This window comes from Artibeus jamaicensis, unplaced genomic scaffold, assembly GCF_021234435.1.
Source record: "Artibeus jamaicensis isolate MK-2021 breed Jamaican fruit bat unplaced genomic scaffold, CSHL_Jam_final contig_548, whole genome shotgun sequence".
In the NCBI taxonomy this organism is placed as follows: Eukaryota; Metazoa; Chordata; class Mammalia; order Chiroptera; family Phyllostomidae; genus Artibeus; species Artibeus jamaicensis.
In genome coordinates, this window is record NW_026521883.1 from 1,762,523 (window position 1) to 1,834,611 (window position 72,089).

The following is a 72,089-nucleotide window of genomic DNA, read 5'->3' on the forward strand; positions in this document are numbered from 1 at the left end:
AAAGTTAAAGAGAAAATATTTCTTGACCTTAATTCTCCGTTGTAAAATGCTCAGAGAAATTAAAACCCTAGCTCCTAAAACTCAGAGCACTGTTTATTAGCTGCAGAAGTCTTCTCAGAAATAATCAAACCATATTTGCTTCGTCCATCTGCCTCCAGACCTAAATCCCGCTCTCCACTCCCATCCCTTCCTTCGTTTGTCCAGGTTGGAGGACTCTTCCCTGGGCCCCCTGCCCAAGACACGCTCCAGCTCCCCCATGCGCAGGGTCTCTCCTGGTCTGAGTCCTTTCTGCCACATGCTGAGTAAAACGGTTCCCAATTTGTGATTTTTACTTTTCACTCTTGCTTGGATTATTTACCCTTTGGTACTGATTATATAATCGTATTCCTCACTCCAGAGTCCTTGAACTAGAAATGGCCAAGGGGCACTTCTCTATTCTTAATGACAACCAGAGAGCTAGACTCTCCTCAGAGGTCAATTCCATGCAAGTCTCACCAGGCCAATCCATCTGCAAGGGGACTCCAGCCCTGCGGGAGCACACTGAGAACTCCATGCCTCTCACCAGCCCCCTTATGGTAGCTTCTTCTTACATTTTGTCATCTGCAATAGACCACGGTCTTATTTGTTCTGCATCATTTTGCAGAAAATTGGGGCAAGATGCTCATGCCTCAGTTTCTCCTGCTATAAAATGGAGGCAATAATGCAATATTATACACTGTAAATTTTTCACAAAGAATTTTGTCATGTAAATGTGACTGGTTCAAGTGTAACTGACCCCAAATGTGTTCATTGTTTAAAATGGAAACCTGCAAAGAACAGTTTGGTAGTAACTGCATTTTCAATGAGCAGCTTGAGGTCACAGTTCATAAAATAGTCCTGCACCACTTGGGTCATTTTCTGCAGAATTTGTAAACCGAAGGGAGGGAAGGCTCTCTGCTGTGTGGATTCTGCATCTGCTATTTCTTACAATTGCTTTCCCTAGGGCACAAGTGACCGAAGCAGTGGAGTTAGTAGAGAAAACAGGTGTGCCTGTTCAAAGGCGGAAAGTAAGTGTATTTATGAAAATGATCTCCCCAGCACCCCAGTTCCTCTCTATGAGAGATTCACAATCCAGGCATCCCTGTGGGCAGGGCTGGCTCCTTGCACAGACTGTCCAGCCTGTAGCTTGGCCAGTTCAGGACGGAAGATTGGCCCCTGCCTGTGGGACAGGAGATGCGTGCTTGTTCTCCAAGGCACTGCAGAGTTCCTCTGGCTTTAGCTTGTTGAGATTCTGCCAGTGAGAGTTCCAGTGCTGTGCTTATCTGGGTACGTGCTTTGAAAGCGCGAACTCTAGAATCGCTCATTGGTAAGTAAAACAGGTCAGGAAATTGATGCTTTCATTTCATTTTGAAGCTGTTTTTTCAAGAACCTATGGTTGTAGGGGATGGCAAGTCAGAGCCAAATTGTAAGGGATGTGAAAGTTTAATCTTAGAGGAGACTACCAACCCCTCAAAAGGGTGCCCAGGCTCTGCCTCAAGGTCCCATTACTCAGTGAAGAAAATAAGGCTCAGGGTCTGTCTGCTCTTAACATTTGAAGATTTGGAAACTGGATCTTGTCAGTACCTAGGAACCCTAGACAACTATCCTGTGTCCATAAAACTCGACAGAGATTGGACGAACTGAAGTAATGATGGTTTGACTCACACTGAGAAATGACCTGTCAAATGGGCTGGACACTTACCAGTTGGGTAGAATATTTTTATTAACTTACAACAAGAAATAAAATTCTCAAGTACACCAGGCATTTATACCAGCCTGTCTAGCACTTTTCTCTGTCCTGCTACAGAGAAAACTAAAACACCATCAGAAAGTTGAGTATCGGGTGTAGAGAGAGATTTTGTCAATCATAACATTGACTGCATCAAGCCATATAGTCCCATGTATCAGAATTTATGCCAAGCGAACCAGACATTTGAACCAGAGGTTCAGAAGCCAGTCTCCCCTGGGTAGTGCCGGATGCTTCCTTTCACATTTGGATGATCTCCTTCTTTGTATTCTGATATCAATTTCTTGCCTCATTTAGTGTTTCTCAATGTGTCTTATGCCTCACCAGTCCTACCAGATTCTTCGAGGATAAAAGATTTGGGGGTTTAAAATTCAGCACTGCATACCATATCCACACTTTGTGGCTCACTGTGCTCCTTAGCACGCTACAAGTTCTGAGCAAACCTGTATAACTTAGTGTACTCCCACCTTTTCCAAACTTACTCGACAAAGGAGCACCTTCTTTGTGGAATATCTACTAGCACCCTGAGAAACTAGGTGTCCCAGGGAACACTCTTCAGGCACTGCTGACAGTGCCACCAACTGGGTAACAGTCAAGGCCTCTCGCTTCCTGCATTTTGCCTGGATAACACAGAGTTTTGTGTCTGCCTTACTGTTGTCCGCTGGTCCTGCCTGTAATGAGAGAAGACCAGAGAAGTGAAGGAAAACAGGGTGAACCTAAAGAAAGGTTAAGTGGTCCTGGGGGGAAATAAGTTCCAAGAGGCCAGAATGGCTGGCTTCTAAATTTCCTTCTAGGTTCTGAATATTTGTGTCTCTAAAAACTCCTTTATTGGGTTGATAGACTTTTTTTTTCCCCTTTAAGACATGGAGAAAAATACAACTGTTTTGTTTAGTAGGACAGGGAAGATTTTCTGAGAACCTACATGAGTCATTATGAGCTTTTGTTAGTGATGGCGTTTAAGCCTTAGCAGGTAGCCTACTGGGGAAAGGCCAGGCCTGACGTTGGGAAACCTGGGTTGAAATCCCAACACCAGCCTGTCGTTAACTTGGGCGAGTGACTTCAGCTCTCTGACCTTCAGAGTCTTCTCCAATGTTGGATTATAAAGTCATTGTGAGGATTCAATAGTGGGTGGATAATATCTAAGAAAGCTAAGCACTGAGCAAAGTCTTTCACGTGCTTTGTTCTTTTAATCTTCCTGAATAATTCTGTGTAGGAGGCACCGGGGAAGCAGAGATGGAGGCGCTGGGAAGCAGCTTTCTTATGGACACACAGCCAGTGTGTCCTTCGTGGGGCTGGAATCTGAATCCGGAAGTTCTCTTTCTCTTCTACAATGCTACGTACGGAAGTTTCATCTAGCACATAAGTATGTAGTCCATGTTTGAAAATAATTGGTTTTCTTTTTATTTAACACAATTAGCCCATAGCCAAGTGATTGCACTGATTCATATTAAGTGTGCAACTCTGGATAAAGACAGAAAAGATCACCCTCTGGAGAAGAACAATCTCAAACCTGTATATACAAAACAAATATATATATGTACATATATATAATATAACAAGGATTTTTATTAGATCATATTTATGAAGGTCTGCGTTATACTTGGTAGCCACTGCATACAGAATGTTTTTGTTTTTGGTTGTGTTCGTATATGGTTATATTGGACTGAATGCTCCGTATTAGCAGACTGTCATATTTGAGGTGAATATTTGTGGTCACCCAACCTTTTGGTGGTTTCTCACATTATGAGATCTGTCTTTCCAAGGTAGAAGGCAGGTAATGCCACTCTCAGATTCTGTGGCCAGGGGGCAGGCCTGTGACCTAGGTCCTGCAACCTGGCCCATGCAAGGTGGACTTGGCAGTGAGCGAGGGGAGGCGATGGCTGCATGGGAGGCAGCCGGTCCTCTGCTCAGACTGGTGGCAGAGGCGTGCGGAGGAGGCAGCAGGGCAGAGCTCCTGAGCTCCAGTCCTAAGGGTCACAGGTCACAGGTACTGAGCATTGTACTTAAAGAAGCCACGTGCTGCGGCCGCACATCATTCCTGGCTGTGTAGCTTCAGGGCTTGGCACTCTGGCTCCTCTAGAGAGAACTGAGCTACCTAATAATACTGTTTAGTTTCTTTTTTCATTTAAATTTGTCAGACTGGAGTCTGTTGTAACCCTAAATCATCACCAATACACCATGTAATTATAATGCCTGACATGCTGCCAGGCACACGGTACACAGTTGATGCGTGCTTGCGGAATGCATACATGGAGGGCATTTTGGCGGTGGTGTGGTGTGTGTGTGTCATGCATGTATTCGTGTGCATGCACGTGAGTATGTGTGTGGATCCTGCTAAATCCAGTAAAGCTAAAAAAGCTTTGATCTTGAGTCCCTTGGAATCTTTATTGATTTGGTATAGGGGCATTTTTTTCTACCTGTGACTTTGTAGGAGCGTTGAAAATATTAATATATCACTTCTTCACATCACTGTTTTGAGGGGCTGTTACTGCTGATGCATAAACATAGGTTTAAACCAGGTTTCCCTCCTCTGTAATTCTGTGGACAAGTTTTCTTCCTTTCTGCTTGTCCAAGGGAAATTTGGAATGGATGAGGTCTGGGGTTTAACTTGTGAGTTAAAGCTCACAGTTTTCTAGTGAAGCATCTGCCTGAAATTGCTTCATCCTCTGAGAGATGTTTAACTAAGTCTCAAAGAGTCCCAGGAACATTTAAAAAATTTATTATTTTTGTTCATATTTTAAAATGTATTTTACTGTTTCTAAGGGGTTTTTCAGAAATTGGTCCAATTTAGTATTGCGTTTTGTGGTAGTTCGGGGATAGCAGAGACTTGCCTGACGCCCACTCTTTAGACCCCAGGAAGCCCCAAATGATGAAGTTTTACATCTCAGTAATGTAAAAGATTTATTCCAGAAACTTACTCCTTGCCTCGATGATTTTATAGTTTGGTTTGAACCTCCACTGCTTTCTCAGTGGCATCTTGGAAAGTGAGGCTCTGAATAGAAAGGTCATACTAAATTTTGGATTTGAAATTCTACTCGGAAAGAGGAGAAAGGAGGTCAATGAGTGGGAAGGAAAGAGAATGGAGGACCACGTCCCCACGTCCCCACGTCCCCACGTCCCCACGTCCCCACGTCCCCATGTCCCCACGTCCCCATGTCCCCACGTCCCCACGTCCTCCCCAGCTCCCCAGCTCCCCTCTCCCTCCAGCCGTAAGGAAGACTGGCTTCCCTAGGGGAACCCACTTGCTCCTGCTCTGCTCTTTGCTAAAATATGACACCTACGACCTTCTCCAAGAGAAATGTTGAGGTCCCAGACTTTCAAGACCACCTTCTTTATACTTTATTTTTGACTCAGACAGGTGTTAATTATGGGAAATTTTACTAAAAAGAGCGGACACACATGAAGTTGTTTTGTGAAGATTGTTTTTCCCCCAAACAAAAAAGAGAGCTGCCGGCCAGGCCATCACACATCAGCATGCTCTTAAGTGTCGGGCTTATCTGCAACAGGACATTGAAAAGATAAGGTTGACACTCCATTTTAATCCCACCCCCAGCGGGGTCAAGATTTTGTGGCACTTCTTTTTGTCAAGCATTAACTAAGGGTGAAATGTGCAAGAAACAGGTTCTTGGTTTTTTTAAACAACAGCTGCTATGCAGCCAGTCGCCCACCCTCCGTTAACCAGGTTTTAGGCAGAGAGCGGCTGGGTGGGTATTTCCAGGAGCTCTCTCCATATTTTGGTGCTTTGATCACACAATCATCTCTGAACATCTGCTTATATACCCTGAGCTGTTTCTCGTCTCAAGTTTAAATCTGGCAGTGTAACCACAATTTTGTAATTTCGCAAGGGAAATGTAATGGGAAATAGTGTATCACTGTGCTCGTAAAAGAAGTGCAAAGGAAACAGATACTAATGCATCATAGTTCTTTCTTGGCCCATCTGAATTAGACTTGCTAATTAGTTCGTTATTTCTTTGGGTTTCATCTTGGGAAGAGGCCTCTACTGGCTAGCAGTTGCCATAGAAATCCTACTGTGCTTAACTTAAAACTACGCAGCTGATACTGAGGGCTGGCAAGAACAAAAGGTGTTAACTTCATCCACCAGGGTTCTAGAAGCACAAAGGCAATCGCTTCTTGCCAACACAATATTAATCTTTGTTTCACATACGCCTGTGTTTTTTTAGTAAGGGTGAGTCTTTTTGCCCTGTTGGAAGGGAAATTGTAGAACTATCCTTTTTATCTTGAGGCATTGTGTTGGCACTTACATTCTACTTTCTATTGTAGAATAAACTTGATTTAAGGAATAAGACTATTTATACCACAAAGAGCTTGACATGATGTATGAATGTATTTAAATTCTCAACTTCGCCATTTTCAGCATTTGGCTTTGTGCTCTCCCTTAAAACCTGGGTCTGATTTTTAAAACAGTATGTATATATCATATCATCACATATGATATGACATGCATCATGAGTAATATATATAACACTAATATTTTATTGTATATGTTCCATCTATTTTTTTGTGCTTGGATATGTTTACATGAGTACACTTGTGTGTATTGAAAAATTATAGTCATATACTTGCTGTTTTGTAATTTTTATTTTCCTGCCATATCATATCTTACAACAAATATTTTGTTTTGTTAAATGCTCTTTAAAGTCATGATAATACTCTAATATATGCATGTACCACAGTTTATTTAGCTAATATTTTATGTTTAATTGTTGCACGAGTATATTGCATGCTCCTTTTGTGTAAATCCTTGGATTCATCTCTGGTTAGGTTCTTGGCATAAATCCCTAGAAATTGAACTGCTAATGTACATGGTGTGTACATTTGGACACGTATTGCCAAATTGCCTCCGAAAGATGAACTGAATTGCACTCTTACTTGTATTGATGTATGTGTTGCTTTTTTTCTATGCTTGTATATATTGGTTGTTACTGATTTTTAAATTCTTAACCAGTTGATAGGCAAAAAAGAAAGTATCTCATTATTCACAGATTTGCATTTTGAGGGGTAATATCTTATCTTCTATGTTATTATTTCTGAAAACTCCTAGTTTCTCCTGCTTAACTTGTTTTAAAAGGAAGAGACACAATAGTGTTTTAAGACAGTAAAAGTTGCATGTAGAGATTTAAAGCCATGATCGAGCAGAGAACTCACAGTTCAGATGTCCGACTGTTCAGATTTCCCTGAAACAAATGCAGGCAGGGCGGCTTCTTCGATAATACAAAATGAGTCACTTTCCCCAGTACTCTTTCTTAGCACAGACCTTGAGAATGTACAGTCAGCTCAATGGGAAATTGTACAGAGATTTCCTGGGCTGCCTCTTAGATGTATTTGTGAATCGAAGGATACATTTGATTTGGGCAAATCCAGGTACCAGATAGCAGCATTCAAAAGGGACAAACATCTATCTGAACATATTTCTGTGTTTCTTCTTTCATCATAAGCCTTTGACCCTTACCTATATGCACATGCTTTTAAAGATGGAAATAAAAATAGCCACAGAAAATGTTATGGTGTTTCTGGACCATGTGCAAGCAGGGGCACTTGGGGGGCCAGTTCTTCATCTTGTGCTGTTCCTAACACAGCCTGCAGGATGGGAAGAACAATCATCATTGAGTTTTCTCAAATTGGGGAGTCATCGCAAAGTAACTTGAGAATACAAATGAATCCCCTGAAAGCCAGGAGATCTGGGGCTCTGTGAGAGCCCCGAGAGATGCGCCTGCAGATCTCTGCCTGGGACCAAGCAGATGGCCAGGGGATAAGTGACCACTGCAATTGGACAAAAAGGAAGCAGTTCTTGCCCTTATTATAGCACACCATGTCTGCTTGCTTTCCTTGACCATTCCCTCCTTTTCCATGAAAAGCAGAGTGAGTCCCTTCTCTGTGCTCTCGTGCACATCTCCGTTTTCACACTGGCTTCAAGGTGTGCCTTGTAAGTACATTTTCAGCAGTCTACCCAGATATGACTATACTGCGAACCTCCTGTCGTACCCGTTCTATACCTCAAGTCCCTAACGCCGTACTTGGTACCGACAGGCACCCTTGTTTGCACAGTTTTTCTGCGATAAGGCTATCGGTCCTAGGCTCCTCTACATGGTGACTAGAAGGGCAGCTTAGAGCATCCAGAGGCCCAGGCTGGGCTTCAGTAGACCTGGGAAGCTTCTGTATCTCACCTCAGACTCAAACCCTGAATCATTCTCAGGGTTGTTTTTTTTTTTTTTTTTAACATTGCTGCTATGAAAATATCAAAGGGGTTGTAGTTAAAAAAAAATCCTTGTTGAGATCTGTTTGATATTAGTAACAGGAGAGGAGCAGATACTATGAGAATTCACTCAAAGATAATGTAAGTGATGATGCTACCTGAAAGGCTGGGGAAGGGACTATTTCAAAGAATTGCAAGACTGAGGTTCTGAATATGTCAGACTAGCCCTGCATTGGGTGCCCCTTAAATCAGCGGGAGCGCAAACGGTCTACTCAGTGCCGTGTTCTCAGTTCCCATGAGAAGGGCAGGATGCCTTTATGTAAAACCTGAAGTTTTCTTTTTCATTGAACTGGGAAATAGCTAAATAGCTCAAATAAGCAGTAAAATGACTAAATAATAAACAGGGTGTTTATTTTAAAATAGACACACAGTCATAGTTTCAAATAGTTTATTCCAACAATGATCGGTGGTGCTCCACGCGGTGTTCAGATGACGACTGTTATCTACTGAAAACAGCCAAAGGCGACTGACTGCTCTCTAGATCTCAGCACGTAGAAGAGATTCAACAAATACGTACATGCATGTAAAAGTCGCACACCTGCAGGTGAAAAATTATCCACATTTAATTTGGGTTAGAAAGACAGATAAAACAACAGGTTGTTATTATCAGACTGTGGGTTATTTCTGAGTAAGAAACATGGACCAGATGACTATGATCCTCGTGGCAATGTTACTCAAAAATTTCTCTACTTTTGTATTTTCTTCAGCGCACTCACGCATGGTTAGGGATTTTCTGATAATTTGCATAGAGACACAAAACCATGGGAGGTAGGCAGATTTTGTCCCAGTCTCTCCTTTTACTGGAGCACAGCTCTTCCCTTGCATCTCACTACACAGACAGGAGTCCTGCCCCTCCGAGGCTGCAATTCCCACACTCCGTGTGTGTTTCTTATTTTGGCTGATATACTTTTTTTTTTCTTTTTAAATTCTAGTTTCTTTCCACTTTTTACATGTGCTTTGATTTTGGGCTCAAGTGTATATTATAGCTGGTAAATTGTAACTGTGATTTGGCCCCTCTTATTAGAAGTCTGTCAGCTTTATTCATGTGAACAGCCTTACTTTGGAGAAATAATTTTTGAACTTTTCGGATTGCTGTCTCATTTTCACAGTTGCAGCCCCTTTGATGGGAACATTACATGTGCTCAGAGATTTTCCGAGCCAGGGGTACAGAAGAGGGAAAAAGGAAAATGAGTACAGATAGAGCCTTGAAAGATACCAGAGAATACCTTAATTACTCAGCAGGTCTTTGTCACGTTTAAGAGGACACATGTTTTTTTTTTTAAAGAGGAAAATCCTGACCTAACCACATGACACTTTGAACCCATCCCGGTGAGCTTGTGACAGAGTTTTCTTTACCTTTTAGTGTTCCCTTGTCCGCTCCTCATCCCCAGGCCCCTGGCTCCTCAGTTACAATATCGTTTTTCAAAGGAAAAATATAGAACAATCCTTTGTAGTTTTGCAAAGTTTTGGAAGGCGTTATCAGTTAGAGGCAGGCTCTTTACAAAGTATAAGAAAAAAATAAAATGGCAAATACAAAAAGGGGGTGTTCATTTCTAAATAGAGAATTTGGCTCTACTCTAAGAAACAGCATGAAAAGTTGAACTTTAAAAATGTGATGTAAACAGGGAGTGGTGTTTCTCGATTAGGAGAATTTATGTAGCCTTTTGAAAGGATAACATAGGTTTGTCTAACGATAGCTAGCGAACTGGGAGGTTGAAAGGGCCAGGCCGCACGTGTGAACGTGAGGCTGGACACAGGAGCGGGTGGTGTGCCGAGTGTGGGTGCACCAGAGGGCCCCATTTCTGATCAGTTGGTTGGTTTCTGGTGAGGGCTGGGCACAGTGTTGCTGGGCCTTTTCATTTCTTTAAAAAAATGGAAAAATATGGACTATTTTTTAAGATGAAAACAATTTTAAACATTCAAAAGGATTTGTGAACTGCAAGCTGCTCATTTGCTATATTGACCAGGAATGACATCTCAGACAATTGTTAAAGAAAAAAAGCAATAAAGCAGCCTACAGAATGGTACATATAGGTACATAATAGGATTATATAGTATAATCCTATTTACTGTAGAACCCTCTGCCATTACATCTGTGTATGTGTGTGTGAATGTTTGTAGATGCCCAGAAAATGGTCTGTAAAATAGTCGCTGCACTGCTAACCATTGTAACCACAAAGGAGGGTGGCGTGACGTGGGGTGGGGTTGGAGGCGTGTAGGGGAGGCTTTTGCTTTTATTCAATGTATTTTTGTACTATGGGCCCTTAAATAATAAAAAAAAGTTTTCGCATATTGCTTATGTGATCAAAAACAGTTTAAAAATGGGTGTTAATGTCCAATTACCAAAGTTTTCTACTTGGTAATGTCCTTAGGATGTAAACAAAAAAAAATTAGGAAAAAGAATAAAAACATTCTGCATCATTTTCTAGGCACAACACAGTGTCATGCATACTAACAATGAGACATTGATAAGCTTTTGAAAGTCATTGCTGAAATGAGAGCATCTCTGTCTTCTGTTGTAGCAGACTCAATTTTATGACTCTAAGGAAATGTGAAGCCCGTTTTTTAATGTTATATGTATACTGGCTTCATTTTTCATTGATAAATCGATGGCTCCTGGGTCATTAAGTGTATGCTTGGTTATTGGTGACTCAGTGCAACAGTCTTCCTTCTTTCTGTTCTGTCCATGTTAGTCAGTTCCCGAACGGCCGCTGTCTTGGGAGTGTGTTTCACTGATCAAGTGTTAGATGGACGAACCACTGTCAATTTGTCACTACGACTGAGACGGCAACTCAAAATAAATAATTCACTGCTCGTTGATTGCTCCATGGTGTACAGATAATACAAAGTTGACACTGAAAAATTATTTAGTTGAGTGAGTGCATCTCTCTTTACTTAAAGTTGCTAAAAAGAAAAAGAAAAAAAGAGAAAATAAAACAAAATAAGTTTTATTATTTAGATGAAAAATAGGTGGGAGAACAAAGTCATTTATTTCCAATATGAGGTGTACAAAATGGAAATACCAAATGTTTCTCTTACCTCTTTGCATTTTGCTATTGTCCATATGCTGCAGAGCTTAAAATTGAATGATTCATAGACAACATGGTGAAATGCTATGTAAGTTCATGCTGTATGTGAACTCTTGTAAATTGCAGTGCTGACATGAACTCAAAACCTTCACCATTCCAATACGTTGTTAGAAAACACATGTTTCAGCACAGAGTGGCAAAAACTCCCTAGACAAGAGTTGCTGCTCTCAATTTGCACTCCTATTAGTGATCTTAAGAATCTCCTAGCAATTGCCCTGGCTGGTGTGGCTCAGTGGATTGAGTGCCGGCCTGTGAACCAAAAGGTCACTTGTTTGATTCCCAGTCAGGGCACATCCCTGGGTTGTGGGCCAGGTCCCCTGTTGGGGGTGTATGAGAAGGCAACTGACTCATACATCGATGTTTCTCTCCCACTTTCTCCCTTCCTCCCCCCTCTAAAAATAAAAAATAAATAGTAGTAAAAAATAATACAAAGTAAACTCTTAAAAAAAAACCCTCTCCTGACAATTAAATACTTAAATAATGTTACAATCATTCCTCCTGTTTCTTATACCAAATTGTGCCGTGGAATTCCATTTAGATCTTTCCTCACCCAGAAGAAAAGAAGAATGAATGAAAGTGTACCATTCAAAATATTAAAAATGATCCGGGAGAGAGACGGAAGGTTGTTTCATTACCTAGGGCTCCTGAATAAGGGAGAATAAAAGGACGTTGTTGCTGTGTTTTATTATCCACTCTCCAGCCTAATGCAGTCGTGGGCTGGCTGTTGGTAAAACTGCCACTTTATCTCAAACGCGCCGCAGTGTGTTGCGGTGTCGAAGTGTTTCAGAGGAACAGCCACTCCATTATTTTTGCAGAGATTACCTGCTTCGAGTGAAACCTATACGGAATCCTTTCTGACCTGTTTGGTATTGTGATATTGATAACCAGCCACACTTTCCAGCACCTTATCTTGCCTTCTACGGGATAATCTTTTCTTCTGGATCTTAATTCTGCTAATAGCACCCTTGACTGGCTGCCAGAGAACAAACACAGGCAGGTGAAAAATGAATGGCTCCAGCCTGGCCGCTGATAACTTCCAAAGGCTTTTTATTCTCAGAATTCCCTCCAAAAAATACAAGATGACAGGATGCCCGTCAATCGCATTCCTCGTGCTCTGTCCTGCCGGCACCGCCCCCTCCCCCCCACCAGCCGCTTCCCTTCTTATGCTTCTTTCCTGTTCGAAACGGCCAATCCATCTCTGTCCTATTTGTTGTTGTTTTTTTTTTTTCTTCAGAGCATTTGTCCTTTTTTAATTTAGAAAATAATATATATGTGTTAAGTAGAGCTGGAAACCCCACAGGGGTTTATGAAGTAAAATGTTCTCCTCTGTCCTTGTTTATCATGGTTAATCGCTGAAAGCAGTTTGATGTGAATTTTTCCAGACCTCTTCTATATATAAGGGTGGGCAAAAGTAGGTTGACAGTTGTGAGTCCACAAAAGTTTATTCTTGTATTATTATCTATTAGTTATTGTGTTATTTATTTGTGTTACAATGTAAACCTACTTTTGCCTTTCCCTTTACACATCAACATATATGTCTATTTTTAAAATGACAACAGAAAGTGATACAATCTATTTATATCATGTTGTTCTTCATATGTCATTAGTCCACACAAATATTCTGTTTTGTATCCACATTAACAGCTATAAGATATTCCATATTATGCATATTCCATATTATGTGTGTAACAAATTCACTTAACCAACCCCCTGCTTATAAACATTTTCATTATTTTTAATTTTTTCCTATAATTTGTGTGTAATACATTCCTAGTTCCATTTTCTACTACAATGAACATTCTTATATTTTCACAGCTATTCAAGAATTATTCCTGGTTGAGGCTTTAAACCCCCATAATTTTTGTGTGTTTTGGTTTCTGTATTTTTAAAAAAATCAGAACACATGATTTTATCAAGTTAAAGGTGGGAGTTGGAGAAAGTAACTTCCCATGTAACTGGTTAATGCGTAGATTTACTTTCTGTGATTCTGCGTCTTGCTGTCGTTTAAAATGAACAAAAATGAATGTGCACCACAGGTATGCAAAATAGTTTTAGAGAAAATACTTTTCTGATTTATTATCTGTGGAAATAAGTTATACAATTCTGGGGGAAAAAACGAAAAAGTTTTTATTCTGTGAAATCAATATACTACATTGTATAGCACTTGAACTCTGAAAAGTGTGGAAAACAGCTGAGTGCCTTCCCCTCGCGAGGGGCTCTGGGGAGCCCGCGGTCCGGGCGGCAGGGGAACAATGGCTCGTTTGCTCCAGAGTAAAATTCTGTGCTCCGAAAGAGCTCTCTGGCTTTTTGTGATTCTCAGACTTGGGCACCGTATTTAACAAAGTAGTGAAATCAATCTCAGGATAAGACTCATTTGGTGCCAAAGCAATGATTTAGGTGGAGCATTTGAACATATGATTATAAGGTAAGTCCTACTAAGGAGGCCCGGCATGATTAGCTTTGCTGGAATATATAAAAGTATCAACTGTTCCTTCAGGGAAATCATTTTAATAGATAACAGCATGTTGTACAATGTTTCATCAGTGATATTTAGATCTAAATTAAGAGCAGTTGCGAGATGGGTTGCCGATTTTTCTTGTGATAAAAGGGAAATAGTTCAAGAAATATAGACCAGATGTTATCTTAATCCAGACCTCATGTAAAAAAGCACACTATGGGACAGTAATAATAGTCTGTTCTACCTGTTTTTAATTTTCCTACTCTCAGACACCCCCTGTGAAAAATAGATTAAACCAACACATCATTTATGCATCAGCACTGGACTGGGGTTTACTTTATATGGAATGTACAGATTGAAGTTTGCAGCCATTGGCTTTTGATAAATGTTTTAAAATGCTTGTTTGACAGTAGCATTTAAGAGGAAAAAAAATCCCCAGTCAGTCAATGGCATAGAAGGAAAGTTTGCAATTTGAGGATAATCCAGGCTTCAATAAAGATTCTTAAATTCATTGCTCCTTGACTCATACCTAAAATCTGTAATATATATATTTAAAGTCAATATCAGAAAGATGGGTAGTAGGACATTTCTTCTGATCCTGAAAAGTACTTCTCGTTCTTTTCTAAGTATCTATCTATGACCCTCTTTCCAACAGTGGAGTAAGGGAGCCCACCTGGTTGATCTCCAGAGTGTGAGACAACCACTGACTTCTCCCCCAGGGGGGTAGATAGGGGAGGGTGTGGAGCACTCATTTTGCAGGAGAGGGACGTCTCAGTTATGTTTCTAACGTGCAGGCTAAAATCTGATTCTATGCAGATCTTTGAAAGGTGTGTGTATATGTGAGAGCAATTCACAGGGCCCCTGAGAGCAGAGGAAGTCTGCAGGGGCCTGGCAGGGAGCCCATGTGCGTGAAGTGGAATGGGTGGGTGTAAGACCAGAGGGAGAAGTGGGGACCCTGGGACGGGAAGCACATGTTTAAAGGTGCGAGGGCTGCTCACTTTCAATCTCTGTTATCTTTCAGGTGTGCTGGTAGATGTTAAAAGTTACTTAGGTATCTTCATTTCCAGATAAGTTGGAAATGTCTATTGTAATGTAAAATCTCTTGATATTTTTTAAAATCATGGCAAAATATACAAAACAAAATTTACTATTTCAGCCATTAAGTGTACATTCAGTGGCATTAAGTACATCCACATTGTTGTGGAACCATCTCCAGAACAGTTTCCATCTTCCCAAACAGGAACTCTGCACCCATTATATAATAACTCCCAATTTTGTTCTCTCCCGGCCCTTGGTAACCACTATTCTACTTTCTGTCTTTACGATTTTCTATTCTAGGAACCTCATGTAGGTGGATTCCTATAGTATTTGTCCTTTTGTGACTGGCTAATTTCACCTGGCATACTGTCCTCAAGGTTCATCCATGTTGTCGATGTGTCAGAATTTCCTTCCTTTTTAAGGCTGGACAATATTCCATTGCATCTACGAGGTTTGTCTGGAAAAAGCCCAACCATTGTGACTATAATGAGGATGGTTTGTGCAACATCCATGTAACCTGGCAGCCAAGGAGAGTGGGCTGGAATGTGCACGTGTGAACAATGATGACTTCTCGGCACTAGTCAGTGGGAGTGGTAGATGTTGTTGAGTGAGCATGTGCACTGTGTGGGGGTTGCATTAAAAATGACTGAGCAAGTAGAGCAACAAATCTGCATCGTATTTTGTGTTAAGCTTGAACATTCTTCCGTAGAAACTTACTCGGGTGATTCAGAAGGCTGCAGGTATGGGGAACTGGTGACTGGCAGCTCCATCATGACAACTGCACCCGCTCATGCATCACATTCATGCAGAGTTTTTTGTGAAACATCAAATCACCCAAGTGACTCAGCCCCTTACAGCCTAGATTTGGTGCTTTCGACATCTGCCTGTACTCAAAACTAAAATCACCTTTGAAAGGGAAGAGATTTCAGACCATCGCTGAGATTCAGGAAAATACAACAGGGCAGCTGATGGCGCTTGAGAGAATTGTGTGAGGTCCCAAAGGTGCCTACTTTGAAGGGGATAGAGGTGTCATTGTCCTGTGTATAGTGTTTCTTGTGTCTTCTTTAATAAATGTCTCCATTTTTCATATTACATGGCTGGATACCTTCTGGACAGACCTTTGTATATACCACACTTCGTTTATCTATTCAGCTGTCTATGGACACTTGGGTTGCTTCCAATTTTGGACCATTGTGAATAATGCTGTTATGACTTCCCTGATCAGGCCCCGCGGGCATGTCTTCAGGCTGGACTGAGGCCTTGGCTGGCCAGTTGTGACTTTTGTCTAAGAAAAAGGGTGTGGCAGTCAAATCCTACTTTTTCTCTAGTGGAAAGTAGCCACGTATAGAAAGGGATACTAAGCAATAATTTAATGGCCCAAAAGAGTGAAAATAGGCTGGAATTCTCTTCCTTCCTGAGCACACTTTCCCAGAGGGAGAACTCTGCTCACTGTCATCATGGCTGCCTCCAGGCCTGGACCTCTTTCTGTTTGGTGCCAATAGCAATTACTAGGCTGAAAGTAATAATCAGGACCAACCTCCGTGAAAACACACCTAGTCTGTGAAAGGCCGCTTTAACTGCTGGCAAAATTCTTCGGTTCTTTTTTTTCCCTAGGAGAACTGAGGCTTTTTTTTTTCTAGCCTCTTTTCAAAATGTGATATTTCCATTTTTATTTCATGACAGAGAAGCAAGACTGTGTAATAAGAAAAATGAGCCTGTAGGGGCTGCCCACACAGCTCGACCTCTGCAGGGGGAGTTGTTACAAAGGCTTCAATAGGGATTACAAGTCAGGATTTACATTTTTAAATAATTAACCTTCGGATCACCAGTGACAGTCGGAGGGCATTTTAACGACCATTGTTGTTTTAATTGGAGTGACAGCAAATGCTTTGGAAAACTGCCTTTTCTGATCACAATCTAAGCAAAAGCACGGTTATTGTCATTCCGAAGAAATAACCTCGGGTTTCCCAACTGTAAGTTACCTTCAGAGATTTATCTCGCTCAGCACTGTATCCTCAGTGCTGAGCAAGAAGCCACGCACCCTGTGGGTGCTTGAGAAATACTTGTAAATACTGGACTTCTTGACAACCATATGCAGTTATTCTAGGATGGCACTCGAAGGGTTTCAAGAACGAGGAGACCCTGAAATACGGTACGAAATGCACATCTCAGTTTTTGTGTTTCGAATATTCTTTCTGAAATCTATTATTTGCTTTTAAGACAAAGACTTGTAAAAATGAACTCCTAATGGAAAAAAGACCCCGTCAGTAGTTGCAGCAGGACATACAGGTTAATACTGAAAGCGTGTTATTAGTAATGACCCAAGACCTTTAGCCTCCTGTCCAAAGTTCTGTTTTACTGTATAGAACGAGAATGTAAACTCTATCATGTTGGGCTATTTAGTAACTTATTAGTGCATTCATCTTTTCATCATTTGACAGGTGGAAGTAGTAGTTCAGTTTTTAGTTTTAATTATAAGGGATTCCAGATGTAGAATGCTACCCAAATTAAAACCAGAGCTGCTCATATGTCTTTTCAAAGCAGGCTGACTTCAAGGTATCTGCTTTTCATTTCAAAATGTTATTAAAGCTATTACTAAGAAATTCATAGTCTTAGCCTGTTCCAATAATTGACACCTTTAAAGTGACTAAACAGATTTAGAGTGTGCAGAAAAGTAAATTTGTCTTAGAGAATGACCCTAATCATCTATTTCCATATAATGGACAAATCAGTGCCCTTGGCATTAGCCAGGGAGCTGATGAATTAAGCGGAAGGCTTCTCCGCCTCTGCCGCTCTTTCTCAGTTTGACTTTGGTCCTCCTAATTAAACTTCACTCACGCAACCTCGCAATTCAGAAGTGAAGATTTAATGATCTGGGCTTACCTGAACTTGTAGTCCCTCAATTTCATTTTTGCCCCTTGGAACAGGCAAAACCATTTTCATGGACACAAAACAACTGAAGCCATAAAACTTTGTGTTTTTAGTTATTTTGATAAGCCGTCTTGAGGAAGTCCAGTCCCCAGACTTTCCAACACTCACGCCCAGCTCCCCGTTCATTGTATACCTATGAAAGTGGCTTAGTGAACAGCGGAGATTTTTAGTAATTAGAAGGATAACTGGCCAGGCTGATAAATTAGAGAAATAACTTGTTTGGTGTAAACCGAGCCTGTTTCTGAGGCAGAAATGTTAGGCTTTTATCCTCTGGAGTGTGATTGAAAGGGTGAGAAGTTAATTTGGCAGCCTCGCTTCTATGGTTTCATAATGTTTCCCTCCACTCCCTCCCTCCAGCCCCGGCGAGGCCGGGGGTTGCCGCGCTTTGCGCCTGCCCTCATACAAGGCAGGACCGTGACCCGAAACGGAACCCCTCTCCCCAGGGCACTTTCTGAGCAGCAACAGCTTGGCTCAAGTGTTTCTTATGAACAGCCGTCCTGAGCACTTGATCTAAATCATGCCATTTCCTTCACAGCATGGCACAGTTAACAAGTCAGTGCACCAACACAATCTACAGATGGCAGTTCAAAAGGTGCGGGTCCCCCCAGCAAGATAAAGGGCAGGCGGTTCCAGGGGGATGCTCATTACCCGGATGCAGCCTGGGGCCGCAGGGGTGTGAGTGCGGTGCGGGGCTGCGGGCGGGGGGCGGGCGTCGGGCGCGGGTGCGTCAGCCCAGCCCCGAAAATGCACGCGTGTCTTCGCGAATCAGGCCGGCGTTCGGGGAGATGTGTTATTGAAGTAAAGTGCAAACAGCTTGCAGAGAAAGGCTGCATTCAGCCCGGCCTGCCTCCTCCCAGAGCCTGGAGAGCAGAGCGGGTGGTGACAGGGTACAGCACTTACCTTGCTCCATTTATCTGCAAACCCTGGCAATTTCCTGAGCAAAGCCCCCGACATCAAAAGCGGTGGGGAGAACTACCGGCGGCACAGGCCCGAGTCCCCCCAGCGCTGGGAAGCACCCCGATCCTCAGAGGCGGGGCCGCCTTCTAGATCGAGGCCTGCCCTCCTCCGCAAATTACATTAGCGCTAATGTCCAGCGAAGAATCTACGAGACATATTGGGCCTTTAGACTTCAAAACAGACCTAAATTGGAACCACATTGCGGGAATACTTCTTAGCTAACATTTATATTACTTCAGTTACCAAATCCAGACTAAGTCCCGGACTCGGCAGGGGAGGACATAATATATTAGGAAGTAAGAGGAGGGTGTTCTCTTCTGGCCTCCTTTTATAAAAAAAAGTAAGGAAAAAAAAAAAGGTAAAAAAACCTTTCCTCGTACTAGCAAGGAAATGACTACAAGGCCCTAAAATGTGAATTTGCAGAGGCAGATGGGGGGCCGCCCCCCGCCCGGGCCAGCCCCCCAGCTGTGTGTCTGCTGCGCCTCGGGGGAGAGTTTGCGCGCCCGGAGTTGGGCTTCGGAGCAAAGGCTCGGGTATCAGGCAGGTAATTAGACACGAAGAGCGAGATTCAGCGGGGTCTCGGTGAGTTGTCAGAGGATGAGATCTATCTCAGGAGACCCAATCAGCCTCTCCTGTACTGATCTTTGAAAGCAAATCTCTTTGGGAACGCGCGGGCTGGTGCTTTACCACGAATTTCAGCGAATTTCAGCGCTCCGGAGAAAGGAAAGCCGCAGCGTGGTTTCCTTCTGAGTTCTGTCGAAGCAGCCAGCGAGGACTTTTCCTTTCCACACTCCTTTAAATGCGAACATACTAAAATAGAGAACATCTCTATATTTCAAAAATTTCCAGAACAGAACTGCCTGAGGCAGGCTAGATGGTGCGAGAAATACTACTTTTAAAGGCTGTACAAGAAGAAGATTTCGAATTTACAGAGTGACTTGGAGGTAATTCTGTTGCCCATACTGGTCTGAAGTTTACACTGGTGTGAGTGCTTTTGGGCTATCGATTCCCACCACAGGTTCCTCCATTTTCCCATTTTTATCACTCTATCCTCCAGCCCCGCCAAAAAGGGAAGAAAAGGGAAATGAAGCTGAGAGAGATAAGCTAGCAGATTTAAAGTTCAGGCTAGGCAGAGTGGGGTTTCCTTCCAGCTGTGCCCCAGTTGGACAGAGATTTCTTGGTGGTCTACCCTATTTAGGGCCCCCAGCACCATAATCTGGGAGCCACCACTATTGTCCTTATCAGATTCTCAAATATTCTTTCACACAATGAGAGCTTGAAAATCTCTCATTGATTTTCAGAATAAAAATCAACAAGTTACAGTGCTCTTCTCGGAGCTTGAGGCACATGCTCTCTCTAAAGTTGATTCCTACGTGAAATTTCCAAGACTTGGGTATGACCTTGGAGAGAAAGAAGTAGTAGTATTTACATATAACTGCAGTTAAACAGTATTTGTTCTGTCAGAGACCCACAATGCATCACGTACCTTAGATTTGTTACCATAAGGGAAAGTTTAATTTGCCACCTCAGGCATTTCTATCAGCTTAAAGTACCTGCGTGAACTCATAGACGACGTCGAATGTGCAAATCTATTAAATCGGTCATGGACTAGAACTGACTTTGTTATCCCCAAGGCAACAAGCATAATAGAGTGATCATCTCGGGCTCTCAGAATACTTGTTGGCAGCTTGTATAACCTGTTGTGGCTTTCTGAGAAAAAATGGAAACAAACACTAAATATGTTTGTATAAATCATTACTATAAGTACATGTGGGGAAGACCAGAAAGAACATGGGAATTTAAAAGACAAAACAACAACAACAAAATCAGAACTTGCATGAACAAGTGAGTTTTACTTCTTAAAGTATCACGTTGAGATGATGCATTTATACTAATGATGCACCCTTTGCAGAAAATACTCTTGAGAGTGCTCATTTGAAATGACCTTCAGGACCAATATGCAAAGCTCCTCAAGAAGTCTGCTCATTGCTTTAGGTGGCACTTTGCTTTTGCCCATTCCCAACTCTGTTACTCACCCCGACCATTCATTTACCTGATTCAGAAGCCTTGTTAGCAAATGAACACTCCGAGCATCCAAATCCAGCCTTCAAGAAGGAACACGTCTCCCCAGTGATATTGTTCCTGAGAAACAGACTGAGAAGACAAGCCCAGAAGAAAATGTGGAAAAATATTTGAGCAAGGGAAGCAACATAGAATTTATGTTATTAAAGAGCAAGTTCATTCATTATCTGTCGGTCATATTCTCCAGTTTGAAAAGCAAATAGTGATTCGACTGGGAGAATGGGAAAAAAACTTTTAGGAACTCCTGACTTTCTCCTTAGGGATCTGTGTATTTATTACACTGAATGTGTCACATCTGAGGTGACTTCAAAGTGCAATTTTTTGATAATGAGCATCAATTTACATTGTATTTTTCCCTTTCTATCATTGACCAAACAAAGGAACTTCGTGAAACTTCATGTTCTACTAGATTATTGTTCACCACAATTCACTCCCTTGCTGTGATAGAATTCTACATTATTCTTCCATTGGTATGTGATTTGCCCCTGCCTCTGGTATACTTGCCTGATTCATGACTTTAAGCTTGATCATGTGACATACTCTGGCCAATGGAGATGAGTAGGTGAGGGGCTCAGCAGAAACCAGAAGAACTACAGCCAACCCTCAGCCCTCATGAAACATGAGCAAGATCGATATATTTGTTGCCAGCCATTGATATGTGGAGGTTGTTACTATAACAAAAATACAGATATATTAATCTCATAATTTGTCTATACAGGGCAGATAAAATTTAAGTTAGTGAGGTCATAAAGAAAAGTTTCAAATGTCAATCATCCCCAAAAAGAAATATCTAAGGAATTAGGTCTAGAACTCCCGACCTAAGTAAAATGTTTAAAGAATTCCACAAAGATCTAATCTTGTACTTGTGTTTATTGGGCAATATTTGTTGGTGGGAGGTAGTCCACGCATTTATAATCATTAAAAATGAATTTCTAGCATCCAGATTTCCTATTTGATAACTGAGTCTTGGCATGTTCATGATGTGGTAAATGGCAAGCACTGTCAGGAGTGTTTATGGGTAGGTGCATGTTATGGAAGTACAAATTTCATGATAACGTTCAGTGAAGACCTCCAGAGTGCAATTGCCGAATCATCCGTAGGAATAACACGTACACTTGAGAAAGCAAACGTCAGCTCATCTTATTCTGTGTTAAGACATAAACACTTATTCCTTGTGTTCACAGAACTAGAACAAATTTCAAAAAATTTATAGGCAACCACAAAAGACTCCAAATAGCTACAGCAATCTTGAAAAAGAACAAAGTTGAAGGAAACATGCTACCCGATAACAAACTATATTACCAGGCCAGAGTAATCGAAACAGCACGGTATTAGCATAAAAACAAACAGATATATAATCTGTAATAGGGTATAGAGCAGGGTTCAGAGAAAAAAGCCCCTGAAGCCTCCTTGGCTTGAGGGATGAAGAAGCAGAGGACAGTCATTAAGAGTTACTTTGTATAACTATGACAACTTGGCTAGCTTAGTAGTTATGTTAAAAAGGTTTGCTTGCACCTGGGGCAAGGGAGAGGGGTGTGACTTTGATTTGTGATATAGCTCATTGTGGGAGGAGTCAGAAATGGGGAGCTTACAGTGCCTGTGTGAGAGGCTGGCAGCTTGGAGTCAGAATTTAAATGGTGCATAGGCAGCCATTGGGGAGTTGACCATGCGGTTAGAAAGACAGCAGTGAGAAGGGAGAAGTAAGCAAGCAGCTATGTAGTTTATAGTGAGGAAGAAAGCCATGTGGCCTGGACTAATAAGGAAGGAGATGCTGCTGCTGCAATCTTGCCAAGTCTAGCTGACTCTGGAACTGCAAAGGACTTCCTTGCAAGATACTGACCTGCTGCACCTGCAATTTACCTGGACTTTCAAGACCTTTGCTTTTCCTGAGTATCACCATGATTCAGAGTGACATGGTACATGCTTTTTTGGACTATTACATGGAAGGTGATGACAGTGTATTCCAGATCCTGCTCAGATAAGGACATGGGAAACTTTGGGGGATGCTTTTGGCTTGTAGCATGGGGGGGAGCACAGGAAGTGCTGGGTCTCTTGGGATAGGAAGGCTCTGTGCCGAGGTGCTCTAAGCTCTCCCAAGGTTGAAACGTTGTAAATGAAGACCCATTTCTACCAGCACTAATTGTTGGGTCACATGCCAAGGTCCCACGTGAATGACCCCTGGTCTGCTTGGTAACACATCAATGGAACAGAATAGAGAATTCAGAAATAAACCCATTTCTTTATGGTCAATTAATATTTGACAAAGGAAACAAAAACACACAATGAGGTAAAGATAGTCTATTTAGTAAATGGTGCTGAGAAAATTGAAATGACCATCTTTTTACACCAAACAAAAGAATAAACTCCAAATGGATTAAAGACTTAAATGTTAGACTCAAAATCATAAAAATCGTAGTAGAAAGCATAGGCAGTAAAATCTCAGACATTTCTTGTAGCAAAATTTTTTTCCTTATGTATCTCCTTGTGCAAGGGAAACAAAGGAAAAAAATAAACAAATGGGACTGCATCAAACTAAAAAGTTTTTGTATAGCAAAGGAAACCATCAACAAAATGAAAAGACAGTCCACTGAATAGAAGAACATGCTTGCCAATGATACATCTGATGAGGGGTTAATATCTCCCCCCCCCAAAAAAACAAACTTATAAAACTCAACACCAGAAAACAAGCAGTCCAATTAAAAAATGGGCAAAGGTCCTGAATAAGCACTTTTCTAAAGAGGACATACAGATGGCCAGTAGACATACGACAAGATGCTCAGCATCACTAATCATCAAAGAAATGCAAATTAAAACCATAATGACATATCACCTCAAACCTGTTAGAATTGCTATGGTCAATAAATGAAAAACGACGGTTGGTGAGAATGTGGTGAAAAGGGAACCCTTGTGCACTGTTGGTGGGAATGCAGATTGATGCAGCCACTGTGGAGAGTAGTATAGAGTTACCTCAGAAAATTAAAAATGGGACTGCTTCATGACACAGTCATTCTGCTTCTGGGAATGTATCTGAAGAAACATGAAGCTAATTTGAAAGAATTAGGCCTCCTTATGTTCATTGCAGTGTTATTTATAATAAGTAAGGTTTGGAAGCATCCCAAGTGCCCATCAGTAGATGAGTGGGTAAAACAGCTATGGGACATTTACACAATGGAATACTACTTGACCATAAAAAAAGAAGGAGTGAACTAACAAGCAAAATAGTGACAGACCCATAGATACAGAACAGGCTGACAGCTTTCAGGGTTGGAGGGTGCTGGGGATGGGTGAGTGGAGGGATTGAGAAACAAAAGAGAGAGAGGAAAAAAACCCTTATGGACCTGGACTACAGTGTAGTGATTGCCAGTGGGAGGGGGTGGAAGGAGGTAAAGGAGGGTATGGAGGGATAGATGGTGATGGACCGAGACTTGACTTGGGTGGTGAATACACAATACAATGTACAAATGGTGTGTTGTAGAATTGTGCACCTGAAACCTGTACAATTTTGTTTACCAGTGTCACCCCAATAAATTCAATAAACAGGGAAAAAAGGAAGGAAATCTTACCCTTTGTCACAGCATGGATGGACCTGGAGAATACTATGCTAAGTGAAATAAGCCAGTTAGAGAAAGACAGATACCATATGGTTTCACACATATGTGGAATTTAATGAACAAAATAAACTAACAAACAAAATAGAAACAGACTTATAGATAGAGAACAGAATGACAGTTGTCAGAGGAGGTGGGTTGTGGGGCTTGGTGATAAAGGTAAAGAGATTAAGCAACCCCCTCCCCCCAAATGAACATCTCATAGACACAGAAAACAGCATGGTGATATGGTGATTACTGGAAGGAAATGGGGGGTGGGGAGGGAGGTAGAAGAGGGTAGAGGGGAGATAAATGGTGATGGAAGGACACCTGACTTGGGATGGTGAACACACAATACAATGTACAGATGATGCGTTGTAGAATAATATATCTGAAACCTACATAATTTTGTTAATCAATGTCATCCCAATACATTCAATTAAAAAAGAATCTTTTTACTCTCCTTCCCCTCTCTGTTACAAGCAAGATATTGCTATTTTAATGTTAGACAATTTGCAGTTCCAAATACCTTCTTGGACTGCTTCATAAAGATGAATTCACTTGATTGAACAAGTCTCCTAGAATAACGTCCTGATTTTTTTAGTCGTCCATGATGTCTTTGCCCGAGCGAGTAGTGAAGACCTGAGGGTTTGCCAGGAGAGCATAGCATCACGAGTGCACGGTTTGCTAGATGACAGAGCTGTATGGGGAACTCTGGGGTCTTCGTCCTTGTCCTGTCCTTCTCTCTCATGGGTAGAAGACCTATTTTCTCTATGGGATAAACTCTGTAAACTGAGTATTTAGGATACGAATGTTTATTACAGAAGGGCTTTTATAAAATTATCTCTCAAACTTTGGCTATTGTTGGTTGAGTTTAAGATTTTTATATGCTGTCAAAGGGCATTTTCATTTTCTAGGTATGTCACACATTGAGCCCTATGACTTTGTCACTTTGTAGATCAGACTGGTTGAGTTTTGGCAGTTTCATCTGATTCTATCTAAACATCAAAAGGACCCCCTTACACGTGTTTGAAAGGAGGCAAACTGTTTATTGCAGCATTTTTTTTCAATAAACTGAAAATGATCTAAATGGTCCTCAATAGGAGAATGAGTAAATTAGACTGTTTAAAACGGACAAATTGAATGTAAACAGCTATCTCTATCAATCTGTCATTAATTTCAGAAGAATAATAAAAGTGAGTTGGAGACATGTAAGGATTTCAGTTGGACATGTACACTACAGTACGATTTATGAAATGTTTGAAGGCACACAAAGTGGTAACATGTTGGTGTGGATATAGCCGTATATGGTGAAAGAATACAAACATTCAGGGGAAGGATCCGCTGGTCAGAGCAGAGAGGAGCAGGCTTGGGGAGGTATCTATTACATTTTGTTAAAGAATGATCCAAAGCTAACATGGAAAAATGTTAAGAATTTTTTATTTTCGATATAGATATGAAGGTGTTTGCAATGTCATCATCTCTTCTGTCTGTTTAAAATGTTTTACAATAAAATATTAATTTGAACAATCCCCTCTTAATGAAACCTGACTTACAAACCTATTACCATATTTTAGAATCCTATTCTTCAGGTTAAAAGTTGAATATTAACTCTTTCCTGCTGAAACAACACTACTGTATCACTGTGGCAGGAGGGTGCTCTAGGCTTACCAAGGAGAAGTAAGTACATGGAAGTACAAAATAAAAAAGGCACTCCAGTTACTCTTATTCTTCTTTTCAGTTTTCTTTAAATGCAGAAGCCAGCTCCTCTCACTGATTCTGACGTTCTGTCCCTTGTCTTCTGTAAATTTCCCTACTCTAAATAGATTTGAAGCATACAAATAATAAACATCTCAAAAGATATTAAAAAAAAATTTCAGCTTAGAGAAGTTGATATCCTATCAGCAGGAGAACAGCTCTGGAAAATTTGACTAAAATGGGTGTTTCATGTAAATGCAGTGTCATGGTCTATAGTCTTTTCTGAGTGAGCAGATGGGAGTTGATGGCTTCGTCTCTGAATTCTGGATGACTGTCTTGAGGCCCCTCTAGCCTCCAAGTCAGTGTCTGTGTCCGGGGGTGGGGGTGGGGTGGGGGATGGGAGCAGCTATAGCCTTTGGATTGCTTTTGGCCTCAAGCTTCAGAAAACCCTAAGCCAACTGGCGTAAACAATATGGAGATTTATTGTTTCACAATGTGAAGTCCAGAGGCAGGGTGGTCGCTTGGGTATGTTGCTTTGGAGGATTGTTAACAATCCAGGTTCTTTCCATCTCCATGATCAAATGGCCCCTGGGTGGACTGAATCCTCAGGCTGGAGGCAAAATGACTACAGCATTGTCAGGAGTCACGTCCACTCAGGTCAGTGTGTGTCTTAGAGGAGACTCGTCTGGCTTAGGAGTGAGGAGACACTTTCTGAAATCCTCCAGCAGACTTTTCTTCACTTATTGGCTAGAGTTGCTCACTCTGAGAACATTCCTTAAAAGGCCCATGGGGTTATCTTAGACCAGTTGGGTTTGGTCCTAGAACATGTCCCCCTAAAGAGCATGGCTGCGGTAGAGGATTAGTGGTCAATCAAAATCAGGATTACGTCTGAGAGAAGGAAAGGAGGAACGGACACTGGGTAGGCAACCAGCAGCATTGACTCCTGTGGCCTGGAGTGTGTATGGGTGCAACTAGTTTCACCATTATCTTTGTTAGCTTACTCTCCTAGTACCCCACTGGCAATAACTGTACTATTTGAGTGATATCTGTGAGCTGCTAGATAGTGTTGAAGTCCCCAACCTCCCCTTATAGTCTCCCAGATAGTCTCCCATAAGCCCTGTCTAGATGGCAAATCTGGGACCATCACTACTCCCTGTCTGGCAGGGACTTCTAATCAGTAGCTCAAGCGTTAACTGCAAGCAGCATTAGGAAAAAAAACGTTCACTTGTATAGCTGCCTCAGCATTTTTGCTTCCACCATTTTAAAACATTTAAAAATTTTACCTTGTTTACATTTTGGGAAATTCCAAGTTTTTCCTCAGGGTATATTCACTTGCCCAATTTGAGATTTTAGGAATATTTTCAAGAATTTTCCAGAAATGGTTTCCATTTTGGCAGCAGCCACTTTTCCTTTTTTTCTTTCGGTGAGTCAGATGAGATACTTGTCACATTCCAAATTAGTCATTTGCTTTGTGAATCTTCTTGTTGTTGTGGTGACCAGAAAATTTGTTGGCTACGGGGAAAAAAAAGTTTTATGTTGGGGTGGGGCTGGGGGTGTCGAGGGAGGGGAAAAGAAGTAGCTTTAAGAAAAGGAATGGAAATCCATTGACTATTTGGAGTCTTATACCAAAGGGATGGAGGAGATGCATGCTTTACTTTGGCCCCTGGAGAAAATTTCCCAGGACTTTCATTGGGTTGGCCAAAAGGTTCATTCTGTTTGTAAGTGAAAATAAAGGACACATTTTTCATTTTCACCAATTACGTTCTTGAACAATGTATTCACTGTTTTGTTCCACCACCTTCTGACATCTTTCAGCATCTTCATAATTCCATCTTCCTAAGTTTTTTATGTTTTTGAGCAAAAAACTGTTCCAGGTGCCTTTTGTAGTGTTTCTAGGAATTGAAATTTTTCTCCACTAAGATAATTTTGTGAAGACCAAAATAAATGGAAATCTGAAGGTGTAATATCTTGGGAATACAGCAGATGAATCAAACTTCCCAGCCAAGCTGTAGCAGTTTTTGCCTGGTCATCAAAGAAACATGTGGTCTTGCGTTATCCTCATGCAAGATTATGCGTTTTCTGTTGATTAATTCTGGACACTTATCATTGTCGGGTGATGCTTTCAGTTGGTATGTTTGGGAGCAATACTTGTTAGAATTAATCATTTGGTTTTCTGGAAGGGACTCCTAATAGAGAATGTCCTTGCAATCCCACCATAACAACAACATCACCTTCTTTGGATGAAGACTGGCCTTTGGTGTGGTTGGTGATAGTTCATTTCACTTGCCCCACGATCTCTTTAGTTCCATGTTATGGTAAAGCATCCACTTTTCATCACCCATCACAATTTGTTTCAAAAAATGAAACATTTTTGTTATGTTTAAATAGAGAATTGCACGCAGATATAGGGTCAAGAACATTTTTTTGCTTAACTTACATGGAACAGAAACATCAAAGCGATCAACATAACCAAGCTGTTGCAATAATTTTCAATGTTTGATTTGGATATTTTGAGTATGTCAGCTGTCTCCCACCTGGTATAACATTGATTGTTTTCAATTAATGTCTTGATTTAATCACTATCAACTTCAAATGGTCTACCCAAACATGGAGCATCATCCAGTGAGAAATCTCCAGCACAAAACTTTGCAAACGACTTTTTACATGTTTGATCAGTTACAGCACCTTCTCTATACACTGCACAAATCTTTTTTTGTTTTTGCATTTCAGTTTCATTTTTACCTTTCTTGAAATAATAAGGCATAATATGCCAAAATATTGCTTATTTTCTTTCATCTTCAATATTAAAATGACTACACAAAAATTCACCAACTTTGATGAGTTTTTTTAAATGCATGCTGATATGACAGCTGTCATAATAAAATTGGACAAACTTGTTTCAAATGAGGTTAAAGACAACCAAACACTGCTAGGGCCATCTTATGGAAAAAGAGAGAACAAATCTTTTGATCAATCCAATGCAATGATATTAGGTTGGCCAGTTGTCTTCTTCTTCATCAGTCATATACTCTTTTTCTGTTTCTCCAAACACACGTCCAAATTAAAATTCAAGATCTGTGGTCTTTTTCACTGGATGTGGTGAGTCTCTCATGTTGCAGAAAAATCTTCTGAAACAGAGGACCCCCAGTGCTCTTGTCCTTGGGGTTTTTTCTTTAAATAGAACAGGCCACTCTAATAGTAATTACATAAGCTATCACCCCTAGTCAGGACTTAGAAGGGACACTTTGGGTACTTGCTTGAAGGAGAGAGGAGAAGCAAGACTGTTTTCCTCTGGTTTCATCAGGGATTCTTGGAAAATATAATTTAATTGAAAAATAAAAATAAAAACAATTTCCCTGAAGTGTCATTTCTTCCCCTTAACAAAATTAAGGCTAACAAAACAAAATTCTAGCTCTTGCATTCTTACCCCAGCCAAAGAACTCCAGCAGTCCCGCTCGGCTTTACTGGACCCAGTGAGAAGTACAAGTTAACAGATCAGGCCTGGTTCCTCCAGACCTCTTCAGATTCTGCCTCTGCTGCTTCCTACCAATGTCACCTTGGTTGGGTTACTTAATTTCTCTGAAATTCTGACTCCTCATCTGTTACACTGAGATAGTGATAATGCTTATCTCATTGGGGTCACATGAAATGCAAGCACACAATATCTGTGACATCAAATGTGTTCAACCAAGGTAAGATATACACAGACACCTCTACGTTATAACTATTGTTTGAGTGTCACTGGGAAGCTCATCACAAAACTGTAGTTTAGCACAGACTGTTTACTAGACTCTGTGCCCCAAAGGAGCATAACTTTGAATGCAAAATTTACCTCACATTCAGTCTCAAGAAATCATAATCACAAAAGTTGCCTGAAAGATGTCTAATCAAATATTCTAACTTCTACACCTAGATTAAGAGACCATTGAGAAGAACTTAACCAGGCTTAGTTACATATATACTCTTTTGAGGAGATCAAAAAGAGGGCAGACAGAGTTTTATCTGAGGAAGTCAGGCAAAAATAGAGGAGTCTAGTGGAGAAATAAGGAGACAATGATGTAACAGCTGCTAAGAGTTCAAACATCTTTTATAAAGAAGGATGTGGGTATATCTGAGAGTCTGAAAGATGAGAGGGCAAAAGAAAAAACACAGGGGATATTCATCTACTCCAAAAGGGAGGAAAGACACCTTAGTGACACAACACACTGAGCCAATTACCAAGTGATGTTGTTCTAGAACAAGAAGTAAACAGATAAATAAACGGGTCATGTGCTGACCACATTTCGCCCTGGTGGTACCTGCTACCTAGTGCACACTCAGTAATAACTTTCCATAGGTAATTGAATGACCCGCGAATTCCTGCTGTAGATTCACTGCAGCCTTTGAAATGTAAAGTTTTTAGAAGAGACTGCTTTATTTTGATGTCATATCTCTTAGGATTGTTAATATTGTGCCCAACATTGAGTATAAAACTTTATACTAAAGGCCATTAGATGAGTAATTTTGTCATTTTCATGATATTTGTCTCAGCTATCTTTGATCATATTGAATCAAGAAGTTAATCTTCTTTTTAAAAATTAAGAAAATTGAATTACAGTTGACAGTCAATATTATTTCATATTAGTTTCAGGTCTACGGCAGAGTGGTTAGACATGTACTTTACAAAGTGGTCTGTCTCCCTGATAATTCCAGTACCCACTTGGCACCATACATAATTATTATAATGTTATTGACTACATTCCCTATGCTGTAATTTACACCTCTGTGATTATTTTGTAACTACCAACTTGTACAAAAAGTTAATTTTGAAAAAACAAAAGCAATCTCCTCTTTAAGGTGAAAGCAGATCCAAAATGGCAGCTGTGTATCTATCAACAGGCTAAAGGCTGGGAAGAAAGAACTCAGCTGAATCTTAGGTTAACTGAATGAATTCAAACTCATTAAAAATGTTTCAGGTTTTGCAAAAGCCAGAATGTCTTTTGCCTCAAGTGCTTTCTCTCCTGGCCTTTAAACTCTGGTGCAGTTTAAGAGAAATTTAATCTGCGTGTTTGTGATTCATTTACACTTAACTCATCCTCGTATGGTTTTTAAAAAGTTAGTTGGTGTTCAGCCATTTTTGGAACCATTTTCCCCCTTGGTACTTGGAAGGTGAATTTTGCCCAGAGTAAATAAACTCAAACCCCCAAAGATTCAGGATCAGCAAGAAGCCCAGAACCTGTAATGTTCAGGTTGGTTCCACGCTTACCAAAAATGTGTCTTTCCCTTGTTCCCATGGGTTTCACACAACACTTTGAGCTGGACTCTGCAGGAGGAGCATGTGCATGTCCCTGGGTTGGTATTTGGCTATGCAGTCTTGCATATCTCCCTTTCACAGCTGCGTCACCCCCAGAAACAGGAGAGTCTTGCTCTCAAAAGGCTCTACCACTGTATTCTTTATTTCAGAACTGAAATTTCCCCTTCTCATACCTCATCTGCCAAGAGCAGAGATCCTTGATCCCAAACATCCCATCTTTCAATATGTTTAATTTCACTCTAGAGTGAGGCCAAGATTCAGCTCCCTCTACCAACTCCTCCTAATAAGCCCTTATACCTAGAAATTCTTGTTTTCCTTCTCAGTATACAATTTTTCCCCCACTGTGGTCATCCTAAATTCTAACCGATTAATTGGAACTGTGTAGGTAATTATTTATTACAAGTATCCGATTCCTCCAGGGTCAACAGACACAATGCCCATTTCCCATTTTTTTTTGTATGAGACATGCTGGGTTGACATCTCAGTCACCATTGTTTCCCTTTCCTTGTGGGCAAAGCCTTGATTTGGGGGTCCACACTTCTCTTATGTGACTTGGAAGTGAATCTTGAATGGTTTGCACCAATCGTGATGATTCTATTCTTCTTGCTAGTGTTTGGTTTGAACAGGACTGAGCCCCCATCCTGGCCAAAGAGGTGTGAGGACTGACTCTGCTGAGGACCTCTGGAAAAGGAGACTCGCACTCATTCATCAAAGGGTGCCTGCTGGGGGAGCTGCGTCTCTTTCTTTTGTTGCTTCCTATTGTGTCTAGACACTGCTGTATAGAGATGGGATGCTTGGAATTGCATCAACCATGCAGTGACCCAGGGAATACCAGTTCTGAGGACATATCTGAAACCCTAGGAGGTTCAGAGTAGAAAGAGGGCAAGAGGCTGGGACTTTGACGACATTGTTGGGCCACTGAATCAAAACCAGGCCAGTCCCTCTTAACACGTCTTATGTGAGATAAAAATATTTCCTTGCTGTTCAAATCATTTTGGGTTGGGTTTTAGTTCCTTGGAACCTAAATGGGTTCCTTGGACTCATTTCTTTCCTGAATGAAATCCAATCACCTTTGGCTGTGAAAGTATTGGTAATTTCTCAGAATGCCAGCAGCATCCCTACCCGTGCGGGTTCTTTCTGCCTAAATTTAGTCACTTCTCTCTATCCACAATTTACCACAATGAGGGTTGTTCTTTCACTTCTTCTAACCCATCTATCTGAAATTTCTTTTCTGCCCCCTGAGCCATTAAGTCAGTTCCTCCCTTTAAATCTTCTCCTGCAGCAGACCCCTTCCCGTCAGCATTTGATTAGCTCCCTGTGATAGCTCGCATGAAAGATGCTCAATAAAAGTGAATTATGCTGTACTATGTTATGCTGCTCCGCCCTGGGGCCCAGTAGGAATCATGGGAAACAGATGAGCACAGAGGTCAGAGGCACAGGCTGCAGAGGAAGCCTGTGGAGGGACGGCAACACTGTGACCCTCTTGGGGACACACGTAAAAGCTCCGGTAGTGTCCAGACTCTCTAAGGTATAAGGTAGAAGTAAACCCCTGGTTTATGGGATAGCCTGGGAGCCTCAAGGATGAACCGGGGAGTTTCATCGCTATAGATCATAGAATTTTAAACAAGTGTGATATTCCAGAAGCCGAAATGGTCTTTGAAAACAAAACATGCCACAAAAGCCCAAGAAGAAGGTCTCCCCTGGATGTCTGCCAGCTTCAGCCTTTGTTTCAAGTCTTTCCCTGATTCCAGAGAATCCCTGTGTATGATTTGGGGCAAGTTAAGGAGCTTTCTTTCTTGTCCTGAAAACTAGTCCGACTTTAATTTAACTGCAAGGGTTTACTTGACGGGACCCTTTAGAGTGGCCGTAGGACATTTAGGTCACCTGGGAGACACATGGATTTACAGGGAAGCACTTCCAGGCTCTGATCACAACTCATTCTTCTGCTTCTCTTTTCCCGTGGCTCTTCTCCTTGCAACCCCCCCACCCCTGTTTCCAAATAACTCAGTACTCTGCATTTTCTCAGCATTTGCATTTCTCACCTGTCTCTGTTTGCTCACTTTGTTTCTTCTGGAGTGCTCATCTTTGACGATTCCCTTTCAGCTTCTCTTAGCCATCTTGCTAGTTTCGGACCCTATGCCATTTGCCTCACATGAAGCTTCCCTGATTCTCTCAGGAGGAAGCTTTGGAGACCTCTCTGGCCTTGTGTCTGTCTCTGGGGATGGGCCTCTTGAGTCTCTTTTTCCCCTTGAGAAAGATTGGGGCTAATAATCCTTGAAGTCTGTGGTGAGAATCCGCATATTGGGGGCTCAAAAGTATTAGTGTGTTTTCTTCCTTTCTTTTTCTAGCTGGAAGTGATTTTTCTTTCTTTCTTTCTTTCTTTTTTTTTTTTTTGAACCTCCCCTGCAACTTATTTGAAACTGTGTCTGGACTTACATTTTAAATAAATTATCTGTTTATAAGATGCCTGTCTACATTTGGGAATCATTTGCCCCCATGTATTTTTTTGTATGAGAAGTGAGATGAATAGTTGAGAGAGTTGGGGGTAGAATAGAAAGAGCAGAACTATTCTGGCATTTATTTTCATTTGAGTCATTCCATTTTACCCTTATTTGTTCCTTTAAGCCAGGCTGACCATCCAAGCCCATATGACCAGACCCAACAGGAGAACTTTGGGGCACCTGATCTTGTCCACTATAAATTTTCTGAGCTCTCCTACCTTGAGTCTCACCTTCCTCCCTCTTCTTCCTTTACTCTCCTGGCTTCTTTTCCCACCCCTGGCCCCGAGCCAGCCCCTTGACTTTGCCTTGTTCTAGGCTTGTCTAGTTTGATCACCACGTGACCTCTTGAACATGATTCTGTATTTCCCCTCAGGCTCTGCTTCCTGACTCTAATGTTTCTGCCTGCTCACGATTAGGCGTGTGGACCCTGACCCCGGTGCAAGCCTGCTTCCCTGCACACTCACCTTAGGGACTAGAACATTCCTTTAAGGATAACTGTAAGTACTTACAGAATTCCTCCTTTTAAAGTGAATCGGCAAATATAATAGGACTTTGCTCTAGCCTGTGCCCTAATTAGTGCCTGCCTCCCTGCTCCATTTTTCAGAACCGACATTTTTGATGTGAGAGCGATAAGTATTTCACATTTACCTCAACCTTTCACTGGGTGGCCCAGAAGTGTGATTTTATTTTATGAGATTTAGGAAGGTAAAAACAGTAAGATAAAATATTTTCCTAATTCTGTCGCCTCAGATCACTTTGAAGCCTCTTCTTGGAGGCTTGATGTAGCTTTCTCCTTGCTCTGCTTAGTGGATTTCTAGTTGTTAGAGATCAGCCCTGTCGGTTTTAGATTTGGGCAAATATTAGTTTTGACTTCCCAGGTTGTCTTCTGTAAGGTCCATCAAGGCCAAGTAAGAGAGACAGTATGCTGCTTATTATGATATTGCATCTTTGAAGCCACACACACCACAAGCCCTGGGTTAAAACCAACAATAAAAGCACATTTGAGAACATAATTACTTAGGATATTGTTTCAGAACAGATTCTAAGGGAATCTTGGGAGTCTTAATTCTAGTTTTATAGTCCTAGGTCAATTTTTCCAAATCTCTACAACTTACAATTTTCTATGATTGAGTCACAGTAATACTTCTCTTCTTAGTTTATCTGATTAGAAATGTTAAATAAAGTTTCAGGCAACGATTTCTGTTAACAGAATTATCTGAAGGCTGATCCGATTGGTAGACTCTGTCCTTTCCATATGTTGTTCTTACCTGTCTCCTTGGTTAAGATCCTGATTGAATAAACTCCAAGCGGAATTACTCAAAAAGGGCAGTTTCATACTCTCTCTGAAATTCTGATGTATTTCTTTGCTGGAACTTCCATCAAACTATTACACCATCACCTTTCCTAATGCGCCATAAAAGCTGTTTTTCTTCTTAGTTGCTTTCTCCTTAGCCACCTGTGGGTATGCATAAAGGGATAGAAACAGCAACCGCTCAAATTACTCTTGCCTTTGCTCCTACCTGTTGGTGCAGGGTCCTTGGTTCCCAGCTCTCATCATTACTCTCCTAAGTGTCTCCCCAGAGAAGGTTTCACACGTGCTAACAATCAAACCCGACCTGTCCTTTCCAGGCAGTATGGTGACCCGACGGGCACCATGCTCTCCTGACAGATTCTGGTGCTGCACTGCTAGGCACTACATCTACCAAGGGTGGGATGGGGACTGCCCTCACATCACCATGGACACCACTGCTGCCCTCACCGTCAGCACGATTTGGGGGGTGGGGAGCAGTATGGGCTGAGCAGTAGTAATGTCTCTCACTGCAGTGATGCAATGAATGAAACCTTTGAGCTTCCTAAGATGTGAAATGCTTGGCTTTAAATTAGGGAAGATCTTCCTCTATAATACATTTTGACAAATGGGGAAGGAAGATGAATAGTGTTTTCAGTATTTATGCAGGATCCTCAAATCCAATGAAGACAAATTCAAGTGACAGGCACACCTCATCCAGAATTGCTGCTGCCTTGACAAGGAAAGTTTGCTTTGTGTTAAATCTCCCCATGTCTGACTTCTTGACCTTGAACATTAATAAGCTTGTTGTCCCACTCATCAGTTCTGCAGTGGACTAGGTCATTCTCAAGCACAAGAAAAGCAAGACTTAAAATGATTTGAACAATGAGAAAATCTTCTTACTTCACATGAGAAGAGTCCTATAGGCAGGCAGCTCCAGGACGGGTCAGTTCAAAGAGCCAGGTTCTTTTCATCTTCCCGCTCTGCCACCTGAGCATGTCAGCGCTGTCTTCAGCCTGACTCCCTTCATGGTTGTGAGATGGTTAGGTTGGTTTCAGTACAAGATTAAGAGGGAAAAAAGGCTGCTTCTTCCTAGTGACTCTTTTTATGGGCAAGGTAACATTTTTTAGAATTCTTTCCCCTCTGTCAGTAGATTTCTGCCATCTTATGGGCCAGAACTGTGACAGACCCTCACTCAAAAACCAGTTCCAAGCAAGGAGAATGGGATTAGCATTACTGGTGTAAGCACAGGGCTGTGTGTCGTGTGTGGATTTCCCAACACTCAGAAAACTGAGTGTTAGAAATTTTGGGTAAGTAACCAACAATGTTGGCTATACCTGATGAACACATAGGACTGACCACTATGGTTCAAACAAGAACAAAACAAACAAAAAATGGTTTTCTTGTTCTCAACAGGTTCAGTTGAGTGTAGTGAGATATGTGTCTTACTCGTGAAGACACAGACATTCTGGAATTTGGAAAGAAAATGCCTCACCTTCTGTGAGTCCTGTAAGGGGCTTGGCTCTAGGACAGGAAGTAGGGAACTCCAGAAGATCTAGGGGTAGTGGGTGGAGACTGGGAATTAAACGGAGGTCACTAGACTCCTGGAGGCCTATAAACCCTGAGCCTAGCTCAGTGAGAGCTGGGATTCCATGGGGAGGGGTAGGAAGCCAATGTGCCAGGAGGACAGGAAATGTCAAGTGGGCAGAGCAGGAATAGACTCTGAGGCCTGAGATGGTTTGGATTATTTATTTTTGGTTTATTTTCAGGAAACTCAGGCAATTCTTGGACTTTAAAGCAGCATGTCTTGTACTGGAAAACACCTTTCTAAGAAGAACTAAATATTTAAGTTTTGACTCTCTTCTCACCACCTGTGATTTCTCCTCCAATGAAAATACTACCTTCTCCTTACCTGAAACCTGCTGTCTATATTGGCTAGATTAAATCTGAGGTCTGTTTTCTATAAACTTACAGCAGAGTTTTGAAATGCACATGGTCCCTGACCATCAGGGGTGTTGCAATTTATAAAAAATAGGACATGCTTAACTGAGAAATAACCAAACTGAGTCAAGCAGCTGGTACCGTGAGCTAGTTTTTCACATCCTAAGAGCTGAGAGGGAAGGACGACTATGCATAATTGTGCTTTGAGACCTAAAACATATAGGCTTTGATGTACAACCAACAAACAAACCAACCAAGATTTATAATTTGACTCTCAGCTTTACTTGTTTGTACCAGGTTAACTGAATTTGGGGCTCAGTATTCCACTTCTGTGAAGTGGGCATTATTCGTCCCCATTCCCCCTCGCCATCTTTAGTATGTCATCCATGTTCAATGCACATTGGCTCTGTTTCCTTCCCCACAAGATAAATGTTTCTGTGTCTGAACACTCAATTTATTAAAGAATTGCAAAGAAATCTGCAAACCAAACATATATGTACAGGGAAAGGATATAATTAGATATTCAAACATAATGTATAAGGTTAACATAGAATATTTATGATTTATTATATCTTGAGTTTTTAATAATTGAGTCAGAATTTTATAGATGAAAGAGGCTAATTCTTGTCCAAACTAGTGTGGTCTTTCTAAAATAGCAATCATGTTATTTAACTGCTATAACTCTACCTGAATGGATTCTTATTTTGTTTTGTAAATGCAGGAATCTATCTCTCTTGCTTACTATTCCATTAATCCAAGAACCTAGAAAAATGTCAGGTCTGCAGTAAGGTTAACAGATAGTTTCAGGACTTCTGGTCAAGGTGGCAAAGGTAAACACGTCTTGCCTCCTCATACAACCACATCAAAATTACTACTAAAATATAGAACAACCATCGTTCAGGATAGTCCGAAATCGAGCTGAATGGAAGTCTGACAACTACAGAATGAAAGAAACCACATCCATCCAGACTGGGCAGAAGGGCAGAGAAACAGAATGGGCTGATCCCTCACCCATACATGGAGGATAAAAATTTAGGAGGGATGTCTCAAGAGCAGGGAGTCCCAGCCTAACAGCAGGCCCCCCAGCCCAGGGCTGGAATGCCAGGAAGCTAAGTCCCCATAATTCCTGGCTGCAAAAACCAGTGGAGATTGAGTTGCTGGAAGAAACTCTTGGAGTCTCAAGCAGTTCCTCTTAAAGAACCCACACATCGACTTATTCAGACTCACTCCCTCTGAGCTCTAGCACCGGGGTAGCAGCACCAGTGGCATATAGGGAAAAACTGAAGTGTCTGGCATCAAGGTGAGAGCTGAGGGACAGCTTTCTCCCAGACAGAAAGGTGGGCAGAGGCCATTGTCCCTTTTCTGAACCCTTCCCCCACAAAGCCACAAAGCTGGCAGGCTGGTGCCATATCTGAGACTCCATCAACCTGGCTAACACTGTTTGCCCCACTCTGGAGATTCCCTGAGACTCTGTCCCACCCAACTTATGGGCCCACCCAAGCTGCTTTTCCATATGAATGGCTGGTCTTGGCTTATGCTTCACAACTTCCTAAAGCCTCTCAAATAAGCAACAACCAGCCTCAGTGAGACCTTAGCCCCTGTACCTCTTGCTAAATGCCCCTAGGCTCAGCACTAGCAGCAGTCAGCTTATACTCACAGCTTGGCTTTGCCTGGGAATCTCTAAACCCAGCACCAGTAGCAGCCATCACAGATTGTTTTACAGCTTAGGGAGGGTGGCCCTGAGCAAAACATAGGTGGAGGCTGACCTTGGCCTGGACCACCTGGGAAATCCCAGAGCCTGTGCACCCAGTGGAGAGCTATAGACCACGTCAGAGAACCACCACCCTGCCTCTGCATAGCTGATCCTCCATGGAGGGTGGAGTTTGGTGGTCAGTGGTCACAGCCAATCCTTGCAACTGACTGGCCTGGGTAAATCCCTCCCATTGACTGGCCAACAGCAATCAACTACAAGAGGAGGATGTACTCAGCTCACACGAAGGGTGCACGCTCACCTCAAGCACTCAGCTCACACAAGGGTGCACCTCATAGGGGATGCTGGACCCTACAAGACACCTGCTACATTAGGCCACACTACAAAGACAGGGAGTCATAGTAGCTCTACCTAATACATAGAAACAAACACAAGGGGGCTGCCAAAATGAGGAGACAAAGAAACATGGTGCAAATGAAAGAACAGATCAAAACTCCAGAAGAACTAGACAAAATGGAGATAAGCAATCTATCCGATGCAGAATTCAAAACACTGGTTATAAGGATGCTCAAGGAACTTAGTGATGACCTCAGACACATAAAAAGATCTGGTCAGAAATGAAGGATACACTAATTAAAATAAAGAACAATTTACAGGGAAATAATAGTAGAGTGGATGAAGCTGAGACACAAATCAATGACTTGGAACATAAGGAAGCAAAAAATAGCCTATCAGAATAACAAGAAGAAAAAAGAACCCCCCGAAATGAGCATAGTGTGAGTAGCCTCTGGGACAACTTCAAGCATACCAGCATTTGTGTCATGGGGGGTGCCATAAGGAGAAGAGAAAGACCAAGAAATTGGAAATGTATTTGAAAAAATAATGAAAGAAAACTTCTCTAATTTGGTGAAGAAAATAGACATGCAAGTCCAGGAAGCACAGCAAATCCCAAACAAGCTGGATGGAAAGAGGCCCACTCCAAGACACATCATTATTAAAATGCTAAAAGTTAAAGGTAAAGAGAGTCTTAAAAGCAGCACAAGAAAAGCATTAAGTTACCTACCGGGAAATTCTCATGAGGCTCTCAGCTGATTTCGCAAAAGAAACTTCACAGGCTAGAGGGACTGGCAAGAAGTATTCAGTCATGAAAAGCAGGGACCTACAGCCAAGATTGCTCTACCCACCAAAGATATCATGTAGAATTGAAGGGCAGATAAATAGCTTCCCAGACAGGGAAAAACTGAAGGCATTCATCATCACCAAACTATTATTACATAAAGTGTTAAAGAGACTTATTTGAGAAAAAGAAGAAGATCAAAACTATGAACAGTAAAATGGCAATAAACACATATCTATCAAGAATTAAATCTAAAAAACAAACCTAAGGACATGAGAAGAAGAGAGACAGAATCATGGATACAGACAGGCCTTTGATGGTTGCCAGATGGGAGAGGAGTGTGGGAGGAAAAAAGAGGTGAGGGGATTAAGAAGTACAAATAGGTGGTTACAGAATATCCGTGGGGATATGAAGTACAGTATAGAAAATGGGGTAGCCAAAGAACTTACATGCATAACCCATGGACATAAACAATGCTGGGGGACTGTCTTTGGGAGTGGGGGGCTGCGCAGAGGTGGGAAAAGGGAGAAAAATTTGGACAACTCTAATAGCATACTCAATAAAATATGATTAAAAAGGCAAATAGTTTCTGAAGGATTGAATCAAGTCCAACCTTCTTTTGGTGATATATAAGACCTCTGTTGATGGGTCTGGCCCCTGCCCTCCTTTTCATCTGCTTTATGTTCACTCTTCAGCTGCCTTTTCACAACCCAGATGTTCCACAGGGGGACATGGCAGCACCCCTCCCAGCCTTTGTCCATGCTGCTCTATGCTCCTGGGACACCGCTCCCCTGCACTCGCTTGCTTGACCCTCCCCATATGCACACTTGTCCTCGCTGGCTCCTATTGATCCTTTACACCTGTGCTTAAGATGCCACTCCCTCTTCTGTGCACCGGCCCCTATCACCCAGAATGAATTAGATGTTCTTCCCAGAATGAATTAGATGTGCATTCCCATAGCATCCTCTATGTAAGTTTTTACAGCAGTTACCACACTGTATTGAAATCTTCTGTTCCACTAGACTGTAAACATCATGAGGGCTAAGACTGTGTATTGATAATTAATACTAAATATTTACCAAATCAAGCAACCAATTTTTAGTTCCACCCCTTTCTTTTCTTCTAAAGGAAGCTGGGGTCCAGACAAGTTAGTGACCTGTCCAGTGCCACCAGCAGTTTGGCAACATGGAGACCAGGGCCTGAAGTCAATGTCCCCGCTGTGCACTGTTTCCTTGGCCAACTTGCTCTAATGCTCAGCTGGCATCGTACCCGAAGCTGTGGAATAATTGTAATTTAGCATTTGAAGAATGTGATTAGGAACTCAAATAATGATATAATTAATTCACAAGGTAGATACAAAGGGTTTGTTTAACAAGATCTTCTATTATTTAAGATTACACATGTGGCTATTCTCCTCCATTGTCCTGGAGTATTGAAAGAATGTGACATTAGTGTGCTCACTGTTGGAGGCCTGGGTTTCTGTATGACAGCCAGGATAGAACATTCTGGTAAAATCTGATGTTATCACTCACTCAGGCTTTTGTTGCTCTGAAGTCAGGAAATCTTCTGCCAGGAAAACCCTGGTGGAGAAAACATCCAGACATCAGATCGCTCTCTCCAGCTGTACCAGCTGGGAGCCCTCACAACTGAAGTGAGAACAAAGGAAATCTGGGATGGTCAAAAGAGCAGATGATGGGAAATCCTGGTTGAATCTGCAACCTTGGGCATAATATTTTCTCTGAGCGTTTGCTTCCTCATCTGTTGGTGGGGGTAACTGGGGAGATAATTGAAGGATTAGCACGTGTAAAGAGCCTAGTCTATTGTCTGGCAATAGTCGGTCTTCAACAAATGTTAGATCCCCTGTCTCTTCTGTAGGCCTGCCCTCCTGCAGTCACATTTCCAGTTCAGATATTCTAGCAGGACGAACATCTTTATCCCAGTGCCTGGTCTGCTAGGTGTTCTGTGATACTGGATGATTAATGATCATAAAGAAGATATATTATCACAAAAGAGCTAAGTTCTTGCTTCAAAGAACCTGAGGTGACTCTGCCTTTTCCTGTCTGTTTTCTACAGTGATATGGGTCGGGGATGTGTTTACTCATGGTTTTCAGATGCTATCTTCCTATCTGTGGGCTTCAGAAAGAAATGTAATCTGGTTATGCTTGTTCCAATGACAGGGAAAGACAGATCTGCGTAAAAAAGGATCAAAGGATCTTGCAACAAAATATGGATTTTGCCTACTTTTGCCTGCTCAGATGACTGAATAGAATTAAACACACAAACAAAAATTGGTGTCTTCTATGAGGTGTCTGGCAGGGTCAGTTAGGGCCCAAGTGCAAGTCCGAGAAAGTCAGGCTGAATGCTGACTGTGCAGTTGTGGGGATCTTGGGCCATGGCTGTGTCCTGCTTCACACAATTTTCCCAAAGTGTTTGGGATGTACGTTGGGAAAAAGTATTAACACTGACTTATTTGCTTACTGCGCCAACCCATACCACTCTCTCCGTAGGCCAGCATACTGCTTTTTGAACATATACTCTTAGCATTTAATTATGTGCTATTTTGTCTCCGCTCTTGGGAACATGATTATAAGCTTCCTGAAAACAAGGATCGCGTCTTTATGTTAGGGCAGCACTTCTAAAGAGAGCAAAACACAATTTTTCATCGATTGTGTGAGTCACAGTGTTTTTTCTAGTTTTTCAGCAACTCAAGGGCAGGTGTTCTCCTCATATTACAGAGGGAAGAGGAAAAAACTTACATGAGCCCAAAGGGCATGAGTAGGAATTACCAGGAAAATCTTACCTTTTGGCAGAAAGCTACGTTTTAGGCCATCACCTTGGCAGGATTCCTTTGGGAAATGTAGGATGCATTATAATTTTAAGCTGAAAAGTGTGAATTCCAATTGATTCCTGCTTCCTTTTTAAAATTAATGTGGAAAAGAACACTTCTGATAAGCAATGAGACAAAGATATAATATCAGGTGAGGGAATGAGGTGCAGAAAAACCAAAATCATTTAGCAAATGGATTGAAGCCAGCCAGAATTTCACTACGTTTTAAAACTTGAGCCCAGAGGAACACAAAGGGATGTGTGTCTTACTGTGTCTTTCGTGAAGGCCATTCAACACTGGGAATTTTTCCAGCAGTGGATTTCAGTAACAGCAACCTTTCTTACAACATTTGGGGCTTGCCACTTTGAAAATCAATCCTGTTCAGTGTCTACTGAAATTGCGCATTTGTTCTCTGTAAGATGAATGCGGGATGACCATATAAATTATCTTCCACACGGGGGCATTTTTTTTAAGTGAAAGGGAGAGGCATTAATTGCACCAGGACAATAAGTATAAGTTGTGATGAAAGGAAGTGACAGTCATAGAAGTATAGATTTGTATAGTCTATGTATAGGAATGCTTTTTGAAAACATATTTATATGAATATATTTATGTCAACTTAAAGAATAGGTAATTAAGGTATTTAAGTCATGTGATGACAGAATTGAGCTGAATCATCTGCAGACTCTCAGCAAGTCCCCTTTGTAACTCAGGTCTTTCATTTGCAGGCCTGTGGCATGCATGAGATCATACCAATGCAAGGATCGCACGGGCCTACTCACATGCAGGACTCATAATCTTGCTCTCACCATTTTTTTTTTTTGCTACCAGTTTTAGATTCTACAAGACCCTATCACTGGGTCATATGCTAGACTATAAGATCAAAGCAAAAACACAGAGCATTCTGGGCTTTTCCGTAAGGCCCCAGATTCTAGTCCTGTCTTTTTATCAGTAACTAACTGTGATTTTTGGCAAGTCATGTAACCTCTCTGTGTTTTGGTTTCCTTATCTCTAAAATGGGGGTGATACTATCTGATGTGCAGACCTCAAAGGTTTGCTGGGAGGACCCAGCGAGGTGATGTATGGGGAAGCCTCTGGAAAGTGCTACGCATATGTGAAGTGTTATCATTGTCGGAGGGACATGAGATGTGAAGGGAAAACAGGGCTTTCAACTCGAGCTGGCCTTGCAGATTAGGCTTCTGCAAACAAATGATGAAAATAGGGCCGTGGAAGGGGCACTATACTCTCCTTTATGAATAGGAGTAGGGAGGGCGAGAAAAGAGAAAAATGAGGACAGTCAATGTGGCCAGTAAAGCTTAGTGCAGCTAGGGTGGGACTGCACATACATGTTCTTCCTGCATCGCTCTTTCTACCAAGCCCTGGCAAACCTCATAAAAAAATGAATGCACCGAAGCCCTGGCCAGGTGGCCCTGTTGGTTGGAACATCATCCTGTAACTGAAAAGTTGTGGGTTCTATTCCTGGCCAGGGCACAAACCTAGGTTGCAGGTTTGATCCCTGGTCTAGGCGTTTATGGGAGGCAAGCAGTTGGTACTTCTTTCTTTCCTCTCCTCTCTCGTTCTTCCTCTCTCTCTAAAAGCAATGAAAAAATGTCCCAGGGTTAGGGAAAAGAAAGAAAAGCACGGTGGGGAAGCACACATGTTGGACTGCTGGGCTCCCAGGCTGTGGGGGCCCATCGACTCATTCCTGATGGAGAGGGTTGGCGGCATCCTGCAAGAATCAGAATGTCACCCTTGCCTTTCTTCTCTTGTTGACTGGTTGTCAAGATTTAAACTAATTATTTAAATGAACTGCTTTATGAACTAGAAATTATGGTACAAAATAATTTGATGGGATAACTCTATTGATACTAGTTGTTATTACGAGAACCGTGTTAATTTTTTTCAAATGATTATAACTTTAAAAAATTTAAAAATCACAGGTACTTATAAAAATTTATATATAACCAAAGATGTAATGAAGAAAATAAAAATCACACAGAATTTGCTACCAGGAGACATTATTTTGGTAAATAATCTTGCAGACCTTTTTGGTATCTGTGTATCATTTAAAAAAGCAAAATGGAATCTTCAGTTTGCCATTCATTCTTTAATTTGTTCATGATTTTTTATACATTGGTAGGTAGAATGCAAATAGGACCATACCTTTTTTTTGGGTGCTTTGGAGGAGCATCTCTCCTGGGCTGAGGGAGTCAGGAGAAGCTTCCTGGAGGTAGGAATATTTAAGTTGAGACCGGAAAGGTGACCAGAGTTAACCAGATTGGAGTGGATGTTGTGTTGTACCACCCAGGTACTTCCTTAAGGACTGGAACACACCTGTCCCCTTGGCAGTGTTACCTTTCAATGGTTCTCAGCTGAGTTCCTCCTCCAAGAATCACTCTTTGCTGAAGGAAGCTGCCTTGCTCAATATTCTCTCTATCTCTGGGGGAGCTGGGTGACAAGGTCCACCTTCTTGCATCAGTTTGGATATCTTCAAAGGGCCATCTCAGTTCTAGAGGTCCTCATGGGATTGGCTGAGGCTTCAGTTGCACTCGTATTGCAGTTCATTTTTCCTTCTGGCCAATCTTTCTTCCCTTCTCTTCACAAGTATTGATCCCAAGAGCACCATCCAATAAAACTCCTGCACACAAATAACTCCTCTCGTCCACACAGGCAAAGAATGGTAGTGATGTGGAGTGCAGGGAGGGTGTTACGAAGAAAAAATGCTGCAGTATGTCCAGGGCCTAGGGGCACTGGAGGAGCTAAATGTTTTTTTTTTTTTAAATGTTTATTGATTTTAGAGAGAGAAGAAGGGAGAGAGAGAAACGGTGATGTGAGAGAGAAACGTTGATTGGTTGCCTTCCATTCACACTCCAACTAGGGATTGAACCCACAATCTAGGTATGTGCTCTGAATGAGAATTGAACCTCTAGCCTTTTATTACACAGGACCACACTCCAACCAAGCCATACCAGCCAGGGCAAGGAATGGAATTTTTTTTAACAAAGTCTGCAAAGTGGTGAGTGAAGTCAGTAGAAGAGATGTGGTTTCATAGAGAAAGTCAAGCTCTTTTCATCCACGTCAAGGAGATGCAGAGACAGGACTCTATCGCAAGGCCAATGGGAAGCCTTGGAAGATTGTAAATCACTGGAGAGACATGATCTGATTTTCTAATTTGTGTTTTAGAAAGATCATTTTGGCTGCAATGTGCCACCATTAATTAAAACTTCCATTATTCTCAATCATTGTATTTTTAAAATTAGAACACTGGGGTGGTTCGTGACCTCCTGTACTTTGCATCTTTACAGGATGAATGGCAAACCCTGTCTCTCCAAGATGAGTCCTGTAATGAACACCAGTATTGTAGCAGTATTGCGGAGCTTTTAAAACTCTGAAGGGATCCAATCATAGTTATTGAACATTTTTCTAAAACGTAATTAACACTGTTTAAATATTTATTGGGCACCAACTACGTACCAGAACGCACTGTTGCTATTGCTCTGTTGAATCAAAGACAGAAACTCCAAGAAGAAGACCGTGACCATCTCCTCTTGTACATTGTGCCACCACTACAGTGCCTGAGAAAAAGTTAGTGCTGCCTAAGTGGATACAGAGAATGGGGAATCTTAGAGACCTGGGCAAATCACTTAGTTCTCATAATCACAAAGTGGGGATAATTTTAGCTTCCACCTCTCAAGGTTGTTGTGGGCAGGGGGTGGGGTGGTGGTGGTTAAGAATGTAGATAGAACACCTACTTCAAAAACGAAATATGTAGTAAAAACTGTATATCATCAAATAGTTCAAAAATTGTTTACTATTCTCAGTATTGGTGGAAGTAAACTAAGACCTTAAATGATTACAGTCAAACTTCTTGTATCTATTTCTCTCTTGTTCTCTTTATGCTGTAAAATCACTTTGAAAAAAAATGTGATTTGCAAACCAGGTTAAAAGCTTCATTCACTCATTAATTTACTCAACAGATTTTTTTTTTTTTGAGGCCACCCACTGGAGCAGGCATGGGTTATGTGCCAGTGAACAGGGCGGACACAATCCTTGTTCTCATGGAGTTTATCATCTACAAGGGAGACATTAAACAAAGAAAATTTCATAAACTAGAGCCAAAACTGTCATTAAAGAGAATAAAAGAGAGAAGCTAATTTATTAATAGAAAGGTAAGTCTTCTCTGAAGAAATGTCCTTTAATCTGGAAACTAAGAGTAGGAGTTTTATTAAGAATAAGGGGATGAAGAATTCCAGGCAGCAGAAAAGTCCTGCGCAAACACCCTGGGGTAGGAAAAAAGCTCGGCCCATTGGACACGTGGAGAGAAAGTGCTGTGGCTCAGTGGAGGGAGATGGAGCTGGAAAGGAGGCAGGGGCAGATCGTGAAGGGTTCTATGGCCACGTGGTCTTTCTTTATCTAGATGAAAGGATATACAAGCTTCTGGAAATCTGACCACTCTCTGGATGTACCAGAACAGTCCATGATGCTTACAGAGTAGGAAGGAAGGTAAATTGCAGTCTAAACAGTCGTGGCTAAGCCTTGGAGAAAGCTGATTATATTTCCCCCTTCTGGTCATCACAATAAATGAAAAAGCATATTACGAAGACACCTAACTCTTTGTTGAGAGTGCTTATATACTCTCAGAAATATATTGCATGCATTTCTATCCCCAAACAAAGTAGAACTATTGGAAAACCTTTTCTCCCATTCCCCCTTTTATTTCTTGGATGTGGTTCTTCCGGTAGAAACAATCAGTGGGAGTTTCCCACTGATTAGAGGTACCGTGGTGGTTTTCCAGGAGACAAAGGAGAATTTTGGGTGTCACAAGTGTTTGGGCGGTGGCTTACAAACTGGATTTGCTCAGAGAGGCCTCCCTTTCCCTCTCAGTGATTAGAGCAACATGTGTTCTGGAATACAGTATTTAAACAGCAAGATTGGCATTGCTATCTTCCAGGATGGTGAAGGCTTAATTAACATTTGAAAATGCTTTGAGATCTTTGGATAAAAGTGTTCTGGAAGCATGAAGTGTTATTATCTTCGGAGTGATATAGGTCACGTGACACAGGAAGTGGCTTTGAAGGAAAGGAAAACCTTTCATCAGGCAAACTCCTCGGGGTGGTTGGAGCCTGTTTTGAGTGACTCAACATGCCCGTGTCATCTCTCCCTAGAAGGTGAATGAAAGGAGTGACTTGGCCTACAGCTTAGCAACTGCCACCATCATTCACTGAAATGATTTAGTAAGCTTGTATGTTAAACATTCTACAAATTATGCAGAATCCTAAGACATTTAGCACTGTCGTCCCCTAGTAAGCCTTGAATTAATTGTTACTATTATGGTTGTTCTCATAAGCAGTTTTAAGATGTGTGGACTTATACTCTCTGACCTTAATGACTTGTCACTGAAGAGTTCAATGTTCTTCAATGAATCTTAGTTTCCTTTTAAAGATGTAGTAAAGAGCGAAATAAGTGTAAACCATTGTTGTTGAGGTCCTAATGTGAGAATTACAGGTAAGTGCCTGGGGACCTTTCCTGGCAGGAAATGGTAGCTCAGAATCGGGTACTTAGCCCTTCCCTATCCTGACCATACAGACTCAGGTGAATGTTGGCTTTCCCCAAATACATGTCCCGATGGTTGCTCAGGGTCTTCAGTGGACAGGATTTCAAAGAGACTATTTTAAAGCACTTCCAGTTTATCTAAGGACTGCAGCAGAGAATAGGAATATGGCTCATTTGAGAAAAGTCTATTTTAAGGGAATGTATATGTCAACCCAAATCGGCCCCTGTGTATGTGTGAAATTAATTTTGCTAGCTAGATGACTGGAGACGTATTTTTTAAAATGCACACCTGTCTCAAATATGATCTTTTGAACAAAGGTGTTTTGGAAAGTGGCATCTGGGGGTGGGGGTGGGAGAGACAGTAAGGAAAGGGTCTAGGTAAAAGGCTATGAACTTCAGGTGAAAGGGGCCAGGGTGGAGGAGAGGACAGTCTGCTGGGGGAGGGAGGTTCCCAGGGTGTTTACCAGCACCTGTGGGTGTGGAGGCTCCGCCCCCCCCCCCAAGGCAAGGGCCTACAGTGCAGTGGGGTCAAGTACCAAGCTGACCTAATTAAAAGCTCATTACACCAGCCCATCCCCATTAGCAGACAGACCCACGTGCAAAAAAAATGTCTCTGCGCAGGAGCCCCCTCTGCTTCCTAGTCCTGGCCCCCCGGGCCTGGAAATGCTGGCCAGTTAAAGTGACCTCCCCGTCAGTGACCATCAGGTACAGTTTCTTTCTGGATTATTTCACCTTCCAGTAAATTAGTTTTATCTGCTCTGAAACATTTTAACAAAGAAAGCTCTCTGGTCATCACATGGGTAAAATAACAAGGGATAAAAGAACGTGTGTGTCACTTAACCAGAAACAAATAACTAAATCTCCTTAGAAAAAGCAGCTTTTCCTGACTGGCTAGACTTTTTATTTATTTTCACTGGTGGGATTTTGAAATTACAATTCTATAGTAGACTGGTACCAGTCTTCCTCTCCTTGTTTTTTATATAATTGTTGCCGACCTTGACAGAAGATCTCAAAGCTTGTTAATACTAAGTTGGTAAATGATACTATTGTTTAGGAGGTGGGGGTGGAGATGGGGCAGGCGCAGAGGGTTTATCTGGGTGGGGAGGGGGGGAGAGGAAAATGCACCCTAACCAGGCTCAAATTAACTGAAATGGATCAAAGTAAACAGAGACATCTAAAAGCTTTTGTAAGTTAAAAGTGGCTATCTGTTGCAGGTCTTGCCTCATTAACTGCTGATTGAAGCTCTGCTTGGCCCTCTGGGATACCTAACACCCTAGACCTATCACCAGATGAACCTGGGTTAGGCGCTTTTGCCTTTCCCTGTGTTGGTTTGCAGAGCTCCTTGACCTCAACCTTCTTAAAAATGTTTATCCTTCCTACCAGGCAAAGGGAGTAAAGGTTTGTCCTTCAGAGCCTTGCTAAGAATTTCACTTCTAGCCAGTGAGGAATTCCCAGGAAAGAGAAGTGGAAGGCATAGTTGTGGTATCTCTGCAGATCTGCCTTCTGAAAGGTAGACCTGCGGCTCTGGTGTTTTAAATAAATCCTCCGCACAAGAATATGTAGGGGAAAGAGTCCATCGTTTGTTTTTCCCTTGAGTGTTGGCCCAATTTCCATACATGATGGTGAAAGGTGAGGATTAGGCCATAGGCTTTAAGATACAGGTATCTCTTGGTTCCCATGGTCCCTGCCCTTCACCAGGCCATTCAGCTGGGACAGGGAACTGAAACTGAGTTGTCCAGGGGAGGGAGAGAGAATAGCAATGGGGGTGGGTTGGGAGGGGGGAGAGAGGAGCAGGGCTCTTTGAGTAGGACCAGATAGGTCTCTGTGTAGAGTAATATTACAGCTCTTTCTCTCATAAACAAGCTGCATGCCTGCTTCTAAAGACCCATCTGGCATAGCTTTGAGAATGGCAATAATTACAAGCTGATGATGGACATGGAAAAAAAGCCCTGCTGAGCTAACTCATAAGGAAGTACAGGCCAGGACTGCAGGGAAATTACAGGCTGAAAACCTTTCTAGTTTAGGCCTTTTGGTGTTCTTAATCACAGACTTTAAATGTTGTAATAAACACTGTTGCATTTTATTGACCAACTCCCATGACAGGCAAATCTTTCTCATTTCATTTTATTTTTACCATTTGCTCTTCAGAAAGCTGCTCGGCAGTGTCTGTCTGGGCCATGCCAATAGATCTTTAGTTTTTCTCTTCGTAAGAATATTAGGAAAACAGGGGTGCATTTTTATTTAGTTTGTAGAAATTTGCAAAAAATTTTTTTAGATTGCTGCGTGATATGGTTCAGACAGACTCCCAGGTTCAGTGCTTAACCTATAGCTCTGTAAACAGAAGGGGGCTGTTTGTTTCCACCAACGAGATTGAAGAGGATAAAAGGACAGGTCTTGGGAAAAGAATCTACAATTTGATTCAGAACCATCAAGTAGTGTTCATTATGCAGAAACAAGTAAAAATCCAAGTTAAATACTCTGTCCCTAGATTCATGGGACATTAAGTTCTGGTCTTGTTTGTAAGACTGACCCTTCATTCAAGGATGAATTTGATATTGAAAGGATGCTCCTTCTCAAAGGTTGGAAGCCTAATATATTACAAGTGGATCTAAGACATTTTCTTTCTCAAACCTAAACGGAAGAGCTTAGACAGTTTGTGGAGTAGATGCTTTTAGGAAATCTTCTTAGGAAGAAGAAAACAGAAACAGAGGAAATTTCCTTTCCTCTGAAACATCATTAACCTCAAAATCTATAGTTTGATTATGATGTTATGGCAAAGTTAGTCTTGAATATAACACATTATCACTTGCTGTTATAATGAGATTTTGACACCTTTTATTCTACTTCAACAGATGTTATTGGTTTTCATGAGAAGAATTTGGTCCTCATTTTATACATTTTAAAAGTTTGAGGTCAGAAATGATGAATAATGGTATGAATCAGAACTTTTTTTGTGATCTGATTAACTTACACAAGTAGATCCTTGTTCAAAAGCTACCTTTATGGATTTTAAGGCAGGGCATGTAAAGTTCATTATTTTTAAAGCACGAGGTACTGATTTTGTAACCTATTTTCAAGTCCTTCCTTTCTTTGCTACAATTCCTCACTTATATTCCTTAAGGACTTATATTTTATTCTTCGTGTTTTGCATACGGTCGGCTAGCCCAGGTGGCTTATTTAGCTGTGTCCTTTTGCATTTGATTACATGCTCAAGGACATGAAATTTTGGAGCCTATGAAGTTAAAGCGATGAAGTAGTTTCACAATGGAAATTTCCCAGCATAAATGGGCTCTTGTCCTTTCAAAAGCAATGCTTTACCTGAAGCTCCCTTGTCAATGAGAAATTATTTCTTTATATCAGTCTCTTTTTCCTATACAGGCTGGAATTGTTCCTAACAAAAGAAGCATGAATTGGTGGAAACTATATATTAAATGCAAGACTATTTGTCTAGTTTTCATTAGGTTGCTGAGTGAAAAGCCTCAATTCCTCTCTTTTCCCAAGGTACTCAGATGTCCGTGCAGTCTCCCTCATCTCACACTGTGGTTTCTCTCACTGGGTACAGTCCAGCTTGAAAGAATTCAACACTTACTGGTCTTTAGAGAACTGTCAGCAATGACAGCAACCAGGGATGCTGACATGTCTTATTGTTTACGAAGGATGAGCACCACACGGCCTCTTGGATGACTTGATAAGCCCCATGTCTTCTCTCTCCTGATTCTGGCCTCCCTAGACCAGCTGCCTTCTGGTGGCCAGCTAAATACGGACAAGTCAGGAAACACAGAGGCAAAGATAAACTGGGCTTGCTCAAGGTTGCTTTGTAAACAGTGAAAACAGAGAAACAGTGGCTCAGTCCCTGATCCCTTATATGCATCCAGTTTTCTTATGCGCTTAAAGTTTAATGAAAAAAATCCTGGGATAGCATTAAACTAAGCTCACGGATTATTATCATATGGTCTGGAATATTTAATTCCTTGTTCTCACTTTAGCATCCCTTCATTCCTCTAGAAATACCAGCCACTGTTGTAGTTAAATTAAGTTCAAGCTTAAATAAATTATTCTGAGTGCACTGATTTCTATAGATGGAATCCTAAAATGTCTTGGAAATTGTAAAAAGCACATGATTTTCCTTGTTTCTACTTTGTAAAAAGGAACTTTCTTATCAGGAAGGAAACCCTGGGAAGTTGAAACACCTTTCTTTTGCTTTCTTTCAGCATTGAACAAATGCAGGAAGAAAGGAAAGTCTCATGTGTTTATGTTGCACTTGGGTCAATGCTTTTGTTAAATGATGTATATCAACTCCACCAACTGCACCGGGGTTAGACATACTGTCTTCTTTAAATTCTTTGTAACTGACTGGGACAGTGTTATTATCTTTTGAGGGTTCCAGGGTGTTCCCAGAAATGAGCTCTTCCAAGGTACTTGAACAAAAGGTTTTACTGTTGGTCTTTTTTTTTTAACCCCCTTGTTCTTCCTTTGTTGCAGAAATGTCATTGCCAAAAATAATGCACACTGCAGTTGATAGAGCCAAGTGCCTCTCTTAATTTTACCGAGGCCATATCCATCACAAAAACTGTAGCTTTATATCGATGGTCAGAGAAAGGGGTTTAATCTTGATTATGAAGCAGAATCTTCCTTATCTCAACTTATATCCTGCTCAGCTCTTTTCAAACAGGTTTCATAAGGTATATGCCTAATTTTTATCAAAGTGTCAGTAGAATTGCTGCTGTTATTATAAATCACTGCTTCATAGCTATTGACTCTCACAAGTCAGGTCAAGGTGGCTAGCCCTCTTTTACAGAGGGTACGACTGAAGTCCTGGGATCCACCCTGCTCCATGAGAAAGAGGGTGAGTGAGATCACAAAGCCAGAGCTATGCGCTTTCAGATAAATTTTTGACGTCGAATCTTTCTCCTGTGAGCTTAATCTGAAAGTGGAGGCTCCTCTGACTGGGACCCTCAGGACAGAAGGCCCAGTGGTTGACAGTGAAAAGCAGTGGAATTCAAAAAGCTAGCTCACAGCTATTTGCAATCAATAGCACCATCTAAAAACACTTGGAACAACTGGAGTGATGGATGTAGGAAATAATGCAAAGGAAGAATATTCACTGCAGGTCAGTGTTAGAACTTACAGAATTATCCAGTACTGCTGCTTCTCCTGGTGGCTGTCTCTCTGTACCTCCCTGATATGCTGGGGCAATTTCCATTCTGCTGAATTCCTTTCATGCGTTTTAGTGATTTGATGGGCTGAAGTGTTAACTCTTGTTGAAATACCTTTATTTGGAGTTTATCGTAGATGTGATACAAGTACGTTCTCTTCCACGTGCAAAGATTAGCTTTCTCACAAAATTAAATAATTTATTCTGTCACTGGAACATCTTTTTAGGGGTAATTATTCATGGGTACCAAGTACAGAGTGGATATTTATGCTCATACAGAATGCCATCTGTAGAGGTCTCCATATATAGGGGGGACCAACCAGTGCTATTTCCAGCAAAATAAGAATGCTGCTGGTAATCATCAGAAGGATGATTTCATGGTAAATTAAGGGCCAAAAGGAGATATGCCACCCAAGGAAGGCAGTATTGTGTTTGGACACAGTTTCTTCTCAAGCTCAGACCAGCTCCTTATAGCTCCTTCTCTGTTCTGGCTGTGGCATTCAGGCAATTTGTTCAGTTCCAGGTTTTATTTGTTTGTTTTTTGGCTTGAGCTTGTGGAGTAATCATGTTATTTGACATCTTTCTACTCAAATAGAAAGCTCAAGCTTTCTAACTCGGCTTGAGCCCATGCATTATTTTCAAGACTGCGTTTCTCTCTTTCTCAGGTAAACTCATTGGCCTGCCTGCTTAGCTTTTGTCCAGTTCGGGCCTCTATCTGCAGAGATACGAGACCATGAGATCTGCTAACATGCAGAAGGGAGATAAAAGCATTTTTAGGAATGTCTTCCTGAACACAGGCCTGCTTTATAATAAACCAGAACAGTGCGGGAATTAAGATGTTGTTGAAATGCCTGAGTGTCTCTGCCCTTTTATTACATCCAGGGTGATGAGGTCATGGCTTACTGTTCAGTTATATGGTGCAATTAAGAGATTCATTTCTCAACGTGATTCATCTGAGGAAGAGTTGACGCAAAAGTTTTAGGAGAGAGGCAGGACTCATAGGAGAAGATGTTGGAAACTTATGGTTTTCTTTTGGAAGTTTGAGTTCATTTTTTCATTCCAGGCGAGAACAAGCATTGCAATCAGCCTGTCTCAGATTTCTGGGTCGCAGAGAATTTCATGATTTAATGCCAATAAGGCTAAGGAGATGGTTTTAGTTCTTGGCTTTTTCCCCTCTTTGGAGTGACAGCAAAAATGTGGACTAAATATTTGTTTTATTAAGACATCAAGTCTCTGTGTGTAGAGATATTTCAGTGAAGCAGTATCTCAGATGTGTGTATACATGTACATACATATACACAGTATATATATATAATATACAATATAAAATTTTTATTGTGATATTTATCTACTGAGCCTTCACTGAGCCCTTTCAAATGCAGCATTTACATTCCTACTGCTGAAAAATTGGAGGTAGTCTCTCCATTTGGTCAGGGTGGCAATTCTCAATCAGAGTCAAACTTTTCATAACTATGTGTGAATACAAAACTGTTGAGAAGCAATGGATTTGGTCATCCTTATTCTTTAATAAAAGACTAACTCATGGACCTCAGTTTGGATGACACTTCCTGAGGTTTCTTCTTAACCCTCAAGTCATCCCTGATTGTGACTCTCAGCTTGGTCTTTCATCCATGGTTCAGCTTTTAGTGAAAATTCATAATTTTTGTATCAGTCAATTCAGTACAAGAAACATTTATGAAATGCCTATCTTATTTAAGGCACTATGTGAGGCACCCAGGATCATCTTCAGAGGGATTACTATTGTCTCGGTCCTGTGGGAGGAGATAAAAAATTCTATGATAATGGATACAAGTCAGGTTGGGACAAACATTGCAACTGTGGGGTAAACGAAGTGTTATCTGTGTTCTAAGAAGGGAGCAATTCATATTTCCCTGAAATCAGGTAAGGCTTCCTAGAGGTGGCAACATTTAAATTAGTCTTTGAAGGAGAAGCAAGGTTTGAATAGATAAAGCTGGAGGAAAAGCACCGAATTCCAGAAGTGTGAAAGACCTTGACACGATCCAGGAGAGATGACGTGCTATTTCTGGGCAGAGCATCGACTGTGTGTGAGAAGAAAATGGCAGGTAAGTTTTGAAATATAGAACAATTTCTCTTTTTTTTATAGTGTAAAATTTTTATGTTTAGAATTAGCCAGCTGGACTCAGTTTTTGTTGGCAGCATCCAAAGCATCATAGTCTAGAGTCAGTGTCTTCTCCCCATCGGGCTGATCAGGGTGCTGACCGTGGTCTTGTCACGGTCACAGAGCTTCTTCACAGGTTGTTTGATCCGGTGCTGGTTGGCCTTGACCTCCACAGTGAACACAGGTAGATTATTGTCTTCTGTCTTCTTTCATGGCTGACCTGCTAGTCAGGGGGAACTTGTTGATGGCATAGTGGTGAAGTGCGTTTCTCCCGGAAGCGTTCTTCTGAGGATATTTAGACTGATTTTGGAGCCTCGGTGTCTTAGGTCTCTGAAAGGCGGGCGATGTGTGGATCTCCTCCTCCTCCTCCTCCTCCTCCTCCTTCTTCTTCTTCTTCGGCTGTGGATGCCTTTCAGCGCTGCTTTCTTTGTCTTCAAAGCCTTTGCCTTGGCTTCAGCTTTGGGAGGAGCAGGAGCTTCCTTCTTGGCTTTGGGCGCCATGTTCATGAAAAAGCTAGAACAATTTTCATTTGTAAGGGGTCTTGATAACTATGCTAAGATATTTGGACTTTACCCTAAACGAAAACAAAAAGCTAGTAAAAGCTTTTGGACTAGTGGGTGCATCATGATTTTAACTCTACTTTGGAAAGGTAACTGTCAGAGATGTGAAAGATGATTTGAGATAGAAAGGAAGTTGTGACAGGGGACCCATTTTGGGGGCTATTGCAACCACCCAGGTATAGATTGCATGGCGTAGGATGGAGACAATAGAAACAGAAGAGAATAGGGAAAGAGACATTGTGAGTCTGGACTTGAGTGGGATGGGATGCATACATGAATGAAGTTTAGGAGAAGAACGTTGTGATGTCTTTGATACACTTTGGTTATGCCTGCCATTTCTTTATTTTTTTGAAGAACAAGCTTGTTATATCATTAGAATTACATCCTATTTTGCTTTTGATTTAGGATAATTTCTGACTCTTCCGAGAAGAAAAAAAAATTTCTATTTGCTTTCTATCACTTCCAAATATATTCTTATTTTTGCCTAATCTCAAAGACTGTCTTGTGTCTTACTCACGACAAACTCTTTGACTTTACTCTCCTTCCTCTGGCCATATTCTTGAGGATGAGGCAATTTGAAATCCTTACTAATGCTTATAGGATTCTCAGAGTCAGGCAGAACTGGCTTTTCTAAGGCTAGAACTGGGGCCAAATGGATTCTTGGATCACATATCTCCAGCCGGTTATGAAGCTGCCAGACTCCATCCCAGTGGGTAGAAATGGACGCCAGCCCCCAAGGAAGCCATGGCTGCATGCAGGCGTCTGCTACCTCTGCTGCTTCCTCTGCTCCATGAGGAAGGAAGTCGTGGGCTTTCCTGGGCATTTTTCTTGTTCTCTTAACAGGAGGTAACTGAGGAATTTTGGCTTTTGGTGTCTGGATAGTGAACCCAAGGCTGGAGGGGTTTCCAGAGAGCAGACGGTTCCCATCTCTGAACTGTTGTTACTTTCTTTCTCCACCCCCCTTCCTGTGCTGTACAATTCATTCCACCTCTGGAATCTTCGTGAACAGTGTTAGAAGGTCTTAGTGGAGAGCCTAGAGTTCAAAGTAGATACAAGGCTTCAAGGTGGAGACACCGAACTGGAAGGAAGACTGTACCACTGAGCTTTCTTCCTGCAAACAAAGTGAAATTTATATAAGTATTCAAGTACTTTATAAAAAAGCTCATTTCTCTATTAGATTTGCATACCACATGTCTAGTAACCAGTCCTCTGGAAAGGTGGTGAGAAGTGTTACTAAACTTCCAAATATCTACTTTTCATCTGATAAAGCCATTCCAGAGTTTGCAGTATGAATTGGGTTTGCAGTCAGAATTCCCCCCAAATATTAAAAAATCCTGGGCAGTAAATTCAGCTCTGAGTCTCTGAAAAACAGTGTGTGATCTACCTTTACTAGATTGTGAGTTTAAGGAACAGTGTGCTTTCTAAAAGCATTAATAATTTATTCAGGACATTTTGGGTCTCATTTCCCTCTCAAGAAAATTGAGAACATTATACTTTCTGTCCACCCCCCTTCCAATTTGTGACACAAAATTGCTTCTCCAGTTTCATTTTTTAAAAAAATTATTTCAGCAGGAATGGTTAAGATAAAAAAATCTTCAAAAAGGATATAAATATGAGTCTTTCTTGGTGATTATACCCCAGAAGCATATACTAAGCACCTAGCATATACCCAGAATATTGATAGGTGTTGTGTGGAACAAAAAGAAGCAAGAAGCCAGGCACCTTCTGTGTGAGGGAGGAAGGGGCTGGAGCTGAGGCAGAGGAGAGCTGTTTGTCATCATCTCACCTCGGGGCTCTGATCCCTTAAAGCCCAAGTCCAGGGGAACAGCGAAAGAAAAGCTTGTCACCCCCCTCCCATTTTAGAAATGGAGGTAACCCGGTAGGATAGAAATGGAGAGGCAGGATGATTCATTTGCATTACACTGGTTTTAATTCCCCACAGTAGTGAGTTTGAGGGTAGTGATGCAAAGGGCAGCTTATTTATTTTTTATGTTAGATTATTAGCAGCTCTGACAGAAAATTCCTCATCTTTTTTTTGCGTTTCATAACTCTCCATGATCTATCCCTTCCAAAGGCAGCAGGTAAGTGCTGGGTTCAGCCCTGAAGAGGCTGATACTCTCCAGACGCATCCATACACACTTGTAAGTCGAGAGCCGAATCCTCCGTCAGACACATTTTCCTTGTCAAATCATGCCCGCCCCACCTCGCCGACACTGATAGTCCTGGGAGCCACTTCTGATGCCAACCCGTGCTGAACTCCTAGATGTGAGTATACGCTCTTGAAGGGCAGCTCAGGCTAAAACTTGACCTTTCAGAGCTTTGGGAGGTGGGCCGGGGAGCAGAGGACTGCTAGGGGGAGACAGATTTCCTGGTTACTGCTACAGGGAGTCTGTTTACTTGCCTTCAAGGGTCACAGCCATCTGAATAGGCGTCTCTGGCTCTGCTCTTGGATTTGGTTTCAGAGGGCCCGGTCCTGTGGAATTCCGCCCCCCCCATCAGCCCTCCCCATACTGTTAGGGATGGGACTCTCGTCCCACAGTGCGGTTCAAGCCTACCCGAGAAATACTGCAGCTTGCTTGCAAGAACGGCGATTGGAAAGGCCGTTTTAAGTGGAGTTTACTGTTGTTGTATAAACCTTCATTTAAAATTGACTATAAAATGTTTCTGAACCTGCCAAACACGCATTAAAATATTTTGCTCCATTTATGCCTATGTGCAACATTTGGTTTCTAAAGAGCTTTAATCAAGTAATCTTCAAGTAGGAAGTTATTCATCTTTATTGCCAGTCGGTTCTCAGTGGTGGTCGTGGCAACAATCTTTTTATTGCTTCTGTGTTTAGTTGTTCTTTGACATGATAGAAGTCAGCTGCAGTTCAATGAGCTCACTATTTGTGCAACTTAATTGCTTGCTTCCTTCAATACATACTCAATTTTTCCTTTTATGAGCAGGGCTGTTGGAAAAATTAAGCTTAAGGATATAGCCATCCACTGTTAATTAACCTCCTTCCCAAACACATTAGGGAAATAGGTCAAATGACTGCTAGTGCCCATTGCACTGCTCCTCGGGCCCTCCTCAGCTGAGAAGCGAGTCCTGTGTTAAGTGAACAAATGTTGGCTCTTTGAGCATTTTCTGGAAGCAGCGATGACATAAGAACAATGCCTTGTAACTCAGCCTTCCCTGCTGCTCCGTCTCCTTGAGGCCAAATATGTTGTTTGACTTTGGCTCATTTCATGTCATATGGACATTAAATAGCTGGTGGCTGCTGCTGTTTCTCTTTCTTTTTCCTCTTCCTCCTCCTCCTGCTCTTCTTCTTCTTTCTTTCTTTCTAGGCTATTGCTTATTTTTAAGGGGGGAGCCTCAATTTATCTTTCTCTTTAAATAGTGACCATTGCTGTTATTTTCACCAGCAATTCCTAGAATAATCTGAATATTGTGAGGATGTATTGATGCTTGTGATTAGTAGAAAGATATGTACAGTGAGGGAACCAACCTATGAAAATAGATTTACATAGAGCTCCTATAATTCCTCTCCATGTCAGGGTTATAGTTGGGTGGAAAATAACTTTAATTACAGTGGTGAAAGACTTAATTGGAGCTTTGCCAACTTGACAGAAAATATTTTGAGGTTTATAAACTTAAAAGGAAAAAAACAAAAACAAAATGTGATGGTTCGTGAATTGGGTAGAAGGCAGGGAAATATCAGGGTCCAGTTCATACTTTTAGAAAGAGCATAGCAAATGCAAACTAAATTCACACGGGAGACTATGTGAGATAGTTCTACGGGCTGGAAATCATATTTGTGATCTTTGTCCTGTATCTGTAGTTTCCACGTTCAGCTTTTAATTGAGAAGGAGTGGGAACAAAGAAAAAGCCCAACAACTCTAGTACATCCTGAACTGATCGATAGACATTTCTTCCCTTTAAAATTATTATTCAGTGTAGTCTAAATCTTGCAAATATTATTTTACTTATCTCACCATCCCTGGTTACCCAATAATGGTTGTCTCCATCCTCTTCCAAGGTTTTCCTGCCTCCGACCTGGGTGTATTTCCTGCTTTGCACTTGATGTCACTGAGGAGCTCCTTGCACCTTTTCCCCAGTGTCACTTTAGAATATCAATGACTTGGAATTGATGTTGAAATGGTAACCTTTGGCTACCTGTAGAGGGATAACGACCCTTTGCTAGTCTAGACTCCAGGGGATTGTTAGGAAACTTGATTAGCTAATGATTGTCAGGAGCCTTGAGGCAAAAATGTTTTCCCTGTGTGTTACTCTGTCCCACAATAAAGCTTGCAAAAATGACCTCATTCATATTCATTAGTGGTGGGTTCTAAAGGTTATCCTCTCTTATCTGTGGCCTGGCTAAGGCCCGAGATGCCAATGGCAAATGACTGACTGGGAGAATAGTCTCACCATCCGAATGGTTAGGTAGAAGGAAGGGCATTGCCTTAACTGGAGCCCGTGGATGGTTTGGTGCCCATCTTTGGTGTGTCTGGCTCACAGGTTCCAGGTCGGAGGGGGTGCCTGTGACTTCCAGATGGAGAGGAAAGTGCTGTGAATCAGGGTCCAGGGACTGAGTTAAAGCTTTATTCCTATCTGAACAAATATGCTGGCAAATTTCATATCTTTTAAAAATAGATACCTGTCTGAAAAAAGGGAAAAGTAGAAGTCCACAATTGGCAAGTACAAGCATATAGAGAATTTTGGGACTTTTGGGACATTTAGTCTTGTGAATTTTTTTTTTTTTAAAAGTTCTCACACAGAGCCCTGTTGCTAACCTGCATGAATCAAATACTAGGTTTAACTTTTTAAATATTACCTTTAAAACAGCCACAATTTTGCCTCAGGGGAGTATGTTTGGTCCTGTTAAGGCTCCATGAATTGATATCTTGTTAATCTCATAGATTCTTTTATTATTTCTTTAGGGCGTCTTCCTGTGATTTTTCTAGCAGTCATTGATTGACTTTAAGAAAGTCCCAGAAAGGAGAGCGAGGAGCATGGCACTACTTCCTATAACCAGCAGGTGGCACTGTGGATACTATAGTGGTAAAGAAGCTGGGATTTAGGAGGCAAAGATGAAAGGGGAATAACAGGGATGGTGAGATAACTTAAGCTTCTCTACAGGCCTTTGGGAGGTTGACAGGGCATCTCCAAAATCTATAAACCAGTTTCTCAATGTGGAAGGCTGCCATGGATTGGCATTATAAGAATATTTTCTCTGATGTTTAAAGCCTTTTTTCCAGCTGCATCAGTTGATAGCTTTAAATTCTCTATAGACGCTATTGGCTAGAGGTGAAAAACAAACTTGGAGGGAAGATTTTCAGAGAATTTTACAAGTTGACATTTACTCATACTCTAGCACTGAAGAATGCAAAGTAGGAGGAACTGAAGCCTGGTGCGTTTATAATATAAAACTACATTTCACACTCACAGTATGTGAGTCTTATCCACTAAGGAAACAGGCTAATTCGATTTATTCAGTGATATTAATGTGGTAGTGGGGACATTTTCCTGACCGTTAGCTTTTGTGTTCTCGGTCGTCTATAACTCTCTTTTTTTTCTTTCCAAGTTTATTTTAAAGATATTTCTGTAGACCAGTGTTTAAGAGACACATTATGCGTGGGTACATTTTTGCTTTTTTGGATGTCTAGATAGTGCTGCATTTCGGTAATCAAGGTGAACAAAGAGACAGCAACAATTATTTACTTCTGAGTGAAGCCTTCCTGAAACAGCAGGAATTTTCCAAACTTCCAGGGATCTTTAGTGGGGGTTGGCACTTGTCTCTTTTTTTCCTGAAACATCAGATGGGAACTCCTTTTGGAGCTTATACGAGAGGCAGATGGAAGTCCTGGGGGAGATGTGTAATTTCTCTCAATAAAAGATTCCTAAACTGAGGACCCGGGGAAACACTGGACTTTCTACCAGCAGCGCGACTTCCCGCCTTGATGAATTTCTGCTCTGTGGGGCAGATGTTTTGAATACTTTTTCTCTCTGCCTCCAGGCTAAAAGGGATGAGCGTCCCAAAGGTGGTAGAGCCCATCTTCCAAGGGGAGGACTTTGGGGAGGAGGGTGACTGTGTGGACCCAGCCCAGAAATTAGTACTGAGTGGCTCACTGCATCCTTTGTGGGGGCAAGGAACCAGGGGTGGAGGTGGGGAGAGGAACAGCGAAGCGAGATTTAGGGCAAGGTGGCTGAAATCAGGATCTCAGAGCGGCGAGGCGAGTCCAAGGGCACGGGTTTAGTGGTCTCCGATTCTTGCCCACGCCCAGACCGTTCCGTGTTGCAGTCCACCCCGTCCAGTGGGTGCCGAGGCAGGCAGCTGGCTGAGCTGCCCAGGGAGGATGCCCTGAGTGGTCTTTCCATGTGACTGGAAAGTCTGGCCATCGGAGGGGACCTGGGAATGGAAACCGGTTTACTGTATACTCAGAAACAGGGATATTTCTGATTCACCAGGGCAGGTTCCTCTCTTATTTCTTGGAACAGACCTCTCTCTTCTGAGCCTGGAGCCTGCGCAGTGCGTGAGCGGCAACGAGGAGCATCAGTTTCCTGTCACTTCCTCTTTGGCAGGTTGTGTCTGCAGACACTGGCTCCTATACCCCATAATTACTTTTTCACATTTTTTAATATAGTAACACATGGTTGGGCTTGTGGTGGGGGAGCCGAGTGGTGCCTCCGGGCCATGAACACTATAAATAACTCCAGGGATCGTTTTATATGGTTAGGGAAGGAAGCAGCTTCTTTCTTAAGAAATAACTCCAACCAAAGGAGCTGGGCTTAGGAACAAATAACTTTTATTTTCAGGAGTCCCTTTGCCTTTTTGGTTTCTCTATGGTATTAATTTGTCTTCTCGCCAGACTGTTATGTGACTTTTTATCTTTGGTCCTTGCAGCCATCTTGTCACTTAGAGAAAAGGGCACACGTCGTTCTTATGAAGGTGACACTTCCGGCTGCCGAGTTCATCCTCTGGCAGCATTGGCTTCTGACCGTGAACTCCCTCACAGGCAGCCATATGCAGGTGCAGGTGCAGGTGCTGACCCAAGGCCCGTGTTGTTGAAGGGACTGCAGTAAGCAGTCTAAGATCATTCCTCATGACTCCGACATGACTTTTAAAGTGTCGATGGCAGCCCAAACTTGGATCTCTCCAGAAAAAGAAACTTAGGACATTTGTTGTAGGGTTTAGTTATTGACCATTCTTCATTGTCAAGAAGTTCTTCCTTTCATCTAACCTTCCACGTGTTTTTTAAATTGAGTGGAGGTAACAAAAACTGACTAAGATGACCTTTTAATAATTGCCCTTTTTAACTTTCAGTGATCTGGTCTCTAAACTTGCACATAATGAACACTGAAATAAGATAAACACTATTTTCTACTAAGGAGAAGTCTAATAGAAACATTTCTGTTAGAAATAGATGTAGGAGAAATATTCCAAAAATAGGTGATGCTGTGCTCTGTATACTTTAGCTTAACTCCTATATGTACTAATTTGGTTCTCACAATAGTCTGCTGAAGCACAGAGAGTAGTTGGGATAGCATTTGCGTTATACATAATGATTTTATGTAATACATTTATAGTCCAGAAAGACAAAGCCACCAGCCCAGCAGAGGGGACATGCAAATGACCACAGCTGTCCCAGGCATTAAAAGCATTCTGTTTCCTCTTCAGCAACATTAATTCACTGTCAGAAAACTGTACCTGTAGATGCATGGGGCTTACCTTACCCAGATCCTATGTAAGTGCTGCCTAGTCCTTCTGGGACCAGGGGCTAAAACTGCAGTGCGAGGCAAGTCTGTGGGACTGGGCGAGGGGCAATGGGCACATTTCCAGGGGGAAGCATGAAAAAAACCAAAATCCATAGTTTTTCATTGTTCTGGGTCAATATTTGCTAAATTCACAGGCGCCTGGCACTGTGCTCCGGGTTTCTAATCTGACAAGCAAAGACAGACATTTCTCCCTCCTGCAGAAGGAAACTGTATTTCACTTCCCTGCTGAAAAGGGTGTTCTTGGGGACCGAGGAGGGTCCTTCACCAGAGGGCCTGGGCCGCAGGGCTCCGGGCTGACATGGGCACCTGCTGCGGTGGTTACATGTCTCAGGAGTCACAGAGAGACTGTGGGTGGACTGTCATCCTCCATAAAGGAAGCTGTTTGGTAACTTTATTTTAAAGACTTCTCTGGTGCTGGGAATCTGATGGAGCATGTGTTTTGATGTGGTGTGCTGACAGCCATGATATCTGTTTAAGGGAACTGTGATGAATTAAACAGCAGAGTGCTTTTCTCTCACGAGGTAACGGCACTTAGGGGGAAAAAGCGTGTGCCGTTTCCTGGGCCCTGGCCCCCGAATCCCCCCGCAAGGCTGGCACCGGAACTTGCTGGCACGTTCTTGTCAACCACACATGCCAAAAAGGACCTAACACAAACAGTGCCTACTACAAAGTTGGCCCTTTACAAACAATATTTACAGAAAATGCTTGTACCTGTTCTCTGCCATGCTACATTTTCTGAGATGATTACATGCTTATGCTAGGGAATGGCATGTCGCCAAAAGCAGAATGAGCCTGCTGGAGTTTCAATAGCGCTCATTATGAAGGAGAAGAAGTTTCCATTCCTACCGCTGGAAGGAAAAAGCCACTCACAGATAAAGTGTATGATATGATTACCCTTGCTTTAGATAACCACAAGTATTACTTCCGACACGATAAGGGATTGTTTTCTGTCTCCATCATACAGAGCTTGGCTCGGCCTTTTTAAGGAGCAGCGGGAGCATTTTTGAAGGCCACTTGATCAGTTTGGAACCTGTGGGAGCATGAGGTTGCCATGCAGATAAAAATCAACACTGGTTTCAGCTACCACAGCAACTGCAGTGAGGGTGGGTGGGTGAGGGCTTCTGAGGAGGTTTGGAAACAAGGGAGCAAAGGCCCCAGGGACTCCTGGCAGAGTGATTTAGAGGCCTTGTGAGTAAACATGGCACACATCAGGATCTGTTAGATGGTTCCTTCCACTGTGCTCACCTCTTCAGATTAAGTTCAATGCTCAGCTCCTCAGAGGGGTGTGTTAATGAGGTAGATTTACTTTTACCTAGTTGGGCAGGAGAGTGAGCCCTCAGTGCCCGATTTGCCAGAGGGGATGTGAACAGGGAAGTTAAGGACTGATGAGAATTTAATGAGTTAAGTTGCAGAAAGGGAATCTGCTCCGACAGCTGGGATGCTGGGCAGGATGAGTATTGTTTTATCTTTCACTAGCCTGTGGTAAGAAAACCAGACTCAAGGCTAAACTCCTCAGTGAAGGGACCCTGTAATTATAAAAAGGTGAGAGAGGATAGTTGTTCCTTCCTGATATTTTACAAGGGCTAGTAAATGGATTGTTAACTGCAACATAAAAATCGGGGTTGGGGGTGGATATCAGAGTTGAATCTGAGGATTTCAAATGAGTCTAACGTCTGGGCTAGAGTTTGTGAGTGTGCATGGAAGCGTGTATGTATGCGCATGTAGTCAAAAGGAAAGACTCCAACCTGAATATGTAGTCATTTCCGAGATCATCCAAAAGATCAAAAGAGGCCAGATGTCTGGAACAGGCTTCTCAAAGTGTCATGGGAAAGGTGTTTTGATGGCTTTTGCTCCTTGACACTGGTAACAACAGGGACCAGTGTAAGCATAAAAAAAGAAAAGAACGAGGGATTCAATTCCTCCAACTTTTCCCCTCCGATTGCTATGGTGGCTGACTCGATACTCTGTGAAATTGCATTTTTATGATCTCCTGGTGCTCCCATTGCTAGACAAGGGTGGAGAAGGGTGGGGGGATTTTGCCCACATGAACACATGTCATTGCTCAGTTTTATTAATTAGAATGGCTCGCAAGATTCTGATTATTAAAATAATCAGAATGTGACACAGTAGTTCTCCAAGAGGACAAAACTCCTATTTTGAATGGTAATGGGGAAAAAAGCTATGCACCCCCCTTAACTTGCTGTCTTCAATTTTCTGTCCTTCAGGACAGGTGCAGTTAAGTTTGGGAACTTCCCTCTTTGCTTAATAGGGATGTGATTACCCAACTTCTGGTAAGTGCTTGGGGTTATCCAAATGGAAATGTTATTTAAAGGCCAGGTATTAGGGTGTAGCCTCTTAAAAATTGAAATATCCCCAAATGACTTTATTTGTGTTTCCTTACAATTCTAAATAGGGGAGTCACCAGGGGCAGAAATTCAGGCTCAGGGGTTTGTGGCAACTGGTCATAGCTCTTGGGACAGTTTGGTGGCAGAATATTCAGCCAGGGCCTTGGCCCGAAAAGCTGCTCTGTACCCCCCTCTTTTTTTATTGTTAGTCTTCTCTCTGGCGCCTGTTTCCCCAGATTGCTAGGTTTGTATCAGAGGCGGCTCCTTCAGCACCCTGCCTGCCCGCCTGTCACATGCTGAATTTCCTGAGGCTTTTTGCACTGGGGAGATCCTCTGACCTTAGGGAATCAAGATATTGGCTATGTGTCTCCCTACATGCCATTTTGAACTCGGTATAACCCCATGGGGTTAGTATTTGTAGGCAGCTCTCGAATTCTTCATAAATTGTATTTCATCTGTCTACTTTTACAAAGGGTCTTGGCAGACATCATTCTTGTCACTTTCCATTCTCTCTTCAAACCTCGGCTCCTGGAGTTTTCCCAGCACCAGACAGGGATGTCGTCCTCCGGTTCCTGGGAAGGGTACGAGGGCTCGCCCTGCCCTGTGGTTACGGCAGATCTGCTGTTGTTGCTATTGCTGCTTTCTTTTCAAAGCACCGCAGGTCACATGATGACTTCCAGGTCCAGATGGGGAGATGATGTGGATAAAAGTATTTAGCAAGAGATCAAAAACTGGGCTGCACTTCTAAATGGCTTGCCTTTTAGAAAAAGCACATTAGCCTCTCACCCAGATGCGGTTGTGGGTAACTGTCAATACGGCACACAGGTGGCACGGTTATCTGGCCATTTACGGCCCGATGCCTCGGCAACTGCTGCCAGCCCTTCAGAAATAGGAAATGACTAATGATGTGGTGGAAATTATGAACCAGGATTAATAAAACTTGAAAAGGAACAGTCTTCAGTGTTTGATCCTCCTTAGAGGAAGTTAAGTCTGAGTCCTAGATTCTTTTCCCTGAGGTGTTCTTCTGATTTCTTCTGATTACGCGGCTGTAGTGGGAGTCGAGGCTGGAGCTGGGAACAGTGAACCAGATGGTGCAGGAAGCGAAGCCCTGCTCCCATCCCTGAAGGCCCAGACACATGCACAGCTCTGCAGTCCATCTGGGAAGAGTTCAGTTAAAGGAGCCACGAGCTCAGAATAAAGATTGAAGTTTTAAGAATTGAGGTTTTGTGCCTGCGTGTGCAGAACATTCTGGAAAGATTTCATTCACTCCCTGAGTGACTGCTATACTTTCTCATTAAAGACAATTGTGGGAGTGTGACTAGGTTTCAGGGATTTGACATTTTTCTTTTTAGTTTGGGAATCAAAATGTTTTTTTTTTACCTTCAAATCCATGGTCGACCACTCTTTAATGATACCTGTCTTCTCTCCCTCCTCCTTCTTCCCTTCCCAGTCTCAGGCTCCTCTGGCCTACATGGGGAAATGCTAGGAGGCAAAGGGAGACGGGTGCATTTTTTGTTTTATAGAAGATGAAGAAGGTTAAATAGCATAGGGCATACCGAAAGAAAAAAATCCAAAGACAAAAACCAAAACCAAAACCAAAAGCCAAACACCAACCTCTGCATCCAGAGACCTTGGCCCTAGGCTCCCTTTGGTTGTGTAACCTCTGGGAAGCCTCTTCAGGCTCTCTGAACCCAAAGGTGTCACTTTTATAAGGATGGGTTTTCACTAGGTATCTTCTAAGGCCTCCTGCTCTCACTGAGACACATCCAGGGGTGCTGTTTGGTCTGAACCAGTCTCAGTCCTTTATCTGCAAATGCTCCTTACGGGGAGCACCTGGGCAGGTCTAAAGACATGCTGAGACTCCACCAGTTGCTGCAGTAGAGTGTTAACACTTGGCTGATCCCTGCAGTTGTAAGTCTTAATTATGCTGCAGGTCAGCTGGTTAAGAAAAACCCCAGAAGTATTCTAAGGCCTCTAAAGTCAAAATAGCTCTTGAGTATGTTCATTCAGGCCAACTGAGCCACAAAAGAATCAAGCTAAACTGGTCACCTAAAGTTTTTGGTGAATCAAAGCATCCCTAAATCTTAAGCTAGTTCAAGGTCGCCAGAAAGTCTCTGTGGCTTGGCAGGCTACGGGCACATGTGGTGAGCTTCAGTACATGTGTATGAGAAGATGTGTGTGTACCCGTGTACTTCTGTGTGCTTGAGCAGTTGAGAGAGAGAGAGAGACTTAGTAAAGAAGACAGCTGGTTTATAGCAAATTTACATGAGAAGTGGGAACTGAGGAGAGAAGCTAGAAAGAGACTAAACAGCATATGATCTTGCTTAAACCACTCCTCACCTCCTTCTGATCTGCTTAAGACTTTATGAAATCCTCAATGCTAATAACAATAGCTAACATTTATTGACAACTTACTAAGTGCTAGGCAATCTTATGATGAAGTACTTAACCTTTCCGTAGCTTAGTTTTCCCATCTGTAAAATGGGGATAATCATAGAACCTACTTCCTTGGGTTAATGTGGGTGAAAGGCTTGGGGTTGTTAACAAAGATGAATGAGTTGAAGTAGGGAAAGTTTCAGAACAGGGCCTGGCACATAGTATGTGCTCAGTAAGAGGTAGCTGTTATTATCCCCATCTTATGCACCAGGAAAGGAAGCTCAGAGGAGTCAAGTAACTTCTCTGACTCCACAGCTGGTGGGAGTTGAACTCAGCAGCCTGACTCTGGAGGCCAAGCCCTCCCTGGTTTCCTCCTGGATTTTCATCAGGAATATTGTCCCCTATTGCTGGATTTTTTCAAACTAATGCCAGTGGATCCCCAAGGGTATATAGAAAATAAGTTTCTTTAGAACCTGGTCCTTCAGGAAGATGAATTTAAAATATTTTCTTCCTTCTCTTTGCTATTTAAGGCCTTTTCTCTCATGCCATGCTAGGCTGTAGGGACCTGTAGCACTGTTGCTCCCAAGGTCCTGGGGCCAGGTCTCAGAGAAAGGCTGTGTGTTCATAATAAATCCCCATACTTCTCTTGGCTCTTGCTCCTAACCTCACATTCCTTTCAATCGGCTTTGTACAATAATGAAAACAAATGCTTTTAAAGCAGATTTAATGGACATATTATAGTTAAAATAAAGAATATATTTTCCTCTTGCTGTGTTATCTTAGCTATTCTATTACAAAATAAGAAAGTAAAAGAAATGGTAAAACAAGATTTGAGAGCCCAAACACCAGTGAAAATACATCTCTTTGGATAAATGCTTTGATTTGTTCTCCATGGCTGAGTCTTTACATTAGAAAAGCAAATGGATAGGACCTAGAAGAGTTTCTTCAAATTGAAGGGCCGCCTCCTCAGCTTCTGGGAAAATGCTGGCCATCAGGCTGGGGCTTCCTACAATGGACGGAGGAAACGAAAGATGGGAAGAGAGCAGGGATGAATCTCTGAGCATTCCCCATACTGAGTGTCAGCTTATAACTGGTGGGGATTGCTGGGAAGAAGGGTGGAGTCTCAGTTGGCTCTTCAGTAGGAGAGTCCAGGACCCCCTCCAGGGCTGAGAGGGCCATGCCTAAGAAGGGGGCCAAGGCAGTGAAGTGCTGGACAGAGGAGAAATTGTACTATATGATCAGTCATTCCCTCTCTTTATCTCCACAGGAAGTCCTGAAAAATCTTAACTCAAGAGGAATAGGGGAAATGAGCTCTGAAGGTAGCCTGGAGGGGAACTGTGTACAGGATGGAAGAAGGAGCTTAGATGGCCAGTGTTTGCTAGACAACCACACCCAGGCCCTATGCTATGCTGGATGTCCATGCACATCTTCAAGGCCTGCTGGCAGGCCCACCTCCAGTTCTCCATGCCCTCAGCAGTTCTGAATTCAGCATGGGGCACCACTGATTTCAATTGCTGAGTCTTCTGTCTAGTTCAGTGCTGAGGTCCTGAACTCTGGCTCTGTCCTCAGTGCCTGTCCATTCTGCCTATGATTCTGGCATCCCGAGTCAGCACTTAGCTAAAAGGCTAGTCACCAGGTTTATGGCCCTTGTCCTCTGCTTTCTCCCTGTGTGCGTCGTTGTCTCCAGGCTGGCCATTACTGTCACACAATCAAACAAAGGTCTTTTAAGAGAACAATTGTCATTTGTTTCCCACTTGGCACTTCTGGAGATTTAGTAGGATAATCTTGGATGTACGTCAGCAAGCATGAGCAGGAATCATCTTAATCCTTCACAAGGCATACAGATGAATTGGGACCTCATGAAAAGTGTACAAAGATTTTCTCTTTTTCCTCCTCAATTCCAGCTGTAGGGGTGTTGGAGGAGGGAAAGTTTCCTTCTGATTCAGCTACTGGCTGCAAAGATGGGTTCAGCTTTGGGGATGTTCTGGCCAAATATACATTCCTCATTCTCAAAGAGAGCTTCTGCCCCAACCGCCTGTTCCACGTCAATCCCCTAAGGTGTTTGTTGGGAAACACAGACTTTTCCCACCCTACTTTTAAAGTCCTGACTTGAGGTAGCCTCAGAGAGGTACCTACTGGATTCTTAACCCCATCTAATTTTATGAAAGCAATGAATTACACAAGTGGAAGACACCTCCAGACCTTTCCCCCCAAAGAAGAGAGCATAGCGAGAGTTTTTCAGAGTCTCTTCTCCATGCTCCCTCCCTCCAGTGCCAAAGCTGTGTCCAGCCTGTCTATGAGGGGAGAGGTTGGGGTGGGGAGAATGCCTGTTACCTCCTCCATCGCCACAATGAGGCTGCATAGTGCCCATGATTCTAACAGGTTCCTCCTTGAAGTTGGGCCAGAGAGTGGAGTATGTAGAGCCAGTGTTTTTCTCTGCACAGTGCGATAGTTGTTGGGAACCTTTCCTTATATGATCCACTGAGCTTGTTGTTGTTCTTTTTTTAAAATTAAAAAATAATTTAATTTTTTATTATTAAACATTTTTAATAATTATTTTTTGTTGTTCTTGTTACAGCCAGTTTTTCTGGTTTTAGCCATGTGGGAAATTTCGGTCTAATTTGCACTGTGCAGGTTTTGTTCTCTCTATATTTAGGCAAATTAGTTTTATCAAATAAAGTAAAAACTTGCTTTTATAGTGATGCTTACCCCCAGTTAGCTATCCTAAGAAAATTTGTGTTTTTTCCTTTTTCAAAGAATTAAACATCAAATCCAAATCCAAATGTTTACATGATTAGCAAAATCTGTGACTTTTAAAAATTCTTACATAAGAAATCTAACCATAGGTATCATTATAAATTCTGTGGACCCAGCCTATACACTCCCTCAGGTGGCAAATCTATGGTGTTTCCTGCAGATGAAGATCCTAGAGACCAAGTCCTCATTCTGTAATTCTCCTACACCATTACTGAGTGGAAAGTGAGCAACTCTGTAAACTGCATCTCCTCTCTTCTGCATTTCCCTGACTCTTCTCAACTCCTACCACAACTCCAACTACTCTTAATACTAGTTGAGAAAGTGAATGTCTTCACCCTTTCCCTCCCAAACCTTTATTTGATCACCAGTTATAACTGACACTTAGCAAACATTTACTGTAATTGTTTCTAGTTAGCTATAATAAGTTACATGAATTCTGCTTCGTCTTCTAAAACTAACCAGAGTCACATAGAATTTTAGAACTGGGAGGCACTATAACATCTAGTCCTTGGATGTCAAGTGTGTTTCAACTTGTTTGCTAACTCTAATTTGTTGGTCAGAACTGACTAGTTAAAGCTTCTGAGACCAGGTCTGGGTTGACTGGGAAAGATCTCAATGGTCAATTAAGACAACAGTTGATAATGCCTAAAAGATATCAAGAAATATCAGCATAAGCCTTTTAGTTAGATATAGGGAATTGAACTTCCATTTCCGGCCAAGATGTAATAACAAGGATCAGGTTTACCCCTCAGCTAAAACAATAAGCTGGGCATACTATGTGGAAAAAAATTTAAATGTTGGGAATCAGTGAAGAAAAAAAAAAAAACAGACAGTGACTTTTGAGAAATAGAAATCATTTGGTGAGCTCTATGGTTGCCCCACCTT